At 35.0% G+C, this 72,089-nt stretch overlaps 3 protein-coding genes across 6 annotated transcripts; 2 read left to right on the plus strand and 1 right to left on the minus strand.

Annotated features, from left to right (window-relative positions):
• The first annotated feature begins 16,764 nt into the window (after window positions 1-16,764).
• Window positions 16,765-25,984, plus strand: LOC122276456. 2 transcript variants are annotated; one of them, XM_043086182.1, is made up of 10 exons: window positions 16,765-17,018; window positions 17,726-17,948; window positions 18,102-18,256; window positions 18,359-18,504; window positions 20,835-20,897; window positions 20,983-21,075; window positions 21,599-21,760; window positions 22,158-22,249; window positions 23,749-23,909; window positions 25,169-25,984. In XM_043086182.1, exons 1-10 carry the CDS (start codon window positions 16,928-16,930, stop codon window positions 25,468-25,470), a joined length of 1,488 nt encoding a protein of 495 aa, XP_042942116.1. In that variant the 5' UTR covers window positions 16,765-16,927; the 3' UTR covers window positions 25,471-25,984. The 2 variants fall into 2 exon arrangements, with proteins under 2 accessions (XP_042942116.1, XP_042942117.1); XM_043086183.1 differs by having other exon boundaries at window positions 23,773-23,909.
• A 6,540-nt stretch (window positions 25,985-32,524) lies between these two features.
• LOC122277589 (50S ribosomal protein L25) lies at window positions 32,525-39,439 on the plus strand. Of its 2 annotated transcripts, XR_006229037.1 has the most exons (4): window positions 32,525-33,067; window positions 34,174-34,303; window positions 38,586-38,683; window positions 38,913-39,055. XR_006229037.1 is itself a non-coding variant. In XM_043087630.1 (3 exons), the coding sequence occupies exons 1-3, from the start codon at window positions 32,633-32,635 to the stop codon at window positions 39,131-39,133; spliced, it is 786 nt and encodes a 261-aa protein (XP_042943564.1). In that variant the 5' UTR covers window positions 32,528-32,632; the 3' UTR covers window positions 39,134-39,439. The 2 variants fall into 2 exon arrangements, 1 of the variants encoding a protein (XP_042943564.1); XM_043087630.1 differs by lacking the exon at window positions 38,586-38,683 and having other exon boundaries at window positions 32,528-33,067; window positions 38,913-39,439.
• Window positions 39,440-42,311: 2,872 nt separating this feature from the next.
• Window positions 42,312-52,268, minus strand: LOC122276129 (probable inactive leucine-rich repeat receptor-like protein kinase At3g03770). Of its 2 annotated transcripts, none has more exons than XM_043085622.1 (9): window positions 51,935-52,268; window positions 49,791-51,326; window positions 48,825-48,958; window positions 46,780-47,020; window positions 46,198-46,403; window positions 46,038-46,090; window positions 45,491-45,602; window positions 42,811-43,095; window positions 42,312-42,666 (listed from the first exon to the last, which is right to left on the minus strand). In XM_043085622.1, the coding sequence occupies exons 2-9, from the start codon at window positions 51,130-51,132 to the stop codon at window positions 42,601-42,603; spliced, it is 2,439 nt and encodes an 812-aa protein (XP_042941556.1). In that variant the 5' UTR covers window positions 51,133-51,326; window positions 51,935-52,268; the 3' UTR covers window positions 42,312-42,600. The 2 variants fall into 2 exon arrangements, with proteins under 2 accessions (XP_042941556.1, XP_042941557.1); XM_043085623.1 differs by lacking the exon at window positions 51,935-52,268 and adding an exon at window positions 51,792-51,928.
• Window positions 52,269-72,089: the final 19,821 nt, after the last annotated feature.

A 72,089-nucleotide genomic window follows, 5' to 3' on the forward strand; every position in this document is an offset into this window, starting at 1 on the left:
GAAATTTGACCTGAGAGCCTCAAAGTGTCTATTTCTAGGTTATCCACCAAATATCAAAGGTTACAAACTCTTGGATCTTGTCACTCTTATAACTTTTGTTTCCAGAAATGTGATTTTTTATGAATCCATTTTTCCATCCATACCAGATACAACTCATACACCATTTGTATTTCCTAATTACCCTCAGGTGTATGAATACTCGGATTCTACCTCAGTTCAAAATCTTGTTTCGCTATCAATTAGACTCAATCTCAAATTCTGTTTCTGTTATAGATCCTCCATCAGCTTCAAGTCTATCTAAACAACCTTTAAGAAGATCTCAACGAATTAGGCATCCTTCTACACATTTGCAGAATTTCTATTGTGGTAATACAACTCAGACAACTTCAGTAACTCAATCCTCTTCCAGCTGCACTTCCTCTTCTCAAACAGGTATTCAACATTCAATATTAACCTATCTTTCAACTTCTCAGTTGTCTCCCAAATATAAAAATTTTGTTGCTACCATTACCTCAACCTTTCAACCAAAAACCTTTAAACAAGTTGTTTCTTATCCTCAATGGCAAGTTGCCATGGCAGAAGAAATAAAGGCTCTTGAATTAAACAAAACATGGAATTTAGCTATTTTACCTCCAAATAAGATTGCAATAGGTTGTAAATGGGTTTATAGGGTAAAATTCAAAGCTAGTGGCACAGTTGAGAGATGCAAATAGCAAAGGGGTACACTAAAAAACAAGGGCTTGATTTTTTTGACACCTATTCCCCGGTTGCTAAGATGACCATAGTAAGAGTATTGCTTGCTGTTGTTGCTATGAAACAGTGGCATTTACATCAATTAGATGTAAATAATGCATTCTTGCATGAAGACCTTAATGAGGAGGTGTATATGCAATTACCACTAGAATATTCCTCTCCAAATGACCCTCGGGTTTGCAAGCTTAAAAAGAGTTTATATGGGCTGAACAGGCATCCAGTCAATGGTTTTTCAAACTCTCTTCCTCCTTGCTTCAACTGGGTTTCATTCAAGGATCAGATTCCTCTTTATTTACTAAACAGACATCAACATCTTTCATAGCTTTACTCATTTATGTTGATGATGTAATTCTTGCCTCTGATAGTATTGTGCAGATCAACATTATGAAGAAGTACTTGCATGATTCATTTACAATTAAGGATCTTGAAGAACTGAAATACATATTGGGGATAGAAGTGGCTAGATCATCCAAGGGCATAGCCTTATCTCAGAGGAAATATGCTCTGGATATCTTAGAAGATATTGTTTTCTCTGCTTGCAAACCAGTTGCATTTCCCATGGAGTCTAATCTCAAGTTAACTGTAAATGACTCATCTTCACCCTTAACTGATCCTACAACATTACGTAGACTTGTGGGCAGATTGTTATACTTAACTATAACAAGACCTGATATAGTTTATTCTGTCCAAGCTTTAAGCCAATTTATGGCAAATCCAACTGCTTTGCATCTCCAAGCTGCCGAGAGGGTACTCAGGTACATTAAAGCCACTCCAAGTCAGGAAATTTTCATGTCTAAATCATCCCATTTGTATCTCAAAGCATACTCAGATAGTGATTGGAGCGGATGCTTGGACACTAGGAGAAGTGTAACTGCTTTCACAGTATATAGGAGACTCACTTATTTCATAGAAGTCAAAGAAACAGCCCACTGTAAGCAGATCATCTGCTGAATCTGAGTACAGCGCCTTGGCCTCAAGCACTTGTGAAGTTCAATGGCTTATCTATCTCCTAGCTGATTTGAGTGTCCCTCATTCTCAAGCTGCCCTACTGTATACAGATAGCAAACCAACATTTGATATTGCTTCTAATCCTGTCCATCATGAGAAAACCAAGCACATTCAGTTGGATTGTCATTTGGTTCGGGAAAAACTGTCTCAAGGGATCATCAAAATTATTCACATTCCTTCAAAACATCAGTTGGCTGATATTCTAACTAAACCTTTTGGATCACTAAACTTTCATCATCTTATTCGCAAGATGGGAATGATCAATATCCATTCTCATCTTAAGGGGGGCTGTTGGAATATACAAAATCATGTAGAGGAATTGGAATTAAAAGCTTTAGAAGCCAAACAGGGGGCTGAATAATACACGATAGTTAGCAGTTAAATTAGTTATTTCATCTCTGTAATTAAGTGGTCAAGATGGCAATTTGTAAACAATCTCAATTGTATAAATAGCTCATTGTATAGAGTCTGTAAACTCAACTCAGATATTCATTTTCGATAATGAAGAGCTCAATTCATTCCCTTCTTCTGTTTTCTAGTTTTCTAGTTTTCATGCTATGCATAATTTCACACTGGGCATCAACTTGTTAATTTAAAATACATTGTTCCACAACTCTTTTAAATTACAAAATGTATTTGCTACCATGTTTTATTTAAAAGAAAACCTTCTCATTGGTCACACTATTAAAGGGCTGAAAACAACCTCCAATAATTTTTTTGCTACGTAGCTCATCCATAGGGCTAACCTTATCCCTGGGCAATGAGTTTTGATGTATTGGGTATATCTGTACTTATGAAACTTTCATTTTCGTGCTTATTCTAATTGTTTGTTAAATTTATGCAGGGCGAAAAAAAAGCATTGGAATGGTCTTTCCTCTTGAATATTCAGACAATAAAAATAAAGAAAGTTAAAAAAAAAAAAAAAAAAAAAAAAAAAAAAAAAAAAAAAACCATTGATGACAACCAGGAGGTGGGCTTGGAAGCAGCCATCCTTTGAAGAAAGCGTAATAACTCACTAGTCTAGCTCCAGGGCACCGAAAATGTATTAGGGTTCAAGTAATTCATTAAAACGACGAGACTTTGAAAGCTACTTTTTCAAGTGTCAGTATTGAATGAGACTACGCACAAAGTCATAAACCCCCATTGAAGGGAAAAAAAACTCTCACCCAGAGATCAAAGCCCTCTCCTCTCTCCCATTGATGCCGCCCCAAGCTCGACTGTTCCAAGCTTGAAGTGTTGGGTTCTCTCCCATTGACACCAAACTCTCATCTCCTTTTCAATTATCTTATCAACTAAATGTTGGAAATATTTTCAAAATAAGTATATAATATATTTTATTATTAATATTATTTTTTAGAATTTATTCGGAAGTTATGAATTATTTTGAAAAGAGAGGAATTATAAATTTTATGAGCTATGTTATAGTTATAATAAAATGGGTATGTACTATAACTCAAAGTAGATGATTGCTTTTGTAGCATAGAATAGAGGTGTAACGGGTCCGGTTCAGTTAAGTTTTGAACATATTTAAAACTAAATCGGTATATACCGGTTTTTAGATTTGAAGAACTGATTTCTCACCAGTTACATCTCTAAATCGAAACTTCCAATTTTATCAGTTTCGGTACAATTTTTTCGATATATTATATAGTATAAATAATATAATATATTATATAGTATATAATAATATAGTGACAATATATTGTAGTATATTATAATATTTACAATATATATAAATGCGAATGAGGAGGAACAGTATTTTCGTTTAACATTTTTTCTTCCCATTTTACCCCTACTTTTATGTACATTTTTGCCGAGTCCCTCAAACCTTTTCTCTCGGTTTTGGCCATTCATTCAGACGAGTCTAAAGGGTGAGGTGCTGAAGAAAAACTTCCATTTACTATTGGGCATATCTTGGTTCATTTTCTTCATTGCTCTTCGCGATGCTGTGTGGATATGCTCTTCTTGGTTTCCTTCTTTGTAGTCTTCTTCTTCACAGTTTCCCTTGAATTCGGGATAGCCTTCTTCAGATTATTCATCCTTGTTTTCATTTCTGTCTACCAGATCAGATCCAATCAAAGCAGTTCGTCCCCCTCCCCAAGTTCCTGAGGGTGGCTCTTCATTTAGTGTTTACTATTATTTTGTATTGGCACTAACAATGGTACTGACTTTAACTTTGACTTAGTCTGGATTCGTGAGGGGAGGGATTATATCAACGGCAAGAGAGAGAGGAAGCTTCGGTGGAAGGCTGGGTACCACTCGTGGTGGCACTCACGGTGGCTATGGGCGGCGACGCATGGTGGGTACATGAATTTGGTGAGATCCGAGAGCTAGACAGAGAGAGAAGGATATGGGGTGGGAAAGTCGTCGGTGATAATATGCTCGTGGTACCATCGATGTGCGACAGCGACTGGTTGTGTGAGAGAGAGAGAGAGAGAGGGAGGGAGGGGGCATAAGATGAGAGGGAATTCGGGGCTTCAGGGAGGAATCCATGGTGGGGAGGGGATTAGAGCATCGTTTGGGTGGTCGTGAAGGAGGTGGCGCTTGTAGGTAGCGGCGACGGCATGGGGGTGGACTTGCTACAGTTGAGGTAAGGTGAGAGAGAGAGATGAGTGTGTCGGCTGGAGGGGGAGGAGAGAGAGAGAGGGGAGGGAAAAATATGGGGGTCTAGGTTTTAATCCTGGCCCTTCATCTTAGGATTTTTATTTAACGATGGAGATTTGAACACATAGAGAATGTACAATAAACTAGATAAATAAATAGAAAATAAATTAAAACTAGATTAAAAATAAACAAATTTTTAATTTTTAATTTTACTAAATTAATAATACTTATTATCATCCTATAATATTATTATGAAACATATTATAAAAATTATATTTGAGTAGGTAATTTATAAATTAATGTTATTATTTATAAATATATTTATAAATAAAATAAAATCATTACAAACACTATATAATCATTCGTGGACTTACATCTATCTCCTCTTCAAAAAGTTAAAATTATTTCATCTCACTTTCAATTCAAACACACAAAATTTTCAAAAACCATTTCAATTCATTTCATCTTAATTCAATAATCTCACTATTATTCACAAATTATCTCATCTTATTTTCCAATTCAAACAAGACCTTAATGATTTTGAAAGTTTAAAGGTTTTGTTAATAATTGTTTTAAAGTACAATGATTTTATATTAAAAAAACAGACATCTTGATAAACTCTAATTATTTTATTTGCAAACAGATAAGCATCCATCAGGCATCGATCAATAAATGAAAAAGGGATGTATGCACATATGCTTGTTACTTCGGTGGTTTACTTTAAAGCAATCGACAAAGGACAAAAGTGTCTTGATAAATACATTAAATATAGCAATCCAGCACCTCCTATACCCAATACACAAAAACATTTCTTTAATTTTGGAGTGAATTTTGAAGTATTTTTTTTCTATTTAATTATATCTTGATCTGCTTTAATAATTTGCAAACCAATAATAGATCCTTGGTATAATAATGGTTAAGGCTGCAATTTCCTGACATTACTCAACTTAAAAGGATAAGGAGATAAAACAAAGATATATCATATGATTATTATTTTATTGCGAATATATATTTTGTCCACGACAAGTATAGAAAGGGAAGAGATATTTTCTTCCAACTTTAATTTGTTTTCTTCTAATGCCAACAACCCACCTCATTTATTTTGAACACTTTAGAAGATGTATGATGGATACCTTCATTGTGATCTGTTTATAAATAAAATAATCAAATCAGCAGTTTTAATCAATTTTTTTCTTTTTTAAAAAAATACATTATTAAAATTTGTTTTTTTTTTTTATTTTATATATTAATTTTTACAATATACTATACATTAATATATTTTTTTGTATCATTTAAATATTATATTTTTTAATAAAAAATAACAACGAAAGAGAAAATTTAATTTAAAATATTTATAATAATGAATACCTTTTGTAGACTTATATAAAAAAACCTTTCTGTAGCAAAATGAAAAATAAAAATCAAATATTAAAAAAAAGCTACATTTGAAAGAATCTCTTTATATTTCAAAAATATTATATTATAGAGGAGTGCTAAACTACACCCCATTTCTTACTTTATGGGATTCATTTATTTTATTCCACATTTTATGGAATGGTGAGTCCAATCTCCATTTTTTATTTTTTATTTTTTTATAAAAGAAGAAATATTTGTTCCAAATCTTATATTCGAATTTGATTTTAATTCAACATAAACGATGCATGTCCATATAATTATTTCTTGCACTTAATTCATTTCAATGCATATTAAAAATCATTGTGATTTTGCTTTTTTTTAAAAATTTAAAAAAATAAAAAAAGAAAAAGAAAAATGGAATATAAATATCTTGTAATTGTATTCGATGATTCATAATTTTATATAATAAAAGTACAGAATCCCACCAAGTGACGAAACAATTAACTTAAAAAACATCCTAACAAGTTGGGGGAAAGTATTTCCAAATGATTTATAAATATGTATATTTTTATTTTTTTATTTTTAAATAATAAATTTAACTTATTATATAAATTTATTTTTAAAAAAATTCTATGTGGTTGTCATACTTCTCAAGAGCTATCATTTCTACGGCAAAATCCCACCTACTTTAAGCAATTATTTATTACAAAAATTAAAAAAATATACCAAATAATACAATAAATACCCTAAAATAAATTAGACATATTAAAATTTACGATTAAAGTCTTTAGAAATAATGAAATGTTATTTTCAAGTTTTCAGCACGTAGACATTGAAGAGAGAAAGCGCGACAAAAAATCAGTAGCAATTCATTTCTTTATTGAGTTCTCTGATTTTCGAGTGATAGTGATAATGTTTTTGAGCAGTGAGCAGGATATTGATAATTGATAAATTTACTTGTGTAGATAAATAAATAAATAAAGTACGCAGAATTCAGGAAGGAGTGGAGCTTTGATCTAAAGGAGAGAAATCACAGGATCACCTGCATATGAAATTTAAGATACATAGTGAGCCACCAATGTAAGCAGTCAATCTCAAGGGACGTTGAAGCCTCCCACAAACCAGATTGACAACATCTCCTTCACCTTGAAGTTTCACTATGTGTCCTGTGCAAATTGTAATAAAACAACCAAATATAACTACAACGAAAATGGATTATGTACTTGCGTGCAAATTAATCAACATGGACAATTGCATTAGGATAAACTCAACGTATTCTCTGCTCATCCTATAAATCAAACTACGTCTTAAAAACTCAAAATTTCTTTTTCTTAAACTTCTCACTATTGTAATTATATACTTAAATAATTAAGATACTAAATTATATGTAAAGTCTATACTTCTTTTTTCACTTTGAATATTTTGTTCAATTTTTGTTTAAAATTCTTTTTTCATCTTTTTATTAGGGGTGTAACCGGTCATGTTCGGTTCGGTTTTGGACAAAATCTAGGACCGAACCGGTAGGCACCGGTTTTACATTTTTCAAAACCGGTTACACACCAGTTACCCTCCTAAACCGATACTCCGGTTTTACAGGTTTCCGGTCCGGTTTGGCCCAATTTTTTAGTTTTAATAAAATACATATTTATCATAAAAAATCTGTTTATAGAAAAAAAAAAAACTGTTATGTCAAAAAATTTTGCTATAAAAAAAACTGCTATATAAAAAAACTGCTATGTAAAAAAAATAATCTGCTATGCAAAAAAATTATGCAATTAGTATAGCTTTATATAAATTATATGCTAATATATATAATTTATATTTATCTACTAATGTCTTATGTATTTATCAGAAAAAATATAAAGAGTTTTAAGTGTATTAGGCCATCAAAATTTAGTAATAATATTTGAGTGATTTTATTTCTTTTTTTGGTTCTTACTTTTTATGAATCTATGATAAAATGTTATTAATAAATAATATATATTTATAATATTATATATTTAAAGCATATGATCAATTAAGTTTTCATGTTTAAGATTAAACTTTTATTTTATAAATTATAATAACATTATCTTATATATAATTATAATTTATATTATTATATATTAACATTAAATAAATAAATAAATATATTAAATAGTACCGGGCCGGTCCGGTCTAAAAATGACCCGAAACGTTTCGACCGGTTTTCGATTTTACTGGTCCAAAACCGGCACAACCGGTTCGGGCCGATTTTCCGATTTACTGGTTAAAATTTACACCCCTACTTCTCATTTACTATTTTGTATTATTATTTTTTCTTTACATTTATCAACTGGGCATATGTGCAACACACGTTGCCCTTACTAGTTTATTATAATTGTATTATAGATTATAGTGATATATTATAATATATAGTAATATATTATAGTATATTATAATATATAATGATATAATATTAGTATAACTATTAATACAATAGAATATAATGATAATATATTTATTTATATAAGATTTTAAAATTTAAAATTATATTAACTAGTAATTTATCATATAATATATAATTATATATAAAAATTATAAATAATATAAAAATATTTTATACAATATAAAAAATTAAATATACATATATATAAACCGGTCTAGTGTTAAAAAAAAAAATCGAAACCAGACTGATTTGAGAAAAATGAAATCAATATTGGACCAAACCAAAGTCGGTATTGAATTAAACTCACTAGTTTGATCCAGTTTACCCGTCACCGGTATTTTTTCTTTTTCTTTTATCACCCATAGTGTAGAAATTTAGAATGCTTGAATTGAACAAGTGGGAGGAGGTTCATACCCTCGTGGACGCATAGTGTATTTTTACGCTTTATGTGGATGAAACTAGGGGTGGGCAGCGGGGCCTCGGAACCCGCTGCCCCGCCCCGTTCGCCCCGCCCCCGCATAGGGCGGGGCGGGGCGCCCCGCACCGTTAGGGCCGGGGCGGGGGGCCCCGGCCCGTATCCCAACCCCCAGCGGAGGCGAGGGACGGAAACGGACCCCCCCCGGTCCGTGTTTCCCCCGCCCCGCACCTATATATATATAATATAAATATATAATATATTATATATATTATATATATATAAGTTATATAAGAGAAACGGCGCCGTTTTGTCCACCACAAAACGGCGCCGTTTCTCTAAATACCCTAACCCATAACCCAACCCCCCCCCCCCGATCCCCTGATTCCCCTCCCCTCCCCTCCCCTCCCCTCCCGAGTCCCTTCACGGCTTCACCCCCTTCGGCCTAATCCATTCGGTGTTCCCTCCTCCCACCGGAACCAGTCCGGCCGCCGCACGTATTCCATCATCCCTCTCTCTCGCACGACGCACGAGGCCGGACGCACGCCGCACGCCGCACGGTAACATTTCTCCTCCCCTTTTGATTTTCTCCGTTTGGTTATTATTTTTTATTTTTTATTTAGTTTTTATCGGAGATTGGAGGTAGGATGGGGTTGAATCGGAGATGGAGGATGGGATTGTTTGGATTGTGTGCTATGGATGTCTTCGGATTGTGTGATTGTTTGGATTCCCGATTGAATGGATTGTTTTTTTTTTTGTTTGTTAATTTCATTGTGATTCGGACCCCTAAATTGATTTAGGGGTTTCATGATTGAAACCCCTAAATCAATTTAGGGGTTAGGGTTTCGGATTGGGGTTCCAATCCGAAACCCTAATTTTGATTTAGGGGTTGAAACCTAAATCAATTTAGGATTTCGGATTGGGGTTCCAATCCGAAACCCTAATTTTGAATTAGGGGTTGAAACCCCTATCAATTTAGGGTTTCAGATTGGGGTTCCAATCCGAAACCCTAATTTGATTTAGGGGTTGAAACCTAAATCAATTTAGGGTTTCGGATTGGGGTTCCAATCCGAAACCCTAATTTGATTTAGGGGTTTCAACCCCTAAATCAAAATTAAATTTTCATTAAAAAAAAAAAGTCACGAAGTTTATATATTCTAATTGAAAAGTTTTTAAATGTATTTTTATCAGAGTTGCATTTTTTGAGTTGTTACTTGTTATGAATGTTGCTTTTATTTTGATATTTTTTAGACGTTGGAATAGAGATAAATGATTGGACAAAAATTAAGAGATGAAAATATTATAATATTTAAAATAAATTTTCTTATTAAAGTGAAAATTTAATAAGATAGTTTTTTTAGTAAGATAGTAAATTTCGGAAAAATATATATTTTTCTGTCATAAATTATTATTTCTTTTGTCATGTGGTAAATAAACTATTTTTTTTAACATATATCTCATTTTCATATTTTTTAAACATCTTTCAAGATTTTAAAAAATTAAAAAATATACCAATATACTAATATTAATGTCAGTAACTATTAAGAAATGAATTTTATAAAATTAAATATATGAAAAGTAAAAATGAGAGAACAAAACTATGAAGCATATTATCAAGCACTTTTTGTTTTATTTAAAAGTTTTAAATAATTATAACTATTAGATAATTAAAATTGTTTAAAAAAAAATCAATTTGAAAATTATATAAAATCAAAAAGAGAAAAGAGAGAAGAATATAATGCCTATTAAAAAATGTATTTTAAAGTGGCCTATTAAAATAATGCCTATTTTAAAGTGGCCTATTAAAATAATGCCTATTAACATGGCCTATTAAAATAATGCCTATTAAAAATATTAAGCATCTCTCTTCGACTCTTCCTAATCAAATTATTTGGAATTGCTTATATGAGGGTGTAAAAACTTATTATAGTGTAGCCATTCATATTATCATCATTATATATAAAAGTACTTAATACATCAATAATAGTTATGAATGTAGTTTTTGCTGATTGTGTTGGATTGTACTTTGAATTTTTTTTTTTTTTTTGTTGGAAAATCAGGAATGTCTTCGGATTTCAGTGATAGCTCGCCTTCCCCAGCCAACACCCTTACCCCAGAAACTAACCCTACTCCTACCCCTATAACGAGTACACCTTGCCCTGCTCCGAAGCCCACACAGGGCAAGAAACCTGTATCTATAGTTTGGCAACACTTTACCAAACTAGAGGGTGGGGACCCCAACAACCCACAAGCTAAATGTAATCACTGTGGGAAAATGTATGGATGTCACTATAGGAAACATGGTACATCCCAGCTGAAGGTCCATCTAGAGGAACAATGCAAGAAGAGTCCAATATTAAAATCCTTAGTAGATAAGGGCCAATCTAGACTAGATATTAAAATAGCTGATTCGAGTAGTGGGGCCGGGGGGCCAACATTGAAGGGGTATACGAAGTATAACCCCGATGAGTGTAGAAGGAAGTTAGCTCGTATGATTATCATGGACGAGCTGCCTTTTCAGTTTGTGGAGGGTAAAGGGTTCCAAGAATTTGTCCAAGAGTTGGAACCCAGATTTGTACTTCCTTCTCGTCACACCGTGGCAAAGGATATTAAGAAGATGTACCTTCGTGATAAAGATGTTTTGAGGGGCCAACTCGCGGGTTTGGTAGTTTGCCTCACTACCGATACTTGGACTTCTATCCAAAATATGAATTACATGTCGTTGACTGTGCATTTTGTTGATGCTGATTGGGTTCTGCACAAAAAGATTATTAAATTTTGTCAAATAACTGATCATAAGGGTGAGACGATTGGGAAGGCATTGGAGGCCGCAATAAAGGAGTGGGGGGTTGGAAAAGGTTTTGTCTGTGTCAGTTGATAATGCGTCATCTAATGATGTCGCATTGGGATATCTAAAGAATTATCTTAAAGATGCAAATAAGACATTCTTGGGTGGTGAATACTTGCATGTTAGATGTGCTGCACATATTTTGAATTTAATTGTGACTGAGGGTTGAAAGATGTTGATGACTCGGTTGCCCGAGTTAGAATGGCTGTGAAATGGGTGAGGTCTTCTCCTTCAAGATTGGAGAAATTCAAAGTTGCTGCAAAGGCTGCGAGCATAACATCGAAGAAGGGTCTTTGTACTGATGTTCCTACCAGATGGAACTCAACCTTCTTGATGTTGGAGGCGGCCCAGGAATATAAGGCAGCCTTTCAATTATTGGGTGATGAAGACATCCAATATGTCAAATACTTTGATGAGCACGGGGGATCACGAAAGCCTAATGATGATGATTGGATGGTAGTTTCTACTTTCGTTGATTTTCTTGGATTATTTTATGATGTCACGTTGAATATATCTAGTTCTTTGTACCCTACATCCCATGGGTTTTGTCAACAAATATGTAGGGTAAAAGAAGAATTAGAAGATATGCGTAGGGTTCCAATGAAAGGATGAGGGGGATGACAAGTTCCATGATGCTAAAATATGACAAGTATTGGGGAGATTTGACTAGAATGAATATTTTCTTATATGTGGCTGTTATTCTTGATCCCCGTCTGAAAGTTTCAGGCTTGTTATATGGGTTGGGACTTGTTCACGATCAGGTATGGACTGACATTATTGGTGAATTGGCCCGAGATACCCTGAAAAAATTGTATGACGAGTTTATGGCAATTAAGGGTAGGTACTACATCGAAGACACATACACCGACCCCAACTCCTTCTACAGACATCGTGACCGGGCCTCCTACAAAGAAGCGCAGAATGCCGTGGACTAAGACCCTCGCACAGAATCCCACACTAGTCCATCAATCTACAGAGGTCGTTTCTGAGTTAGACAACTATTTGTCAGCGGATATGATAAATTTTTAATGATTTGTAAAAATTTTGTATTCAATAATTTGTAATGTTGATACAATGTCCTTTGGACACTTTTATGTTTGTAATTTTGTAATTGTTTAGCCTTTTAATTTTGTAATAGTTTAGTTATTATTATTAGTTTATTACGTATTAGACTCTTAGACTCTTAGACATAACACTTTTTTTTTTCTTTTAAATTTCGGAAATTTTTTTTTTCTTTTTTACTTATAATTTTATGGGCCCAAAATGGCCCATTGCTGATATTTCTGGGCCCAAAATGGCCCAGAAATTGCTTCTGGGCCATTTTCGGCCCAGAAATTGCCTCTGGGCCCAAGGCCCAGTAGGGGGGTGCGGGGGGCCGGACGGACTGGCCCCGTACCCCGTCATGCGGGACGGGGTACCCCGCCCCCGCACACTGGAGGCGGGGGACGGGGTGGATTTTCCCCATCCGCCCCATGCGGGGGCGGGGGGGGGGGGGGGGGGGGGGCTACCCCGCACCGTATGGTGCGGGTAGCACCCCTACAATTAAGGGTGGTACTACATCGAAGACACATACACCGACCCCAACTCCTTCTACAGACATCGTGACCGGGCCTCCTACAAAGAAGCGCAGAATGCCGTGGACTAAGACTCTCGCACAGAATCCCACACTAGTCCATCAATCTACGGAGGTCGTTTCTGAGTTAGACAACTATTTGTCAGCGGATATGGTCCAAGATGATGATGATCATTTCGATATATTAGGATGGTGGAAGAATGCCTCAAAGAAATATCCCATCATTTCTGAGATTGCCCGCTGTATTTTGGCCATCCCTATTAGCACCGTTGCCTCAGAGTCAGCCTTTAGTACCGGAGGTTGTATATTGGATCCTTTCCGTAGTTCATTGTCTCCTACAACTGTAGAGGCATTGATATGCACACAGAGTTGGACGATAGGAAAGGATATTCATGTTCCGGATATTTTAGATTTTAAGGAGACCGATGAGGGTGGTGATCAGTCTGGATTTGGACCACCTGGTAATTATTTTTTATTTTATTATTTTAATTTTTTTATATTCATTTCCATTTCATCGTTATTAATTTTAATATTAATTTTTGTAGTAACACATGAGACGTCTAGCACCTCTGCAACATAAAAATGTGTTCAAGCCCGGGCCGCCCCAACTGTCACACCTCTTGACTCAAAGACAAGCCACAGCTAACAAGCCTCTTTAGAATGATCAATTTTTAATGATTTGTAAAAATTTTGTATTCAATAATTTGTAATGTTGATACAATGTCCTTTGGATACTTTTATGTTTGTAATTTTGTAATTGTTTAGCCTTTCAATTTTGTAATAGCTTAGTTATTATTATTAGTTTATTACGTATTAGACTCTTAGACTCTTAGACATAACACTTTTTTTTTTCTTTTAAATTTCGGAAATTTTTTTTTTCTTTTTTACTTATAATTTTATGGGCCCAAAATGGCCCAGAAATTGCGTCTGGGCCATTTTCGGCCCAGAAATTGCCTCTGGGCGCAAGGCCCAGTAGGGGGGTGCGGGGGGCCGGACGGACTGGCCCCCCACCCCGTACCCCGTCATGCGGGACGGGGTACCCCGCCTCCCGCACACCGGAGGCGGGGGACGGGGTGGATTTTCCCCATCCGCCCCATGCGCGGGGGGGGGGCTACCCCGCACCGTATGGTGCGGGTAGCACCCCTAGATGAAACCCACACGAGCCTGAGGCATGCAGCCAGCCGCCCCAATGTGCATGGTGCACAAGAACTGTTGTTGGAAAATAAAGTGCAAAAGTCGCAGCACTTGGGGATCGAACCCGTGTGGTCTCCTTAGGAAGGAAGCAACATGAAAGTTGGACTAGGTCTAAACATTGTTATTTGGTAAAGGGATAATATACAGCCATTGGAATAGTTTTCAGAAAAATGAAAATTTACAATCTTTGGCCATCTATAAATAGACCAATTGGCCTATGAATTTAACAAGGACATAAGGCAAATTTAAAAGTCTCTGTCTCTCAAAAATATTTCATTTCTTCAAAACTTATCATTAAAATCTGTTCATTTTGTAAAGAACAGATCTTTAATCATTTGGTTAAATAGTAAAACATGAGGACATTCAATGTCTAATTTCATGTGTGTATAATGTAATTAGACAAATAAATTTGTTCTAGGTTTTATTGTATCTTAGTGATAAATTCGCTTGTATCCCGTATGTATACCATTATTGGTAGGGATGAATATTGTTTAAAAAAAAAACGACATTGTAACATACCTTGAAACAAACGTTTCTCTCACTATTTTCTATTTTGCAGCCCCTTTGCACCAACACTAAATAGCTAGCACCAACACTAAATAGCCACCACTTTTACAAGATAATTTCCAAGAAACTCAAATCAACTTAGATTCTGCCACCTTTTATCTTTTTGGTACAAAAAATCTATACATGCTAACACTGCAGCACACAAAAGTGAGAAAACAGCCACTCCAATACAATAAATATCAATCATATGCTGACAAATCCGATTTCTTTGGCTTCCCAATTCCTAAAAGCATAAGCCTCCTTTTTTAAATTTTTTTTTTTTTTGAGGACAAATGTATAAGCCTCCTAAAAGCATAAGCCAGTATTGGATCTAGCGTTGACAGCTTGATTTCATAAGTTGTATTAGAAAGAAAAGAAGAAGGCATCAACATGAGTGATTATGACCAAAAAAAAACTTAACATAGGATTATGCGTCGGACTGGCTGCATTGGTTTGCTGGTGGCGACGGCGGATGGTGGAAGCAAGAGGTACAAAAACATCGGGCAATAGAGGAAAAGGAAATACACTGTTTTAAATTATAGGTACAAATCCCATATGGTGATCCTCAGTTTTTATTTATTTAATGTTGAGATGTCATGTTCTCATTAGATGCTGTTAAAGGGCTAAAGCCAGCCTAACCGTTCCAAAGCAGTTATGTTTATTTAATTACAAAATTATACAAATTTCTACATTGTATCATATTAATGGATGAAAAAATCTTATTATAAGCGATTCTGTGTATTAATATGCACATTAATTTAAAGTGATTGGTCAAACAGTTAAATTTTAATAAAAATTATACTACTTTAAATATTTAATATGAAGGTAGCAGCATTAATACGTAGATTGGTATGTAAATTCGCTTGTACGTAACAAAACTTAATTTTTTTACTTATAAATATCGAAACCACAAGTGGACCACCATTATAAGATTTACATATCACTTCTTAAGATCTATAAATTAGACATGTGATTGTTTGAACTTTGCACTTCCCAATTTTGTGCATAAACTTTAAAATTAATAAATAAATACTTACAATGGGAAGCACATTCATTTCACATCAATAGTAAGAATAATAAACATAAATGATATTCTATTCTCAAGTCGGTTTGTAGAGCATATAATCTATATATCACTTAAATAATAATATTTGATTTGTAATATTCAAATTTTAAAATTTATTTTTTAAATCAAATTATACTACGTAAGTAATGTGTAGTGTATAGACCTTAGGATATCAATACTCTATTACTTAAACTCTATAACTAAAAGTCTTAAAGCTAAAAGCTGTATTATCTACACTAATCTTATGCATGATTTGGATAGTGAAACCATCTTAACTAATCTTATTTAATTATTACAATTTTTTCAAAATTTTAAATAAAATACAATAAATAATTCAAAATTTTGAAATATTAAAAAAAAACAACTTTAATCTCATCTTAATTTAGCGAGTTGACTATCCAAATCGACTCTCAAAGGTGCAGTTTGGATAGTGAGATGAGATGATTTTAGATGAAAGTTAAAAATTAAATAAAATATTATTTTTTAATATTATTATTATTTTAAAATTTGAAAAAGTTAAATTATTTATTATATTTTACGAGAGAATTTGAAAAAATTGTAACGATAAGATCAGATAAAATGAAATATTTTTACTATCCAAATGTGTATTAGACTGTATTTGGATAATGAGGTAATCTCAATATTCTATAAATATTAGTGAAAAGGTAATAAAAAATAATAATAAAATATTAAATAATCCTGAATAATAGTATTAAAAAAAATAAAATAAAAAATAATAATAGAGTATTCTTAAAACACCCAAATTAGCCTTAGGCTATATTTGGGTGTTGATACCTTAACACTTCTTAACATACTTCATTACTATTTATTACTTTTCACATACTTTTATTATTATTCGTTATTTTTTATTACTATTTAATATTTTTTTATTATTTCTTTATTACTATTCACAGCATAATCATCCCGTTAATAAACCGAAGGACAAATTCGTCTACAAGGTGATGGACATATTTAAGGGCTGAGATGTGACTTACAAAAGACGCGATTAGAGGGCGCAATGTTCAGCCCACACGTTTACGTAGGGGCTAAGGAACAGCGCCATTGCAATAGAAAGCGAGGATGCTCCATTCTCCCTCTTCGTTTCTCAGAAGCAGTTTAACTGTCCCAGTGAGAGAGAGAAAGTGTGTGAACCAGCGATGGGCTCGTCTCTTACTGCGATTCTTCTCCTCTCTCTCTTTCTCTCCCTCTTCATCACAAGTGCCAGCCACGAGACCACCACTCTCAAAGGTATTGTTTTCTCTTATGATCTTTGCGTTCATTGAAATTGTTACGCCTCTGTTCGCTTGCTGAGTAAAAGCGTAAAGAAAAGAGGAACTGAAAATTTGTTTTTAGATTTTTTATGGGTTTGGGATCCGAGAAATAAAAGTTGCTTCTTCGCTGGCTTAGTGGTTGTTCTAGCTTGGTTCAAGCATTTTTCTCTTAGGGTTTCTTTGAGTATTTATTTATTTATTGGTATCTACTAGGCGTGCTTACATCGAAGTGAAAGCTTGTAGATATTGATATGGGTATTTGATGTAATAATACCCAAAGAAATGTAAGCTTTTGAATTAGTTGACAACTCGAATCCTACAGATTGCCAATTGTGTGAGTTTGATTTTGTTGGTTCTCGCAGATCCGTTTGAGGGTCGAGTAGTTGTTACAGATGGAATTGTTTTATGAGTGATTAGTGCTGTTTACTTGAGATACATGAAAAAGTTTTCCCACCGTTAAATTCTCATTGAAATAATCCGCTTCTCCGGAAACACAAATTCCGCCTTTTTAATGCATAGAAAAAACCCGCACCCGCACCCACAAACATGGGTCTTGGTATCTTGACTCATTTTGATATGGTATTCTGCTTCAAGGAATTTTGAAGAACTTGATTTATTCTTCTATTTCCGTTTTGTGGGTTTGTTTGTGTATTCGGTAATGATTTCATCATTTTAAAATCACAGGTGTTGATCTTGAAAACCCTGCTATAGTTGTTTTCCCATCCCCACTTTCTGGGTATTCAGCTTCCCATGGCTCTAAAGAAGCTTTATTGTGTGAACGTGTTCAAGTTTCTGGTCTCTCAAGATTGAGACTTGGGAGTTATGCCAGTTCTCTGCGGGTTACCTTGTCTCCATCTGTTGAAATCCCAGAGAGACTCCATAGCAAAATTCAGGTTTGTTTTCACGGGTAAGTAAACTCTCTCTCTCTCTCTCTCTCTCTCTCTCTCTCTCACACACACACACACACACACACATAGGCACGCACGCACATATCATGTAGAAAACTTTTAAATGCAATCTTTCTTTTTAAATGTTGTTCTAACTCCTAGAATATTCACAGAAACAACTCACGTGGCTTATGTCAGTGTGAAGATGACGAGTGGAAGTATTTTAAGGGGTTATGGAGCTCAGTCATGTCACCTTATGATGATAGATATATTGATGTCAAGTTCCTTGGTGAAGTATCTGGTTCTGTCACGGTTGCTGTTGAAGAAGGTCTGCCTTCACCTCTTTGCCCTTTGTGCTGTATTGAAACCCCTAACCATTTTCAATATGTTTATTTTGATATTCATCTTACTTTTTATGGTTTCTGTACAGATTTTCAGCAATGGCGCCTTGCATGTCTTGCACTGGGATTCGTTTTACTACTCTTGGCTCCAATTGTCAGCAATTGGGTTCCTTTTTACTATAGCAGTTCCATGCTGATTGGCATTTTTCTTGTCATTATAATCATACTTTTTCAGGTATTTGATTATTTAATATTTTTTTCTATTGGAACATTGGGAATGCTTGCAATATATGATCTGTTTTCTTCAATTTTTTGAGATGGTGTTAGACTTCATACTTTGGTAGTGTCGGAATTATTATTTTTTATTAGAAAATCAAACGGTAAAAAACTCCTATGCTGTTACTGAAAGTGAAGCTTTATAGATTGAGACAAGGAGGGGTTTAAGAAATTTTGCAAATGGCAGGTCAATTATTCAATGCTTGATCTCCATAAAAAGGAAAAAAGTATTTACAATTTTGACAAATTTTCGATGATCCTATGCTTTGAAATTCTCCTTGTGTAGATCAAGCAGGTTGCTTGCGAAATAATTTACAATGAACTATTTTATGTCCTTTTTTTTTTTTATCCCTATCGTTCCATTATTATAGATGGGTAGGTCAGTGTTGGTGAAAGCATTAGGCATACTTAAGCACAAACAGAGTCTAGAGCTTAGGAAAAGTGCTAGTGCCCATTTGATTGAAGCAAAGCGCACGTTTTTGGAAATGATGTATAATAACATAATCAATGAAATACAATAAAAAAATTATAAAAGCAAATATATTTAGTCTAATAACTCAATTTATTAGAGTATTATGCAACATGACAATTAAGAAATGAACAAATTACATAAGATTTAAATATAATGTTTTATATATTTCTCTTGTTTACTAAATATACACATTTATGATATTTGATAGCTGTAATCAAATTGAAGTGCATGGTTGATTAAAATCTGCTAAAAGGCATGGCCAAAAGAGGTAAAAATATTGTAGGTATTGTCTTAAATGCTAACACATAAGCATTCAAATATCAATCATCTAGAAAGTGAACTTGGACTATTATATTAGGTTTAAAGCCTATCCATCATATATGACATCATGTTCTACCATAATATGTTGACTTTTTGATGACGAGGAATCACAGAGACTTGCAAGCACAACATATCTTTTTACCCGGTTAAACTTCAGACTCGTGTAATGTGTCCCCATCACATGAATCAGGTATATCATCAGTTTTTCACTGATGGGATATGGCCCCTAGAAATTGTTTGCACCCAAAGGTTGAAACTTGAGACCTACAGGGGGTATACCGCTTGAGCCAACCCCTGGGGGTTCATAGTATGTTAATGGTCTTCAATATGAACTAAATCTTTGAGAATACTTGTTTTCTAGGTCTTGAATTGATATTTTATTTTATTTTCAAAGATATTACAAAAGTGTTCTTTTATTTATGTGCTTTAAGCTCACACAAAAAGCCCTGAAATGCGCTTTTTTTCAACACTAGTAGGTGCAATTGTACACTAAGAATGAACCATTCAGCAGTCTATTCAATATATGGAGGAGTTAGTACATACCAAGCCTATATGAGGTTGTGCTTAGAACAGTAGAGCTTGTATGATCACTTGATCAAACTTGAGCTCTATGGGTTGAGAATTAAAAATGATTCAAGCTTGGGGATGCACTTTATATCTATAGCAGTACAAACCCAAATCAGAAACTAAAATCCAAAATCCAAAATGCAAGATAAATCCCCCCACCTGACCACACAAAGGTGGGAGACATTGGCACTACCATGCGGCAGTAAACTCATGCTTACTGAGAGAAGATATCATGAGAATTGCAAGATTTCTGTTTGGCTAAAATATGGATCATGCATGACTATTTGATATGAACAAGGATTTATGCATTTTGTTGGTATGCTTTGTATGCACTATAGTAAGTGCTATTGATAATTAGGGCAGTGTGCAATCTGCTTACACCTGGAATGATTATCGGTGACCTTCACTTAAGTTAATAAATTCATTGTAGAGCCAGCTTTACCGGTAAATAAGGAGTGAATGGTTGTAACCTATGTGTATGTAACAATGTAAAACATAGAGAGAACACAAACAAGAGGGAAAAACCATTTGTCCAAAATTGTGTTTGTTCATTACTGTTCCACTATATATACTACACATACCATTATCGATTATACCCTCTTGAGTTATACTTACTACTGTAATGCCTCTAATAATACTCAAGTGGTAAGGACCCTAAGGACCCTAGTCTTGGGAGTATGCTTCCCGAGGTATAAGGTTTGAACTCTTGGGTGTAAACAATTTGTAGGGGCCAAGTCCCATGAAAAGTCAATGATTCACCTAATATGTGTATGTGGGCACGTTACACTGGTCTGGGGTTTAATCATGTACAATTCATTCTGTGTCTACATGGTCTCTGAAGTACCTTGTCATAAAATAATGTGTATACTCTTTTTGTTATGTTTATAGCTTGCAAGTGTGTAATTAATTTTCTTTCATAAATGATGTAGGGAATGAAGTTATTGCCAACTGGTAGGAAAAATGTTCTTTATCTAACCATGTATGGATCAGTGGTAAGTCTGCTTTGCTTTGCTTGGAATTCAGCATGTTTGATTTTTAATATGGAATGTGTATTGATCTCACTATCCACTTTGGCAGCTTGGAGCTGGATCTTTCCTCATTCATCACCTTTCAATGCTTGTAAATTCAGTTCTTATCAATTTTGGACTCAATGAAGAGATGCACAATCCAGTAAGTTCCTTTCTTTTATGTTCAGGTCTTTGAAGGTAAGATCCTTGAATACTTTTTTTTTTCTTTGAGAAAAGTAAGAAGTATATTAATAAAAGAATAGGCAAAAGCCACGTTCAGATCCTTGAATACTATATCCGTAAGGTAGATGACTAGGTTAATTCTAGCTAGTTGGCTGCCCAAAGGGAATTAATGGACCATTTTTTCTTTGGGCTTAGATGCTCCTGCATTATGATGTTAATAACTGTATCTTTTAAAGCCAAGGCAAGAAGATTCGTTCAAGGAAATTTCATGAGAGAGAATAATCACATCAGTTTGGTCTACTTCAGTGCAAATCCTCTCTCTTAATTACTTTTACATTGAATAAAGGGAAGACACTAATTCTCCAGTTATGTGCATGTGATTCTTGCTCTATGATAACGTGTTGATATATGTCTGTCATGTTTTGTTGCCAGGTTAGGGATGTCCCAGCTCAAAATAAATGCGTTCACAAACATTGTTACTTACCTAGGTTACTTCTATGCAGGTCTTTATATTTGTGCTGGTGGGAATTATCCTCGCTGGTGCTGCTTTAGGGTACTGGATTGTGAGGAAATATGTAGTCTCAAAAGACGGAAGGGTGGATGTTGGTATTGTCCAATTTGTTAAATGGGCAATGAGCATCACTGGAACCACTGCTATTATACAGGTGTCCTCTAATCTTCATGTTGGTTGCATACTTGACATTGAACTTAGTATTCACATGCTTAATATTGCTGGACTGATTAATGTATGTGAATACCACTGCATTATTTGATGTATAAATATTCTCTATTTAACATCTATTCTCAAAACATGAAAAGTAAATATGGCAAGTATGTATTACAATTTACACTCCATCTATACAATTATACTTGTGTGGTCAGGAATCAACAAGTACGTTTGGAATATGAATTTTGCAATTTACAGTGACTTCTGTGATTTATATATATATATATACTTCTGTGAAATTTCTGATGTGATTGGTATTATTATGTTCCCTCATTTTTTGTTATTCTAAAATTTCTATTCTTGTTTCAATTTTATGCTTTTATATTCTATGTCAGGGAACTCTTGATACTCCTTTAGCACTGGCGACCGTGGTTTGTTGTTGGGCTTTCCGCTATTTTATCTTTTCACTGAAGCGGCTTCCTGCACTGTAAGTTCCATACAAGATCCAATTTTAGCTTGTTCACATTTATGAAGTGAAAGCTAACTAGAAGTACTTGTGTTCTGAGCATAATCTCTCTTGAACCCTTAATTGTAACATCCCGTCCCCCTAGGTTTGAAAATAACTTCATTTTTAGAAATCTAGAGGACCCGGAATGCTACTAACCTTAAAATCATTTACGTAGAAGGCTGATATAAAAGATTTCATAACATAAAATAAAACCTACTTCATTGAAATTTAAAAGAAAGTCTGGAAGCACTTATTGGAAATCATTCAAGTCTCATGAGCTTGACAAAAGTAATTTATTAAAGCTGAAAACCGTAAAACTGAGCATATCATAAACTGTCTAGGCCTCTGCCCCACCTCCTTGGGCCAAGTCCCGTCCTGCAGCAACATTCTTAAATTGGGAATAACCTAGGGTCGTTAAAACATTTAGAACATACCAAACAATGAGTTGAATACCCAATAAACAATACATCATGCATTAAAAATAATATAAACATTGGATTTTCTTGAAAAACGTGCATACTTAATACTGTAACATTTACCATGCACAACTCATTAAACTTGTCTTTCCTTTCTCTAATGGCCAGCACACCTTAACACCCCCCGTGTGCTGGGTTGCACTGATTCCACTGTCTGTGACCACAATGGGATCTGCTTAATTTATCATAGGCAGACCACGTTTAGGTCCGTGGCTTGCACATCCACCCATAATTGCATTGGTACCATGCATCTCTTATGGTTTTTTTTAAAGCTTCTTTCATAACTTGTCTTTTATCTTTTTACCACGATGCATGTAAAACGCATAATAACATAGCTCATTGTAGTCATAATTGAAACATATCATGATGCATGTAAAACACATAATATAATTGAAACTCACTTTCATCATATCATAACTTGGAACCTAAAAAGGGGCTTTCAATAAAGGGCCATGCATACATTATACTTTAAAAACATTGTTTACCATCTATGTAAGGGTATGATCATGCTACTTACATAATTTAGAAAACGGGCATGATAATGAAGGGCGTGATGATATTACTTACCTTGCAACTCTGGAACCAATGCCAAACTCTTTTTTGATTTTTAAAAGTTTGAGTCTGATCCCCTTTGAACAATCAGCCATCCCATTAGGGTTTAGTTAGGCCAAGAAACCCGTCAAACCTGCTCCACTGTTGTTCTTAATTGTACATTTGTGGCTCAAACAGACATTGATCGGTGGTGATCATGACCATTGGTTACAGATTTTATCCAAATGTTTAAATAATGAAAATATCAATTTTTAGCTTTTGGAGATACAAAAACATATATTAGGATATCTTTGGGAACTGTTGAATGTTTCTGCATTATGTAGCGGCCTCTTTAGCCATTTGTATTCACTGCTCATACACTCCAGACTTGTCCATTTATTTTGTTATTTACTTTCGAAGTTTCCCAGTAATGCGATTTTTTTTTTTTTTTAAATTTTTTATCTCTTGTAGGCATCAATCATTTTCTGTGAACAGGAATCCGTTGCTGAAGCAAGAGAGAAAGATAACAGGGAAGCACAACCGTGCCGAATTTCTTAGCAGGTCAGGCTCAGCAGGGAAGATGCGGCATAGTCCAAAGAATCAATCTGCTTGGTCCAACTCTCCAGTGGGAGGTATGTCTCGTTTTGTTGTTTTCATGTTTATTGCACAGCAGATAGAGATACGGTATATTTGTCCAATTTAGTAGAAGCTATTTCTTGTTAGAACTTAGAAACAATTGCATGACCATATGCCATCTCTGTTTTGGTCATTAGGTAACTTTTATGAGGTTAAAACACATTTTCAGTCCTTGTATTTGCAAATAGATTTCAATTAGGTCCTTGAAGTGATTTGTCAATAATTTTAATCTAGTATTATATAAGAGTAATGCTAAATACAATCTTATGGTGTGCAGGTCCCATGCACTCTCTTTAAAAAAAAATTGGGGACCATCGTTAAAAAAATGATTTTTTCATGTGGTTCGCAGATTTGAACAATTTTTTCAAAGAAAGTGGCGAGGTTTGCACACCCTAAGACTGCAAATATTATTTCTCATTATATAATGTCACCGTACCTTAGTTGTCACTGTACCTTAGTTGTCACTGTACCTTAGTTGTTTTAACATAAATTGCTGATACCGCATGAAATGTGATAAATTAATTGCTGACAATGGCAAATGCCAATACATGTACTCTCTCAATTTTCAAAGCTATATAGGACTTTACATCCAAGAAAACAAATTTCATTTATATTTACAAAAATTCCATGTTGACTTATAGAGGAAAGGAAATAGGGGAGGGTGATTTCTTTCGAGTTGAATTAATGCCCATCTGCATAAGGACGATATTGAAATATTAGTATAAATCACGAAACCTAATTGACAATTAGGATTTTGGGGTGTAATTAACAAACTTAGACTTCTTTCCCTATTATTAAAGTGGCTCCCCCTAGCAAGTTGGAGTACATACTCGGTAAGAGTAGCATTTTTTGGTCCCCATGGCAAGCTTACAGCAGAGTTCTGCTATTTCTGAAAGAAGTGTGGAACGCTTTGGCTCAAGCAAAGTGAGAAACAAGTGGATGGCTGTGCCTATGCATTTTTTAATTAGTACAATCTTCAATTACTTAGGGTGAAGGGAGAAACGAGTATAAATTTTGTTTTTTTTTTTTTCTTAGGTTTCTTTAAGGAGAGATGGTAATTGAAACGTTCCTTGTTCCTTTAGGTCTTCCCTGCTTTTCTCATCAAGTCCTTTCAATGAAGTGATTTTATGTAGTAGCTAAGCGATCTGTTCATTTATTTTCATAAATATTTTTGGCATTTCATTAACCTTCTTTGACCTGCCATTGGTTGTGAATCCTCCATTGTGATGCACTTTGGTATATTTAATTGTTGCAGGTGTAATATCACCATCTTCTGGTACAAAGAATCAGCAAGAATACTATTCAACCTTCCACAACATGCGGAACCGAAAAAAGTTTACAGAGAAAGAGTGGGATGATTTCACACGGGAATCAACCCGCCAGGCTATTGCTGAATGGGCTGCATCTCCCGAATTCACTGATTGGATGATCGAGAATGCTGACCGAGTACAACTCCTTCCAAGTGAGAGTTCAGATGAAACCATGGGGAGTGAATCAGATTCCACTGATGAGAATCTCACAGGGCGTCGGAGGCAGTTTAGGTTGACCAGCGGGTAGAGGATCATACCGATCATGAATGCCTTTTGCATGTAGCGTAGAATGTCTAACTGGCAGGTGACCGGATAGAAGGATTGACCAATAGGTTATACTCCACCGAGTAACAAACGGGATAGATAGATTCTGGGTTCAGATTTAGCAACGGTGGTTTAGTGTGTGAAGTCATTCATCAGCATGGGAAAGCCTGACAAAAAGTCTGCAAGAACTAGTTAACCGTGGAACAGTTCCCGGTATCGAAATTCTTCTTGATACCTATGATCCTTGTTGCTTCCAGCATCTGCTTGTGATGTGTAACACAATGAGACGGCCCCAAGTACGTTTTTGTACTATTTGTGTAATGAGGTTTCGTACAAGTGTTATGCGATGTTTTCCATTGATTCTTTTTTAGGGCCTCTCTTATTTTGCCTTTGTATTTAGTGATGTGAAAGAGAATTCGAATAAGTAGCTTGTGTTTGAGATTTGGTTATTAGTTTTTACTCAAATACAAGTTGAGTTTAAGCCTAGTTTTATTTTATGTTCGTGAGCAATTCCTTTATTTTATTGAATAGAGTTGGAGTTTGTTAATTTTGATAAAACAATTTATTTTGCTATCTTTAATAATCTTGTTTACAATTTTTGACAAATCAATTTTGATTCAGGTGGCTTATTTTTGTGTGTATATAAAACAATCCCTCTATGTCCGCACCCTTCTCTCCCTCTTCCCATCTATTATAATTTATTTCGCATGCCCTTTCTAAAAAACAACTCATTCCTAATTTTTATTTTCTAATTTTTATTATAATTATAAATAGATTAAATTAAATAAATTTTAGAGTGCCAAAAAAATAAAAAAAAACGAATGCACCTGCAAATTTAAAAAACAATATATAATCAAAAATTGATTTTAACCAATTTTGAGTTAAAGAAAAATTCTTTAAAAAAATATTTGTGGGAAATTATTTTTTAAAGATGTTGGAAATTATTGCTAACAATAATTCTATTTATCACTGCAATATATAAATAAAATCAACATTTCACCATTATTATTAATAAAATTAATTATTAATGGGACCAACATATTTTTCAACTTTCTACTCAAAAGTTAACAACTCAATATATTTTATACATCTAAATACATTAAACTCATTTCAATGGGACCCACAAACTCACTCAATCTCTACTCATAACTATTCATAATTATTCTCAACTATCTTCAACACCCAAACACACCCTAAATCAATATATAATGAAATAAAAATAAAGATACGACGACATATAATGAATTATATGTAATGAAATTGATTAAATTGTATTTTAATAATTTTAACTTCTTTTTTTATGTCGACGTATTATAATAAAATTATCAAAAAATAATATATATAATTTGAGAGTGTAAAGTTGTGAGATTTGCAGAAGAAACCCAAGAGGTGAAGTCGAATAGTAACTTTTTGAACTTAGAAAATTTATAACTTCCATTTGAAATCTTTTAAGACTCGAGGAATAATGAGTGTATCACATTTGGGACTCCTACTTTTAAGGAAAAAAAGAAAAAAGAAAAAAAGAAAAAAAAATGAAGATGCCATGTGGCAGCCATGTGTCTCCTACGTGATGCAGCCTAAAGTGCCATGTGGCTATCCGAATAAGTGATTAGGATTCACCCAATTGGATGACTATGACACATCATTTAAGATGCATGATATTTGGCATCCACTTTGACCTATGCTATCTTGCCTCATCACCAAGACTTGCCATGTCATGTGGTCCCACCACCTGCACTTGGCCGTCACTTCGGCATCAGCTTCAAAACTTTTTCACACCATCTTATACAAGCCTCAAGTCAAGTTCATTTGTTAGCGCCATATGTCTTACATTAGAACCCTTTGACCCATGAGAAACCAATCCCATTTATTTATTTATTTATTTTTTATTGTTTTTATGTCTTACACACTCACAATCCATCATACACTTGTACGGTCTATTTAGCTCACAAGAGGAACCCGTCAAAAGTCATGCATTGGAGTACAAATACACTCTCCTCTCCTCCCCAAACCGGCGACACATCCATACTCCTTTTCCCTCTTCATTTTAGTTTCTCTCTCAAGCATCTCTCTCTCTCTTTTGTTTCGGTTACTCCCTTCCCATAGAAATCAAGAAACTTTTTTTAACTCAACACCGTCATAGCTGGTCGAGACACTTAAACCCACACCACACCGAAAGCTCCTCTCCACTGCACATTTGCCGGTTTCCAAGTTCTAAAGGTATGAAATCTCTTTGATTTTGTTTTACCCTTTGAACTCTTGGATGCTCTTACTTGTGATTCAGGTTTTGAATAAATCTTGGTGGTTAAATACATGGATGTAGCACTCCGTCTCTCTAAGGCTAAAAAAATTAGAGAAAATATGCTACAACTTTAAAAACATACATTTATTGAGCTAAACATTAAAGATTTCATACATACTAGAATTTCACTAAATACTTTATTACTAGAAATCTCTCAAAATAAACATTTATTCCTATTATTTTTAAAAAAGAAATAGTCTATCTTGTGTTACGTATTGCAGAAACAAAATCATTTAAATGTAAAGATAAAGTAAAAATCCTCTCTCAAAGCCTAGAGCCTCATTGTTAATGTCGCTCTCTTGGACAGCTTCCTTGCCTGCAACATCCTTAAAACCTTGCTCACATAGGCGGAAAAAACATTAAAACAAAATTCAAATGAGTCGAATACTTAGTAAGAATCACATAATGTAGTAAATATAATATAAACAAGGAGTTTTAGTACCAAGTGGCAAAAGAGTCATTCTTCCAACCAAGATCCCCCACAACTTTATGCATGTGTGCCAAGTGGCGTGTGTGGGGTGTTGGTGGGCGAAAAGTATTCTACTTCCCAAGGAAATCCTTCATCTTTCAAGGTCTTGGAAATGGTGTGATTGGGCATGGTGGATGGCAAGGCACAAGTCCCTATTGCCGTCCACCTCACGTGTGCTTCTCACAAAATCCTTCTCGAAGCCCTTAGGTGTGTAAGCTTCCATTTTGCAAGATCTCGCCCCTTTCCAATGCCATCTCCTCTCCTTTTCATCATTTCACCTTGCATGCATGAAAAGTGGTAAGGCTTTCTTAGAAACCGAATCCCTCTAAGGTTGTCGTGCCCTTCTTGTCCTTTGTTTTCCCCTAAGCGCCATTTCCCCATGCACTCATCATTTTTATTTTCTAAAAGCTCCTTCTGCTAGTGAAATGTGTCAAAATATCTCTTCTTCCAAGCAAGTCCTCTTGCATACATGACACATGGTAAGAAGTGGGAAAGATTCTAGGGTAGGCATGTGGGGCTCCAAACCCTAATTTCTCTCACCTCCCTTCCCTTAATTCACGTCCAGATTCATCAAATCGTAGTGTGGGTCTCAATGGATGACATGTGGCATCAAAGAAATTGAGTTGGGCATGTGCCATAATTTCCTAGGGTTTCAAAACCCTAATTCTTCTATAGAGGCTGAAACTTGCATGGGCATGTGGGCTTCCTTTGTGGCCTTAGATGCCTAGTGCATCATACCTAAGTTTCTAATTGGGTTATACCACCTTGCATGGCCCAAAACCATGCACCAAAAATAAGCTAAAAGGCTTAGCTAAGTCCTGGTCGGCACAAATAACCAACAAAATTTACATCACAAAAATCATAAATCTCTTCAATGCAAAACTTCATGTTTTTAACCTTAAGCACAACCCTTGGTTTTCAAGGTCTTACTCTTTTTAAAACAACTCCAAGAACTCCAAAGTCCAATAACATACTTCCAACACATTCATAACACACTCCTAAGAACCTCATGCCTTGAATCATCAAGCCAAAACCACAAAAATCACAAATATCCATCTTAAAGTGGTCTTAACACTTTCACCAAAATCGATTCCTATATGGTTTGGTTTTGATCAAACCATTTGATATAAAACCTTTCATGAAATAAATCACAAATCAACAACATCATATGGTTAAAAATCAAGGCCTAGAATAGATCCAAGCTTCAAACTCAAGATCACATGGCCAAATTTTTATCAAAACATCAATCTATTCCAAAACCTCAAATATGTGACCTATCCAAACTCCTTCATGCATAAAAATTCATATATTTAAAACCAACATCATAAATCCTTAAACTAACATTGTAACATGTAAATCAAAGTCTTAGGAACATCACATGTAAATATTAAAGCCACTGGAGCATGCTTTAACAACAAAAGATTCAAACTTAGTCAAAATACAATTTGTTTTCAACCTTCCAGTTTTCAAATTTTTATATCCAAGTAAAAATATCATAAAAAACTTATAACATGCAACGAGTCTTCATCAAGATTATTTATTAGCATCCATAAAAAATAAAACCAAGATCTTGCCAATAATTTGGTCAAAATCATCAAAATATCACACATTGCTCGGTTTATCGCCCATAATGACATCTTCATGCTTAAACCAACTTTTCACCCTTCAAATGGCCACAAAATTAATATAAAACATATCAACAGAAACTAGACTTGAAGAGGAATAATGTTTGTGAGAAAAATACTTACAACAGCTTCAAAAAAGTAGAGCAAAGTAAGCTAGAAAATCTGCCCAGAGCTTCTCTGGGTTTCTCTCCAAGAAATGGGTTGAAAAGTAACCAAATACAAGAGAAATGGACATGGAAAACCTTTAAACATCTGGAATGGTGATAGGAGAGGTGTGAATGACTCTTTGAGTGATGAGGTGTTAGCCAAAACCAGGGGCAAAACCAGCCCATGGTTTTCTGCCAACAGTTGCCGTGTGAGAGGGAGGGGTGAGGTGGCTCATGGCCTTCCCATCAAGCGCTGTCTGGGGCTGCTTTGGGTAGTGATAGGACTTCCATGGCAAGGGGAAACTTCCTCCACAAGCCTAGCCTTAGTGGCTCAATTTCGCGGGCCTTAATCGAATGAGCTTCCATTTAGGGTTTCAATGGAATTTAGGTTGGTATCAAGCTCAAATCTAATTTTTCTTGGCACAATAAAATTACCAATGTTTAAAATAATAATTAAGGATGTAATAACATGAATTTGAATGGTTAATAGCATATTGAAGTGATTTAATCAAGTGAATTAAATACTAAGCTAAAACTAGGTTCATTTAGGATTTGGAGGCAAACTTTGGTGGTTTAGGAAAACCAATTGGGTTTCGGTTTTCTCCAAATTTTTGGGATTTCAATTGGATTCCAAGTATTTGAGGTCTCATTAGGGTTAAAACCCTCTTTGGTTTGGTACAAATTTGATGATTGGATGGAATAGGGTTTTGCTTAGGTGATGTGATCACAAATCTTGATTTCCTTCACATTTTCGATCTTATGGTTCATATTGATACCAATTGTCTACCACCATTTACAAAGTGTGGCTAAGATCTTGTCAAGTGTCCAAATAAAACTTCTCTAACCTAATTTAGATATTCCACATTGTGATTTTGAAAATACTAATCTAGGTGCTAACACTTAGGCTACTATTCATTGGAGAAAAAAGTGAAAATAAATTTGTACCATAAAATTTTAAATATTCATACAAAACTAGAAGTATACTTCGTTTTATGAAATTCAACTCCTAAGTGTCTCGAACAATTCAAAATGTGTTTTCAAACAAATATTATTCTGGAAATTGAAAATGATTTTATTGCGTCATAAAATCTTAAATATTCCTTTGAGACTAATGGTGCAGATCTTTTCTTATTCTCACATTTCTAAGTACCCCAAATAAATAAAATCACGTCTCTGGCACTATAGTGAGTAGCAAACTGACTATGCCGACAGATTAAAACCTACGCGATTGTGGTGATTCGTTTCATAAAGTTTCTAAACCCTAAAGAAATTCATCTGTTAAATTTTTGACGGTTTGTTACATAAACCATAACTTATTTCATTCATTTATTTTTTGTATGTCAACTTATACACAAATTACGACACCTCAAGATGCTTAAGTATCCAAGTGCATTTATCGTTTGAGGACGATAGGTTATTTAACCCGTTTCCTTGTTTAATGTCCCATAGTCAATATACATTTTTCATGAACCGTCAACCTTTCTTTCAAGCAATGTTGGTGATGAAAAAGTCTTTAGCTAGACCTAATCACTCAGGATTCTAGAAGCTCCTTAACAAATCTTCTTAATGTCTATCTACTGGTAGTATGGGTAACGATGTGGTCGAACACTATGAGCTGGTTTCAATAGTGAATTAAGATAAGATGAGTTGAGGTGATTTGTGAATAATAATGAAATATTTGAGTCGAGATGAGATGAGTTAAAATATTTTATGGAGTTTTAGAAAATGAGAGAGAAAAAAATTAAATAAAAATATTATGAAGTTAAAATATTGTTAGAATATAATTTTTTAATATAATTTTTGTTTTGGAAATTGAAAAGGTTAAATTATATTTTGGATTTTGTTTGGAAGTTTAAGAAAATTGTAATGATTAAGTAATGATTAGATAAAAAAGTTGAAAAATTGAAATTGAAAAGTGTTTGTGTTTGTAATATTTAGATATTGAGATGAGATAATAGACTTTCATTATCCAAACCAGACCTATATGTTTACAGTTTAAATAGACATTCACATACAATTTAAAATGAAAAAAAATCTATTTATCGTCATTTTTATCATCATTCTCATAACATCCATTAATGTTGTATTAAATTATATGTCCACAATGAAGAGCTTTGTTATTTATCATCCCTCAATACGACACACTATACTTATTTTTATTTTTTTTTGGTTTTATTCTTTCTAAATTAATTGAGTTCTTTCTACTCATCATTCATATACCACACATTTGGTTAGAGAAAAAATAAAAATAAAAATAAAAAATAAAAAATTACGTGTGATGTGTGGTGTGCGGATGAGTAGTAAAATTTTTTTCACAAGTAAAATATAATAAATAGTCTCTAATTATTTAATACTATATCATGAGATGATAAGAAAATAATGAGTAATAATATACATAAAATAATTATATATAAAAAAAAAAAACACAAAAAGATGGTGCAAAAGTGAAAAGACTCTCATTTTCCCACATTTTATAAATTTTAACGCCTTCTTTCCTTCGGTTCGGCCTCGTCAAGTCCCGTTTACCACTTGCTAAGTAGTAGTTCTTACTTCTGAGTCCTACTGCTGGAGTCGAAAACCCTCCTTAAGCCCTCATTTCAATTATGTTCCTCCAACGCACCACCCTTCCGTGGAAATCCCTTCATCTCCGGCGATACACCCAATCAACCGCCACAGCGGTTCTCCTCCACGACGCCGGTTCCCCTCTGACCCTGCTGGAAGGGGAGGAGGAATCCTTCCCTCGCCCCGACCCCAAGTACGCCGAGACGATCGTCGCGATTCCTCGCTCCACCTCCGGGAAGAGCATCGCCGCCAAGGAGCGCAAGGCCGGGCGCCTTCCTAGCATAGTTTTTGAGCAGGAGGATGGCCAGCACGGCGGCAACAAGCGCCTCATCTCCGTTCAGAGCAACCAGATCCGCAAGCTCATCAACCACCTCGGCCGCATCTTCTTTCTCTCCAGGCTCTTTGATCTCGAGGTCAGGTCTGCCGGCTTTGACTCCGTCGACATTGTGGAGAAGGTCCGCGTTTTGCCTCGCAAGGTATTCTCTTTCTATTTCTTCCTTTCTTTGGGTGTTTGGTTTCCGATAAGTTTTGGGAAAATGGTTGACATTTCGAAGTTCAGCTTAGGGCTTTGTTGTGTTCTGGAATTCCTCCATTTGAGATAGTTGTGGAAAAAATGAAATAAATTTAGACCTGTGGCTTTTGTTGAAGATATTTGGATTGTACCATCAAATATTTGGAATTTTATATTACAACTTTTACTTCATTTCTTATTCATATATTTGAGATTCCATCACTTAGGTGAAACAACATCGAGTAAGGACTGAATGGCATACATGGAATTTGTTGACCAAGTCTAATAATCGAATGACTAGAGAATTTCATTTTACCTACTTATAAGAAAAAAATTTCATTTACTACCTGGTCAGGGCATATGCTAGTCATATTGCAGTGATTGAGTAGTTAGAAACAGAGTTAAGGGTTACATGGATATTCCATGAAAACTGAATTTCTCCATTCTGCTTCATTTGAGATTTTTATGTCTAGACAGCAATGTCATCTTGAAGGTCACCATTTAAGAATGAATAATGCTAGAAATTATACCACTGTCCAACCATTATCTCATTCTGCTAGCACTAGCAGAGAGTTTAGTAACATTTGGTCTTTTTATCTTCGTTAATGAGAATTGATGCAAGGCTTGAATTATCCTAGGTGCACTTGCGGGAGACTTATTGCCGAGAGCCTGTGCACCCCTGGGATTAGTTGGGATATTGTTCCTGTACACCCTGTGCCAATAAAAAATAAATAAGAATTGATTCAAGGGTTATTAAATTTTGCCACATCAATAGAGTTGGATAATGGTGAGATAGTTTCTTGATTTCTCTTTTAGGGAATTGTGAACTTGAAATGCGGGCCATCATGTGAACCATGCACACTATTAACTATGTTGGTAGCTCCAAAAAAAAAGTACCTTTTAATTTTGGGTGAATTCTTGCCTATATAAAAAAGGTGAATTCCTAGAAATTTTTTAGGTTGACTAAATAGGGCCATCCAAAGTAGTTTCTTACTGTATGAAGTGTTTTTTTGTTTTTTTTTTCATATGATATTCGGGTTCAATTTGGTTAATCTCTGGGTAATTGGCCAGCTTCATCTCCATGCTGCCACAGATGCACCACTCAATGTTACTTTCATTAGGGCCCCATCACATGCTTTCTTGAAAGTTGACGTTCCTCTTGTATTCAGAGGAGAAGATGTATCCCCTGGACTGAGGAAAGGTAAGCCAGCATGTAATTGTGCTTCTATTTACATTTCATATCCCAATTATGTCCTGGCATGACTGAGTCGAAACAAGCTTTTATGTCTATAAATATGATCTTTTCTCATGAATTATTGCCTATTTTCATGGATCAGTTCTTTAATTTTCATTCTTTGCATCTGTTGAGTATGGCAAAGCACAAGATGCCGAGTTTGGAAATATCAAAAACAATTTTTGTTACTGGTTTTTATCTGCTATGAATAACTAGTTTAGTAATGTGCTTAGGAAAAAAAAAACTAGTTTGGAAATATATGGTATTCCTGTTGTCTTAGCATTAACACCGTGAGGCTTATGCTGAGTGTTGATATTTATTAAATTCAAACGGTGGAAGAATTCATTTCTCATGAGTTTAGAGATTTGGTCCTCAGTACTCTTCCCCCTTCTTCTTTCCCTCTCCATATGCTCACACGCACAAAACATTTTTTTCATTTGGTTTTTCCCTCTATTCTATTAGTTTCTAGAATTTTGTCTTCCCATTGTACCAAAATCCTCTTCAGTTAATATCTTGGTGTAGTCTATTTCTATATAATTGGGTGTAGTAGGCGGTTTTCTTTCACTGGCCATTTTTAATAAACTTAAAACCCAACTTTTGGATCTTTTTTGTAATCAATAAAATTTATTGATCATCATAATTAGGCATAGCCCAAGTACATAGGTAGGACACGAGAGAAATACGTAATTACAACTTGCAGACAAAAAAAGAAGCATACAAGTCATTAAAACAATCCCCCTCATTAAAGCGATGTGGTGTATGATTTCTATATACATCATGTGGTGTTTGTGGCAAGAGCGTAATGACCGGACGTTCGAGGACAATGAGAGATTGATGGAGGAATTGAAAGCTTACTTTATTAGAACTCTTTGTACTTGGGCCATTGTGGTGGACTTTAATGGCGTAGATTTTCATGATTTCCTTGTATCTATTGCTCCTACTTGACTAGGACAACTATAAAACACTGTATCAGGCTTTGCCTATTCTTTGATTAATATATATATATATATATATATTTACTTATCAAAAAAAAAAAAAAAAAAAAAATCCCCCTCAAATACAATAGCCTTAGCCCAAAGTAACAAAGATTGTAAAAATAAGTCTCTTATCCCACACACAACACCCCCCCCCCCCCCCCCCCCCCCCCCCCCCCCCCCCCCCCCCCCCCCCCCCCCCAAAAAAAAAGAAAAAAAAACACGCAACAAAATAAATGATCATTCTCTATTTTCAAAACATCTTCCATTCCTCTCAGTCCATATACACCACATAAGACATAGAGGCACCATCTTCCAAACATCCGCTATTTGGCAATTTCCCATATTCCAGTCCACAAGCCAAAAGATCCACCACTCTCTTAGGCATCACCCAAGCAGTGTCCAGCCTTAGAAAACTTTCATCCCGTAGAGCCCTTGCCGCAGTGCAGTAGAGAAGATGGTCTGTTGATTCGCCATTCCATTTACAAATAAAGCACCAATCTATTATGAAAAAACCACGCTTCCTCAACTTGTCTATGGTCAGAATTTTCCCATGAGAGGCCATCCAACCAAAAAAAGCAACCTTTTTTTTTATAGGTAAAAAGAAGTTTTATTGATCCACGTAAATAGGCAAAACCCGAGTACACAAGAAGTATACAAGAAAGAGTCTAATTACAAAACTACGTGCTACTAATATTAACATACAAATCGTTTAGACTCGTTCCATTCCATACAATAGAAGAGGCCCAAAGCAACAAAGTATGTAAGAAAAAGTCCCTTAAACTGTCTGGGGAGTGCTCCCTATCCTCAAAACAGTGGCCATTTCTTTCGTTCCATGTGCACCACATTAAGCATAAAGGTACCATCTTCCATACTGTAGCGATCTGGTGATTGCCCCTAATCCCTCGCCAACAAGACAATAGATCTATCACCCTCTTAGGCATGACCCATGCAATACCAAGTCTCAAGAAGATTGCATCCCACAATATCTTAACTACTTCGCAATGAAGAAGAAGGTGATCCGCTAATTCGCCGTTATGTTTGCACATGTAGCACCAATCTGTTATGTAGAGTCCACGCTTTCTTAACTTATCGATTGTTAAGATTTTACCATGGGAGGCCACCCACCCAACAAAAAAAGCAACTTTTAGAGGCACTTTGCTTTTCCAAATACACTTCCAAGGGAAGAGAATGGAAGGATGAGAAAACATAATATTATATAAGGATCTAACTGCAAAATTCTTGTTCTGTCGGTGCATCCACAGCAGTTTGTCCTCCACACCACATTCCAAATTCAAAGCATACAAGGTGCTGTAAAAATCAGAAATGTCTCTCACTTCGCAGTCTTGAACTGCTTTGATAAATGGTACATTCCACTGCAACAGGCCATTCGAGGAAACCATATAATCAGCAACAGAAGCTTCAAATGCAATTCTGAAGAGAGAAGGATAAACCTCCTTTAAAGCAACGTCTCTGCACCAAACATCACCCCAGAATCTGACCCTAGTACTGTGCCCCGCCACAAATCTGAAATTACAAATGAAATCCTCCCAGCCCTTCCTTATAAATTTCCATCCTCTCACACCATACGATCCACACACTTCATTAGAATTCCAACCTCCCCAAATTTAGCATCAACCACAATCCTCCATAAAGCATCTCTTTCTTGGTGATACTGTCACAACCATTTCCCAAGCAAGGCCTTATTGAAAATACTCAACTTTCTAAGTCACAACCCTCCACAAGAAAGGGGTGTACAAATCTTGTCCCATTTGATCAAATGGAACTTTTTATCATCCCCCAACCCACCCCACAAAAAAGCACAGAAGATTCTTTCCATCCTATTAGCCAGTCCAACCGGAATTGGGAATAATCAAAGAAAGTACGTGGGGGAGATTAGATAGCATACTCTTAATAAGGGTGATTCTTCCCCCTTTAGAAAGATACATCCTTTCCAACCAGCCAATCTATTCTTAATTTTTTTGATGACACGATCCCAAATCACCTTGGATTTATGAAGAGCCCCCAGTGGAAGGCCGAGGTACTTCATAGACAAACAAGAAACCTTACAACCCAAGATTTTAGCCAAATCTCCAATATGATTTACCATGCCAACTGGTACCAATTTGGATTTAGACAAGTTCACCTTTAGGCTGGAAACTGCTTCAAAGCAAAGCAAGTGAGCTCTCAATGAATGAAATTGATTAGGATCCGGCTCACAAAGAATTAAGGTATCATCGGCGAAGAGGTGGGATACATTGACACTCCCAATAGAAGTACCACCCACTGAAAATCCAAACAAGAAAGACCCATCCACCGCTGCCCCCAACATGCTGCTCAATACATCCATAACTACTACAGAGTAAAGGAGATAGAGGATCTCCTTGTCTCAAGCCACAGGAGCTGTTGAAGAAACCCTCGGGAGTGCCAAAACCAAGAATCTGGTGGTTTGTTGGAACGCAAGGAATATTTGATTCCGAATTAAGACAACATAAAAACCTTCGAAATTCTTTAATTAATGAATGGAAAAACTGGCTAAAGGTTCTCCCCAAAGTCAAATCTGCCAAGAATATAGACCAAGAAGTCCCAGTTAACATGATCAAATGCCTTCTCCATATCTAATTTACAAAGAATACCTGGCTCCGGATTGATTCTACTATCCAAACATTCATTAGCAATGAGAAACGAACCCAAAATCTGTTTCCCCTTAACGAAAGCATTTTGTGGCTTCGAAATAATCTTTTCTATGACCGTGCTCATGAGATTGGCAAGAACCGTGGATATGATCTTGTACACACCACTCATGAGGCTTATAGGGCGAAAATCTTTTACCTCCACAGACTCGGCCTTCTTTGGAATGAGGGCTATGAAAGTTGCATCAAGGCTTTTCTTGAATTTCATATCTCTTGGACTTTATTTGACAGAATATTGTTAGATTGCTAACTTTTACTCTTGGAGGCATAGTTGGACGTAATGATAAAATGTGATTCCAGTTTTGTAATGGAGGGGTTAGAGCTGCTATATCACTTAAAAAGATAAAGTGATGTTAAGAAGGTCCAACTATTCAGTTAGCAGATTCACTTTACATGTTAGCAGATACACTTTTCATGTTAAGAAGGTAAAGCGATGTAAGATGAGAAGTACAGACAGACTACTGTCTACTGAGATCTTTAATGGATGGAAGTTTAATTTGATGACTCAAGAATTTATGTTCTCCTTTACAGTCAAGGTGACTCAATCGATTTAACATGAACATGTGTCGCACCCTTTTTCAGGTGCAAACAAGCTTAGAGGATAGGTTTATCTTGTAGGTTTTATGTTTTTCCCTCAAGTACTCCTCGCTTGCAAGTGGTGATCATACTCCAGCTACATGGTATATGTTTCCCATAATATCACTCCTTTATTTTCTTCTTCTTTTTTTTTTTAATTTTTTTTTAAGTAATAAACTTTATTGAAACGAATGAAACTAGGCGAAGCCCATATACACAGGAAGTATACAAGATGAGACAGCTAATTACATTCTAGAAAGCTGATATTATGTTTCCCATAATATCACTCTTAACTTATGGTGAACGCCATTTATGTTTAAATTCGTGTGGCAGGAGCTTATTTGAATACCATCAAGAGAACTGTTAAGTATCTGTGTCCAGCAGATGTGATCCCTCCTTATATTGATGTTGATCTGAGTGAAATGGACGTTGGCCAGAAGGTGGTAATGGGAGACCTAAAGGTTCATCCAGCCTTGAAGCTTCTTCAGTCAAAAGATGAGCCTGTTTGTAATATTGTGGGATCCAGGGTATCTGATCAAAAGAAATCTAAATAAACAGCTTCTTTTATTGAGGTTGATGGCATGGCCCCTTTATTTGTTTACAAAATTAGCCGCAGTCATCAGATGTCGCTGAGCTAACATGTATCACACATCGACGTTTTGTTACAAATTTGTTGGTCGTAGTAGGGCGCATAAGGGCATGAAATGTGAACGTAAGCTCCACGACCCACCCCCTCACCTTTTCTTTTGATTTTCTTTCATTTTTTTTTTCTCATTTCCCATTTTCATGCTGTTTTTTGGATTGAAATGTTGTGGTGCAGTGCGTTAAATGGATGTCATGGGGGGTGGTCATTTTTGCTAGTTCTCTTATTTTGTCTACCATTCTCGCCTCTAGGCTTGATTATCAGATAATTAAGATGATCATGTCTCCATATTCATTCTCAAGTTAAATTTTCTATTTAAAAAATAAAATCTTGAAAACTCAAAAATTTTAAATAGAAAGAGCAACCTTATTAAATATAGCAATTTTCATTTAATCATAATAAAATTGGAGAGATGGTGTGGGCTCACTCCAAACTCGTAGGTCTCGTTTGGTTATATAGATAAGATGAGAAGAGAAATCTGTAAATAATAATGAAATTATTTGTGAATAGTTGTGAAATAGTTTGAATTAAGATGTTTTATGAAATTTTGGAAAATGAAAGAAAAAATTGAATAAAATATTATAAAATTAATGATTTTTTATAATATAATGTTTAAATTTAATTTTTGTTTTTGGATTTGAAAAAGTTCATTATTTTTTGTGTTTTATTTGGAAGTTTAGGAAAGTTGTAATAATTAGAAGACAAATTTGAAAATTTAAAACTGAAAAATGTTTATGTTTGAATAATATTTGGATGTTGAGATCAGATAGGATGAGAAGATACTATCTGTGAAATCAAATGGGGCCTTAATATTTTAAATTATCTGATAATTATTGATAAGTCTTTCATAATGTTTCAAACTTAAATGATTTTCATGTTATTTATTACAGGATTAGATGACGTTGCTTAACAAGAGTATAGGTTATAAATATAGATGCTTTAGCTTGCAAATAAAAGAAAGAGATGCTTAAATGAGAAGAAAATAATGGTATAGAGGAACCACCAAAATAATAATAATAATGATAATGATGGTATAGAGAAACGAAGAAAATATGTGAATGGAGTATTATGGACCTTCCATGCAACGAGGACTCGTGTGTTTATATATTTATGTATGTATATTTACTAGCAACCAGCGTTGTACAAAAATTCAAAAATCCGATTCCGATCCCGCACCATTAGAGTCAGAGTCAGATTTTTATTTATTTTTTGTCAAACTCAGGGTGGTTGTCTAACCAACTCCGCTCGACTCCATCTCTAACACCAATATTGTACATATGTCATAAAAATATGTATTACTTATATATTGATCATGAATAATGATACACACACATCACATTTTACAATAATGTTTTAAGATGAATGTAATTTTTTAAAGTGATGTTACTTTTATAAGTTATTTTACCAAAATATTCATCATTTAAAATATAATTGTGTAAAGTGTTTTGAAAAAGAATTATGTGCAAATCATTTTTCATTTATACTTATATAAAGTCTATAAGTTATATAGTTAAATTAAGCACTATACTAGTATGTGTTAATTATTATATAATACTATAATATAAATAAACTAATAACTTAGTATATGTAAACATCATAGTATATTACTACCATACATAGTCAAGTATAGAATAAGTTAGACATTAGTATAGAAATAAGTCTAGTATAATAAGTTAATAACACGTAATACTATAGTATAATAACATGTAATCAGACACTTTTATAAGTTTAGTATAAAAATAAGTTAAAGACAATATATTCCATGTCTAGTATAGAAATAAGTTAGATACCAGTATAAAAATAAGTCTAGTGTAATAAGTTAATGACATGTAATACTATAGTATAATAACATGTAACTAGATACTAGTGAATTAGTATTTATTAATAATCAATACTACAATTAAACTTAGTACTGGAAAAAATTATAAAAACCATAGATAAAAAAATCTATAACTAAAACAAATAAGAAAATTAAATTTAGGATTTAAAAATAGGGCCTGGTTTAGGATTTAGGGGAAAAAGCCCAAAATAGGATTTAGGGCACAACTTGGAAAGGGAACAAGTGAAGGCTACCTAATATTTGTTTTTATCTTATTGGTGTGTAGTTGATTTCAATTTGTGTTGTTTAATTTTGTTGGTTGTTGTTGTTGTAGTTGGCTTCTATTTGAGTAGTGAATGATTGGATGATGGGTATTTCTATTGGACCATGATGGCCCATGATTGCTCTTATTTGTTAGTTGTTATTTGGGGACTTGGCTAGATGGTTAAATATTCATTTTATTGTTTTTAGTTGATTTTGAAGTTTGAGACTCTAATATGAAATTATGAATGATAGTATATAAAAAATAACCTAAAGTAAAGGGCCTACGGTATATTTTTAATTATTTTAAATTTTTATTTTTATTTTTCAGGTTTGCATAACATTTGATTTTTTTTTTTTTCATTTCATATAAAAAATCTCTCTAGGCTTTTATTTTTTAAATGTTTTTATTAAACTTGAAACTTGGAAGCCCACAAAAAAAAAATCTATTCTATGTAAAGTCTTGTTTAAAAATAAGCTAAATATCAATAAAAAAATTAAGAATATAATAATAAAAAAACCCAAATTTAACTCTTGAAATCAGTGTCAGAGAGAGTTCAGATTCAAACAATGATAGAGTCAGAGTCGGATTTAGGAGATATTAACTCCGATGCAATCGGTGCTAACCTTTACTAGCAGCCACAAATAATAATAATAATAATAAAATAAAATCACAAACAAAACTTTCCTGTTTCTATGTTTGCAGAGCGTACCATTTCGCCTATGTTTAAGACAACTTTTCTTCAAGAAAACCTTTCTCACTCCCTAGGAATCCTTCTCTCAAAAACTGAAGGATGCAGAATATACGTCTCTCCAAAAAGGCATGTTTATTAGTTTCATTGAACTCGATTAGGGGCATCTTAATACAGCAAAATGCTTTGCCAAACTTCTCTCGGTGTATATTTGTAGTTCTTTTTTTAACCATTTTCCTTGAGATCATATCTGTCACCACTAATTCAATTGAATTGGGGTGCCTTAGGTTACCAGCATACTCAGTTCCAGACTACAATAAAACCCAGAATGAAGCTGTCGTTTGCTTATAGCAACTACATATATGCACCAACAACATTGTTGACATTGGAATAATCTAAAATAAAAAAGAAATAAGAGAAACGAAGAAAAACTATCTTTTTGTTTTTCCCACATGGAATACCTTAATATAAACAGGTATTTTCAACTGTTCATTGAGAAGATTACACCATTTCAAAGTACTAAAAAAGTGGAGGGCATTCAAGACTTTGAGAAACCATCTAGCACGCCTGTCACACAAGTAAAAACAGAGCATCAAACCAACAACTTTACCGGACAGACTCTTCTGATGTACTAGTGTCATGTCCCCTTTCCCTCTTGAAGCTTCCATCTCTCTGCAGTAGAATATTTTTTTATTTTAATTACTTGGTGTAGTTTGAAAATAGGAGATGACAAATTGTACCCAAGTATCCGACCTTTGAACAAGTAGCTATATCATAAACGACAATCTTCCATGAAATAGATAAAAACATAAGAACCTGTATGTCCTGCCACTGGAAGGCGAGTTTCTGTGATAGTGATGGCAAAACTGGAGAACCCTCACCGCTTTGAGATTCCCCACACCAGGCATCCTGAACTTGGGCTGCATACTGCAAGTTCCAGAGAACATCCTCAATGGAAGGTCTATCTGCTGGGTCTTTACGTAGACACCTAACACAAATCTCCATCATTGTTCGTAATGATTTGTCCAAGCAAGCCTTGTGCACTGCTGGATCAACCATACTCCTTCGAGCTGCCTCATCAGCTGCAATGCATGCTTGTAACTGCATGGTGTTCAAGAGTTGTACAAAGTCATGCACACATTACATGAGATACTCGATTTTTTATTTTTTTATTTATACAATAATTATTAACCAGAATTCTAATAGCCCATGGCAAGTAAATAAAATGACATATTGAGAATGGAACAACACTTATGGAGCTAAAACTTTGTGGCAGGGCAATATCAATATTCCCTGTATTATTCAATTTGATTGTAAAACATCAAAGGGCCATATCAATATAACCCCTCCTTCACTGTGCTCATCCTCTCTGGAGGAGGATGGAACTCAGTTGCGTGGGCAAAATATTGATAAATGCTATTACAGGAACATACAAACTGAAAACAATGAGGGTGGTGGGTAAGAAAAACCAGTGTGATGTTATAATCATGTGGATTTGGGAAGCACTCCAAATATTCATATTGTCTGGTACTAAGAACAGTTGCTTTTTGAACAATACACATGGAGGCCAAAACTTTCATGGTCTATCATTTGGGGCAATTGACCAACCAAGTGTTGCTTTGTTGGAGAGGCCATTCAATGAGAAAGACGTTCATCAAGTGGTTAGAAGGATGACTAGAGACAAAGCACCAGACCCAGATGGTTTTACTATGATGTTCATTCAGTGTTGTTGAGAGGCGGTTAAGGATGATGTTATCAGGGTCTTCCAGGAGTTTTTCTCTTTTGGGAAGTTCAAGAAGAGCCTCAATGCTAACATTCAATGGTGTCTTCCATCATAGTTGAGTACTTGAAACATAGCTTTCTGTAAATTCTTATTACTTCCGTCTCACAAAGACATGCAGTTAACTATCTGAAACATGGGAATTGATGTCCACACTCGTCGTCTCCTTCAAGCCCTAGGGTTACAACAGCCCTCTATTTTCTTTCAGCAAGACGCAGCCTCCATGGGATCCCACGCATGGCAGCTCAGCCAGTCCCACCTCCAGGCCAAGCATTACCCATCGGAAACAGCTTCTCTATGCGTAGCAAGCAACCCGTAAGCCCATAGCCCCTCCGTTCCTCAACCGTAAACCACTGCTCCTCAGCCATTCATCGTGCCACCACCGTAGCCCACCCTTAAACCTGCAGCGGAGCCACTGTAAGCCATTTTTGCCTCACGTAGTCGCTGCAACAAGGTCAAAAACTACACCACAGCAAGCCACATGCAGCAACCATCATGGCAAACAACATCCCGCACCCTACTGCATCACACCAAGCACGCTGCCAGCTGCTGAGTGCACCGAGCTGACCCACCGTGAGACCACTGCAAGCCTCTGCCAGAAGCAACCAAGTCCTCCAGCTTCAAATCACTCCTATGGAAGCACGCACACAGAAGAGGAAACAGCAGCCAGACATGTAGGGGTGCACCCGTCTCCAGTCATGGCCAGCCCCAATTCACGTCAACCGCTACAGCCTTGCTCCACGTCACGCACCTCCCGATTTAGGTATGACAAGAAAGTATGCAAGTAAAATATGATGAGGTATGATTGTTACGATACGTAATGGCCTATGTTATGATAGTGAAGACAGTGCCATGAAGTTAAGGGGCACATTGCATTGCCAGGATAGACACGCTAGTAGTGCACCTAGTTTGTCATCTTTATGTATGGATTTCCAACCCGTGGCCATGAGTAGAATCAAGATCTTCAAGATTTGCTAACCCTAACTCACGGGGGTCAACAGTAGATACCGGCCAATGAACACAATTGAAAGATAAGGCATTTTATGCAAAGTTCAGATTATGTTATTTACATATGTAACTATGATTATGCATGTTTTCCAAGAAACCCTATGTTTATATTATGTTTACTGTATGATGTGTTGTTTATGGAGTATTCGACTCATTTTTGTATGTTTGTTTTAACCACCCCATGTGAGGATCTTTATGAAGATGGAACTGCAAGACAGGACTTGGCTTAGGGAGGCGAGGCGGAGGCCTAGACAGTTATGACTTGCTTAGTTTTATGATTTTCAATTTAATAAGTTATTTTGTTAAGCACACGAGACTTGATTGATTATAAGTACTTTCATAGACTCTTTTTTATATATTTAGTGTTTTAATAAATGATGACTTTGTTTATTTTATGGAATCCTTTGTACCTGGCGCTTCATTAAGAAGAAAAATTTTCAAAGGCAAGGTTAGTAGCTTACTGGTCCCTCTATTTTTTTAAATAGATGTTATTCACAACCCTAGGGGAATTGGGTGTTACAGCCCAATCATGACAATTAAATGATAAACCATTTTGACAACAAAGTAAACTGAATTCACCTCGCATCTCCTAACTATGAGAACCATATAACTGGTTGTCAATGATACTTTTCTGTTTAAAATGAGAAATGCACAATAAATTCAAGAAAGATTTTGAAAAGGAAAAAGAAATAACAGAACCATTCTTACCCGATCATTTAAAATGGTCACTTCATTGCTTAATTTTAATCGTCTCCCAAGAATGATTTCGAGCAATATCACTCCAAAGTCGTAAACATCATTCTTGTCCTCATCTTTGACCCTGTATAGTAATATTTGAAGACAAGAATATCATGAAAAAAATGTGTATTATAACCACCATAGCAACACTACCCCGTGTGTGTGTGGCACCCCCGGGGGGGGGGGGGGGGGGGGGGGTTCAAAAACATATAAATCAATTGTGAATTGGCTTTTTCTTTTTCTTTTGTTCTCCTTTTTTTTTGTGTTTTCTTTTTTTCAGGAAGGACTTGAGAGGTGTTCATAGGAAAATGAGAACAACCACAAGTAGTTTTTTGCTCAAACCCGAGGAAGAGCCATATCTTTCATGCACATGAGGTAACCTCTAAACCTATTAGATAGGTTTCACCATACAACATTTCATTCTTCATCGTATGCTATGAGTCTTTATATCTTGTGACATAATCCTGAAATATTAAAATGTACCACTTCAAAATCTTATGAAGTTTTGACTACAAACCTTGCATTAACAATAGGTTCTTTGGATCCGCTAGATGAAATCCCACGTCCAACCTGCAAGCATGAGAAGGGGTGAGAACAAAACTAAAGTGTTTGCCCTGAGGAAAAGAATAAACTACTCAATGGAAAGGAAAAAAAAAAAAAAAAAAAAAAAAAGCTACCTTTCCCACATTCTCAGCCAATAACGGCAGATTGTAACTGCTAATTTTTGCAACAAGGTTCTGGTCCAATAAAATATCTGTTATTTTAAGATTATTGGAATATACACCAGGTACAATCCCTGTATGCAAAAACTGAATCCCCTTTGCTACTCCTATTGCAGCTGCTACTCGTTGCATCCATGTAAGACACCGTTGAGAATGCCTCTCTGTGAAATGGAATTTAAGAAATAGTGACCAATAATTAAATTAATGTACACTGAATAAAAAATTCAGGACAGAGGACGTCAACTGGTGCTTTGTAGTCACTACACTCTGGCGAGATTTAGAAGCAAATCAATAATTGATTGGGTGGAAACAATTACACATTTTAAAAGCAAATCAGATATTGGAACCCAAAGAAGGCATATAAAAAACTCCATACTAGATCTTTATATATAATCAAAGGTCTATAGAGGAATCATCAACTGTGAGCTAGTTTAATAAAATGGACTTGATTCAGACGAGCCCTTGAAAAGATGTTCACCGACCCCCCTAAGATCTAGCCTAATATGAAGGCAGTACCAGTAATTTAACTTAAATTACCAGAGATCCAGCTCCTTAGCGTGCCATTCGGAACATATTCAAAGACAAGAAATATTCTGCTAACACTTGAATCATCCAAGTAGTATTCGAAGCAGTGTCCCAGAGCACTGACCAAATGGCGATGTCTGAGTTTTGATATCAGCTCTATATGAGGCATCACGTTTTCAGTACTGTGGCTTTTTTTCATTTTCAGGCATCGAACAGCTACAATAGTACCATCCTTTAATCGGCCTCTGTACATCTGAGGACATGAAAGAAGCAACAACATTGAATTATTAGGAAAATTCTATATGATGAACAACAGGAAACATATTTGGGTAAACATGAAAGAAGAAAGAGCATTGAATTATTTGGAAAAGTCCAGACGATGAACGACAGGAAATGTATTTGATAAACAACAGACCATATTGCATACTTATAAGAACCAAAAGAGTTGTGATAAATAAAACAGTATTAATAAACCTATCTTGTAAAAATTTGTTTCTCTTTTAGTTACTTGTAAATCTTATCAACTAGAGTGGTAAGCATATTTGGCAAATAAACACAGGAATTCCTCATACTGAAATGGTGTGCATGTGGAGCCCTTTGTTTTATGGTATAAATATAAGATCAAATTTGAGATTGTATTCTGTTTTATGGTATCAGAGCTCTTTCTTGTCTATCAGTTTTTTTCTTTCTTTTTGTTCCTTTAAGAAAAGGTGAGTGAGAGATAACTGCCACTAGAAATGTTTCGTCTACCAGAGTACTTGGTTCTATTTCTTCTTTCTCAACTTCTTCATTTACAAACCTCTATTATTTGTTTATGATCAACTTGACAAGAGAAAACTATCTCTCAAAAGTGCAAACTTTGCCCTATCCAAAGGTTCAACACCTATCCTCCACTGGTAAAAATGTTAACTACCACAGTCCCAAATCCAACCTTTCTTCTTAGCACAGTAGAAAATCATTTAGAATAATTAGCGAATGATATAGACTTGGGATAAGTCAAAGTCCATTTTTGTAATTAGCAAATTGAGAATGCTCTAAAATAATTAACAGATTCTAAAATACCATTGTAAACCAATATTAGGAAGATTTATAACTAATAGAGACTTCAGATAAGTCAAATTGTCAAAGTCCAAATTTGTTAGGGTTTTGGTTTGAGGTCGCCGCCTATACATGGAATATAGCGTGAGAATTCACCTAGGGTCGTATGGCATACGTAGACAAGAGAAAATTCTTTCGAATTTCTGAAGCTTTTTGCTACACGTCTGAGAGGAATTCAAACAAAGGAGGTTGACAACTTCAAAAGCAAAATATGAGAGCATCCTGGCAAAAAATCTTATTTTTTCAACAAGACTTGCGATATATAATACTTAACTAATGTTTGACTTCTGAAAATCTGAAAAAGATCTAATCTTGTTAATTCTGTATGTTTTGAATAACGAAATCATGGTAACCAACAATTTTATCTTAGTAGGAAAGTTCTTAACAAATTCTAGACGTCCTCACAAAGCAAGGATGTTGGCAAGAAAGTTTTTCAATTGTACTATATATGAAGAAACAACCTAATTTTTTCATTTAAAATTATAAAAAAAAAAAAAACCTAATTTTTCATTTAAATAGAGAATAATGACACCAGAAAAGTAAGGCAAACACTTTAAGATCCATGAACAAAAGGAAAACTGGTAAGTTAGAATTGCTTAACAGTGACAACAATAACATAAAATATTATGGTAAAATGCATGAAACATAGTATATCTTTTAGTAATAGTCAATAAATAACAAAATTATGCAATAAAGCAAAATTGTATGAATTTGAAAAAAGAAAAATCCAGCCATTTCTTTTTTATTTTTATGGAATTCATCAGGAAAAAGCAGTTATATATTGCAACTTAAATCATACTGATGATGGTTAATCAAGGCAGTTCCATACTAGAAACTATCAAATTAACATACGAAATATCTAAAGGAACCCCAAAACTTTCATGATTGAAAAGAAAATTTGAGCATTGATGCTGCTTTATATCAAAGTATCCGCTATATTGTAAACCGGATTTGCATACCTCCCCATGAGAACCTTCACCCATAAAAGCAGACGTGTCAAAGTTTTTTGTAGCCACCTCAAGCTCTTCCAAGGAAAAGGTTCGATAAGCAGGAAGGCCAAGTGCTCCCAGCTTCATTGTTTGTGATATATACCCTTAAGAAAAGGACAAATAAATCATATGTCAGATACATGATAAGTAGGAAGCCTTGACTGCATTTCGTTAATTTTTCCCCATCAACTATTTCTAACAATTAAGATCCTTGAACCAATTGTACAGGAAAACTAAAATACATACTCTTTTGTTTTGAATATCTTCTAATTCAACTAAACAAAATCTAGAAGTACAACTACGTAGGTTGACGGAAAAAAAAAATTTCTTTGCCATGCAACTCTATAAGGAGCTGTATTCTCAGCAAGTTATTTTTAACTCTGATGAGTCTTCTCCTATTCTTCCTAATGTAAAACAAAAGTCACTTCAGTTTTCATAAATGTCACTGAGAATTCGTTTTTTTATATGTTGGGCAGAATTTCGATATGAAAAATAGTAGAGCAGAATTTATTTGTCATTGACTAAAAGAAACTAAGCAGAGTTCAGGGTCTCCTTTTAAGTTTTGCTACATGAAAAAAATGCAAAAATAACCTTAATAAAACATATACATATGAGCGCATTCCTCCATATAGTATTATCAAAGTGAAAGAATATGACAATTTGTGGTATTAAAGCCAATAATGCAACATTTTTAACGTAGAAGAACCTATTTATTTTGCTTTAAAACATATATTCCTCTTGTTATTATAATAACAGAAAAAACAGTCTATTTGAGCATGAACAAATCAGTCTCTCCACTTCCATGAATAAATATATGCAAATGGGTGTCTACCACTACGCACACAATCAAATACTCATACATGCATACAAACATCTACACACACATTTGTTGTATGAGAGAAAGGAGGGGGAGAGAGAGTGAGAGATGAAATATACTTGCATCAGAAAGTATGTTTGAAGAGTACCCTGCCGATGCATTCTCTTCTATTAATCTTGTCAGGGGTTTTTTAAATTTTGTTGCTCTCTTGGCATTAATTCTTCTAACAATCAAGAAAATTGGTCCAAGAAGTGCAATTCCTCCAATAATTCCTCCAATTATACCCAAGGCAATAACCGCTTTAGAAGCTTCTCTCTGTTTCAATTGATGTGGAGGAATGCCAGCAGCTAAGGCTTCATTGTGGCAAAATGAAAATGGATGTTGGTTTTGCTTTCCAGTAGCCAAACAATTCCTAGCATACAGAACGACCCTTTCGTTGGAATCAGTTAGTAGACAGCTAGGTAATCTTCCAGTCAAAAGATTTGAGGACAAATCCACAAATTCAAGGCCTGGACTACACGATAGGTTTTCAAAAAGCATTCCTGTGAATCTGTTCCCTGCAGCGTTCAGATAAGTAATAGAAGGCAGCGCTAAGATTGATGTGGGGAACGGCCCAACAAATGTATTGAAAGATATATCCAGAAGTCGAAGCTGATAATAGGAGCTCACTTCAACAGGAATGCCAGACCTAAACCTGTTCTTGCTCAGGATAAGGGTGACCAACTTGCTACCGAGTTGAGGAAACTGAGGTCCAAAAGCATTATCTTCCAAGTCAAGCACTTGAAGGTTTGTCAAATGTTTGAAGTCAGGGACAGCTCCGTAAAATTCGTTATGGGAAAGAGCAAGGACTCTAAGATTTTCCAAATTACTCAATGTACTTGGCAGAGACCCATTGAACAAATTCTTCTTCAAACTTAAAACAGTCAGAACTGAAAGTGAACTCAACCAATCTGGTAGCTGGCCACAAAACATATTGTCATCGAGTATGAGTGTCTGGAGGCTTGTTAGGGATGAAAATTCTTGAGGGATGGTGCCATCTAGGAAGTTAGAACTGACATTAAGAATTTCTATAGATGAAAGCCGCGCAATTTTACCAGGTAAAGTTCCCCATAAACCGATAGAAACCAATGTGAGGACTTTGAGGTCGGGAAGCTTAACTAGTGTTGTTACGAAGGAATCCAATGAGAAATTCCGAGGTAAAAGTGGAGCTCTCTTGTTGCCAATTATATGCAGCTGGGTTATGGTTTCTTCATAGCATACAACAGTTAAAGATGGATTTGGTTCGGTGTTGCAGAAATCTGTATTATTATTCCAGCTGCTTAAAATGAATGGAAAGTTTAGAAGTCTTTGAATTCTTAAGAGGGCCTGAGCCTGAGAGGAATGCAGTTGCTCTGAGTAATTAATAAAAGGAAAAATAATAAAAAGAGCTAGAAGCAAAGACTGGTGGAACATTTTTGCCATTGACGGTATATGCAAAACCAGTTGTAGAGGCAAGGCACAGGAAGCATTACAGAGCTTTGAAAGACCAAAAGATTAGAGCAAAGTTGAAAGTTCGCATCAACAAAACTGGTTATGATATTCTAGCCAGTTTTTAAAGAGGAGTGACGTTCATATCTGCTTAGCTACTGGAGCTCAAGTTCCCATGTAAGAAATCCCTGCAACCAAATTTATGCAATAAAGCAAAAGTTACTAAGGACCCAAAATGAAAAACAACAAAAACCAAAAATCTTATGGCTTGTCAATTCCCAAAACTTATAATCCTATATATTATGGCAAATAGACAAGATTTTTCAGGTTAAAATTGCATTATTAGATTGATTATGTTTTAGTATGAACGTATAAATCATATGTAGCTGGAATAGTTACAGCCAGCTCTACCCCCACAACTTTTTGCTCAAGCCTTCCTCCAGCCTTGTTACCAAAAGTCAATAAAAAATTTAAAAACCAACCAGATCGAGGATTGTGACTTCTAAATGAAGTTAATTACGCAAAACCAAATCCTCCACACCACAATTGGGAATGAAAAAGGAACTAACGACAAATATCCAGCTAACAATAAACACTTCACATGGAACACACATTTCACCAAACTGAAACCCAGCAAGAGAAAACACGCAAACCTCATATTACACGAAAGTCCCTGCAAGTTTTTCAGACGACCCAATTGAACAGAACCCACACACAAAGATAACATGGTGACAGGAAGGTTCTCAACTACACATACATAAACCTGTAAAGGAGAGGCCTCTAAAATAAATCTTACCGACACATGAGAGGCTCTTTCCCAGAGAAATTTCGCGTTTGAGCAAGTACAATTTGGTGACCGGTTCGAAGAAACTGCAAGAGCCAAGTTTTACACAATCCTCCACGCACAACGAGCTTAGTCACAAACCGACAGTCCGACACTACATTTAGCTGAACAATGAAAATGCAACACTTCTACTTTATTTGGCAACTGTTTTGGCATACTTTTCAGAGGTCATAAAAGGAAGCCAAGCCATAGTTGGAGAAGCAAAAGCAAAAGAAAGATTCTAGAGGAGAATGGAACCCCTTTAATTTTCGAGTGTTTTGAGTCTAGTATGTTTAGTTGATGGGATCTTACGTTGTAGTACATTTTAATTATTATAAGGAAAGAAACGTCAAAGAGGTTAAAGGTGCGTTCGGCACAGACTGTAACCTCTCGCTTTCCCTCGCGCTGTCGATTTGTGATGCTGTGGCCCCATGCGAAAATTGCATGCTTTTGCTTTTGGCAGAAGTAATATTATCTATAGTGGTAGAGTAGATAAGTGTTGTAGAGTTTTTTTTTTTTTTTTTTTTTTCTTTTTTAAATAAAGTCTATTATTTAAAAAAATAATATTATATATAATTATTAAATACGTAAATATTTTGTAATCATTTTAAAAGGAATAAAGTTTATTATTAAAAATTAATTTTTTTATATAAATTTTTATATTTATTTTTTTAAAAATGATTGTCACGATTATAACTATTTTTTTTTATTTAAAATTATAATTTTTACATATAAAATTCTCAATATCCTATTTATTCAATTTTTTTTTTGTAAATAATTGCAGAATAATTGCCAACTCACCGACTATCATTTATCTTTTGGCGGCTCCCTTCTCCACTCTCACTTTCTCTTTCTTCTACTAAATCCTGACACTGAACTCTTTAATAATTTATGACCTTTTCTTTTTGTCACCTCTTGCAAGAATAACAATAATAATTTTCAAAAATTAGTTAGAAATCAAAATATCAATTTTCTCAGAAAATAATCTCTGTAATTCTACAATACGTATGGATTACACTCCATATCTATTATTATTATTATTATTATTATTTTAAGATTCTATTTATAAGATACTATAAATTATATACTATTTCACATAATTTAATTTAATTTATATAAAAAATTAAAAATTAATTTTCTTACAAATAAAAACTTATTATGCAAATAATGTAAAATTTTATGATCGTTTGTGAGTAATTTGTTTTAAGAAAAATGCGATTATGCTATCTAAGTTTGTCTCCTTATTTTGACTGCTCATATATTTATTTTTTTTTAAAAAAAATTCTTTACATAATGATTGAAGAAATGACTTTTAGTATATTAGTATATATATATATTTTTTTAAAAATATTTAAACATGTTAAAAAATGTAAAAAGAAAAGGAAGAAAAATATAAAAATGAAAGTTTGTATTGGTAAGCACGACCAGCGATCAAAACTGGGTGACAAACTAGCACCACCATTTTTTTAAATATAAAATAACTACCCCAAATATGGTTAGAGATTATAAATATATGCGCAAGTAATTTTCATTTGTAAAATAATAATAATAATAATAATAATAATAATAATAATAAAAGAGATTTTATTCTCTTGTTTATTCTAAAACAAAACTATTTTTTAAGTTAATTAGATGATGTATTATGATATAAGTAGTTATTATTAGGCCTTGCGCTATATAATTTAGACGTGGACGCAAGTGAAGTGATTAATCATTTAACCTTCGAATATGCTTTGATATATATATATATATATATATATATAATTGGCTTCAGCGATAAATAATTGAACTTTATTTAGAAATAAGATGTGCTGATAAATTATGAAACTTTTGACCCAACTATTTGGCTATATATATTTATAAGAAAACAACTTGATATTTATCAATTATAGACAATACAAAGAATGTTTATAGAGAGCCATACGACTAGGGATACATGAGTAAGAATACTATTACACCACATCTCTATATTTACAACACTTCAAACATGTCTAGCAAGCTTATGAGCAGTCTCATTATCAAGACGATTGTCATGTTAAAGACGGCAATTTTGAAACATTTGCATGAGTCTTCTAGTTTCCTACACTAACACTTTTTGAGGAGCAAAAGAATAACTCAGAAATCATCATTAAAACAATTATTTTCAAGAATGAGATTATGAATCTCCATATTTGCACGTAACTACTGCCTCCTAAACATGACAAGAATTTCAATAGTACTAGGATCAGAAATCCCTTCTTCCATTTTACTAGCTGCCATCACGACATCCCCTATTTGATTGGCTCTTATGTGTTATGTGAAAGAGTCTTACTATTTTGCCACTTGATATGTACAGATGAAGTTATCCCATTGACATAACCTTGTCACGTGACAGTCATGTCATCGACTTTTTATAAAAAAAAAAAAAGTAAAAATAAAACAAAAAATTGTTGCTTGTCGAATTCAAAGTGGCAACTTCATCAGTATACTTCAAATGACAGAGTAGTTTTATCCTACGTGAAATTAATTTTCATTAATTTACAGAAATATTTTGCATTTATTTTTTTAAAACACTTCCATCACAAATTGTAAGAAATCCTGAATCTGGTTAAATTTGGATAATGAGATGAGAATTTTTAATTTGAGATAAAAGTTAAAAGTTAAATAAAATATTAATTTTTTTAATTATTATTATTATTTTAAAATTTAAAAAAGTTGAATTGTTTATTACATTTTACGTGAAAATTTAAAAAAATTATAATGATGAGATGAGATGAGATAAAATTTTGTATTAGAAAAAAACTTCCAGACCTAACTAAGACAAAAGAGATTATTCATTTCTTACACTGATATTTCTTTTTCCAGGAGGAGATTATTAATATTTAATTCCATGCATAAAAACATTTTGGTTATTTCTAATTTCCTTGTCAGGATGATTGGTTCTTCTCATCAAAAACACCTCACATGAAGTGCCATCGATCCCACAGTATTGATCTCTTTGTCCATTATATGAACTAAAGATATTCCACATCACGAATACTTTCAGCTTTAATTCGTTTCATTACAAACCTCTTTTTATTAAAGAGACCTGCCACCGTTTCATATTCTTCTAAATTAAATCTTCACTGTCACTCCTTCTAGAGAGCATGTTTTATACGAAATAAGAATCTTATTGTTCGATGCACTGTGTGAAAAATGTGTCGAATAGTAAAATTTGACATAGCACTGGTCATAAAATCCGATCCAGTTCCGGAACTTGGATTTCGGCCTGAGAAAAAATCCAAGCCGATAACCACATGATTAAACTCGGATACTGCATTTTAAACCCTAAACCCGGATTCAAAACCCGGTACCCTAGTTTTTTTAAAACAATTCCTGAGTCCTGCCTATAAGTTGGTGTTGATTCGCTACTGCATGCCCTCACCATATAATTTTATAGAATGCATATACATATATACGTAAACATGATGCAAAAGGTTTTACGTACATTTCCTACCTGCCATGCTAAAAGCAAGCTGGTTAATTCTCAAATCTCAACGTCCAAAAACTCTTTCTAAATTATTGGATAAACACTCTTTTACTTGCCTAAATTCTTATGTCATGACTACTCAGCAATACGTTGGATCCAGCTAGTGTTCTGGGAATTATTAATTAGTGATTTGGTGAGAAATTTCATCATGCATGCATATTAATAATAACAAATTATTATATATAATTAAAAAAAAAAACTTGGATGGAATTGGATACGATGTGAAGAAGTTGAGAAGAATTTCGACATATCTCCACGATGAATTACGCTCTCACCAACCTTTTGGAAACTCCTCTTCTCATTTTGATTTCATTTTATTTTATAAAATCTTTCTAATGCTATCAATATCATATAAACAATGTAATATGTGCTTTTCATATAATATTATTTTATAAACAATTTTATTTTATAAAATTAAACAAATAGAGTTTGAATGCTACATCAACAATTTTTTCATGAAAAAATACTCAAAACACGTAGGTTTTTATGTTAAAAAAAATGGGGTTCAACCTGAAATTGGCACACGAATTTTTAGAATCCGGATTTATCCGAATTCTTGTCTGAGTCTGACCTAGGATAACCCGGTCTAGATTCCAATCCGGGTTTGAAACCCGGTTGAACAGTAAAGTTTTACACCATTTCATATCAATCTCGTCAAATAATGTATGTGCTTTTATCATTTTTACGCCATTTCATATCAATCTCGTCAAATAATGTATGTGCTTTTATCATTTGTGCATAAATAATGGGATCTCGAAGCCACGTTATGACGTCTGAAGCCTCATCATTTACTCTTCACACTTGTAGCATGGCCATGTTGGTTAAGATATTAAAAATATTTTAGAATATCAATAGTGTTAAAATAATTTGTGAATAATAGTGAAATAGTTTAAGCCAAAATATTTTATTGAATTTTGAAAAATAAGAAAAAGAATTGAATTAAAATATTATTTAAATATAATTTTTTAATATTATGTTTGTTTAGAAAAGTTGTATAGATCAGTTTTGTGTTTTGTTTGAGAGTAAAAAAAAAATTGTAATGATTATGTAATGATTAGATGAGAAAGTTAAAAATTTGAAATTGAAAAATATATTGTGTTTGAGTGATATTTAGAAAGTAAATATATGAGAATATATGAGAATACGTGAGAACAATTGTATTCCTAAACAGACCCTTAGATGCAAGAAAAAAGAGAAGTGCTATTATGTCATTTCAGTTATATATACCGCTCACTTTGCCTCAATTGATGTGGTACAAAAATGTGATATCAAGTGGTTTATTAAAAAAATAAAATAAAAAATAAATTCAAAACAAGATGACATCTGAAAACATAAAAATAAAAAAAATAAAAAAAATGAAACCTAAATTCTTTCTACTCATTTATGCATGTTTGTGTTTTTTTAAATTTTATTTTTTAGTAAATCAATGGCAACTCAGACCAACTGAATGGTGTAATTGAAGCGGCATGATAGCATTTTTCAAGAAAAAATTACAAAAATCATAGAAAATACTAACATTAATTATAAATAAAACCGATAAATTTCCAAAATGACCAATAATCGTTTGATAAAACTAGTCGTAAATAAACGCAATAATAACTGGGAAGTATTAAATTAAAATAAAATGATTATTATTCTTCTAAAATATAATATTGAAAGTGAATGTGACTTTATACCTAAATATATATGTTTTGTGACTCATTGGGTTGGATCCTTGGGTGACCGACAATCCCATAGTGGCTTTGCTGTCCATCTTGGCTGATTTTCTTTGGTCTCTTGGAGTCCCTGGCCTTATGTTATTGGTTGCACATGCTGCATATTAAATGCTGATATATTCCAATTTCAACTCAACGGCTCCAGACATCTGGTGTGACAACCTTGGTGGACTACAACTTCTTTAGAGAGAGAGTGTTGAACCAAGACATTCACATCAAACATATCTCCACAATTATTGGTCAGGTTGTTGATGGATTCACGAAAGGCTTAACTACAACTGGATTTCAATTTCTTTATGCTGGGTTAATGTTTCAACTTAATGCAAGAGCATATGAGCTAATGTGGTAAGAGTCAAATATTGTTTGTTTGCTAGATTCAATTCAACTCATTTTAAATTAATTATTGATAGAATTCATTACTACTTTTTTTTTTAATTTTTCATAAAAAAATTAAACCCATCTCAACTTACTTTATTCATTTCAACTAAAAAATTTAAACTCATTTCAACTTAAAAAAGTTAACTCATCTCCACAAAATATTACTATTCATAACTAAACTCATCTCATCTTAATATCTAAATGTAACCTTAATATTTCATAATATAAATAGTATTAAAATAGTTTGAGTTAAGATATTTTATTGAGTTTTGAAAAATAAGAAAAAAAATTAAATAAAAATATTATAAAATTAAAATATTGTTTGAATATAATTTTTTAATATTATGTTTGTAAAAGTGTTTTGTTTAAAAATTTGAAAAAATTATAAAAATTACGTAATGATTAGATAAAAAAGTTAAAAATTTAAATTTAAAAAATATATTATGTTTGAGTAGTTTTTGAAAAAGAAATATAAGAGAATATTTGAAAATATCTGATAATAGTTGTATTTCTTAACAAATCCTCATATACGACCAAAAGAGAGAGAGAGAGAATTGCTATTATGTCTTATCAGTACAAAGGAGAACCTCTCGACAAAGTTATTGAATACAGAAAAATCTCCTTCTCAAGCAAACAATAATGTCAATATCTTCACTTTCCCGCCACCACAAACGTCATGTTGAGTGGTATATATATTCACGATTAAATAGAATTAAAAGTGACTGTCGAGTGACATCTTAAATTGTCTCATTTTCAATCAAGCTTGTGATTTCGGGATTAGTAGAGTTGAGTGGCTTCCTCTTCCAGTAATAGAAGATCCTTATTTCCAAATAGGAGTTGTTTTGAGGAAAAAAAAAAAAAGAAAATAAAAAAGACGACCTAGTGAGGAGTTGTTTCGAGAGAAGAAAAAGACGACTTAATCCTATTAAGAACGTCTTGACTTTGATAACAAAAAAAAAAAAAAAAACAAGGGTTGATTGCGTTGCGCCATGTGACATGCCACATGCCACGTGACCAATCAACACTTGTTGTTTGGTAGACAAAAAAAAGAATATTCATAGTACATCTGTACAACAGGTCCACAGTACCACACAAATCCACGTGTAGTACTCCACTAAGTACCAAATGCCTTCTCCAAAGTGCCCACTCATGACTTACCACCTAGTGCATTTCTTACACCATCACAACTCCCCAATGCCTCCGGCTGCCATCACCCGCCTAACCCATCTGCATTGCCTCCAAATCCCACCACTCACACACAAAGCAACTTTCCTCCTGTCAAGTGTAAGACATTAAGCTCAAGAAAAAAACCATTGAAAAAGCACATTAAACTTCAAACCTCTCTTCTCCCCTCTATACCGAAACCCCTCTCTCTCATTTCCAACCTGTGCTTTCATTTCATATCTGAAATTCACACTTCCAGTAGCTAGCCTATCCTCTCTCAATCCCCTCTCAAAGTTTGCTTCACTTTCTTTGGCACAATACAACAAACTGAAGCTCTTTACACCAGTTATCATTTCTGGTTTAGCAAGTGAATACAGGGGCATCTGTAGTGGACACCTATTCCCCTTTCCTTAGCTAAGGATTATGAAGTGGCTTAATAGCCAATTCATAAGCTTTGATGGCTGAACCTTAATGGCTAACCGGGGACTTACACTTAGAAGGGCTATTTGCATAGCCCCTCCCCCCTTTGGATGAGGTACTTATAGTATAACAGTAGAAAATCTCTCTCTCTAGTATATTTCTTTCTAGTCGCGACATTTAAGCTGTGAAATATATGAGTATTGCTCTAGTCTTACTATGGTGGTGCCGCAGGCTCTGCTGTAGGAAAATCTATGTGATGGGCCGCATGCAGAGCTACATTTGTGTTGTAGGTGGCAGCACCGCATGGCTGATGGTAGCGTACATAAAGCCTCGCTGCACTTGATGTCGCACACCTGAAAGTGCAAACACCTTAATGTGGTATGACCACTACGCACTTGGCCAGTATGGCAAACTCTGCTATGGGAAGAGTTGCGTACGAGGATGGTGCGGAAAGCTCTGATACATTGTTACGGCGCATGTTATGCTGCATGGGGAAGCGTTGCTACGGCGCAGTGCTTTTGCTAAGAGATGCAACGTCGCCATGAATGCCAACCACGCTTGCAATAGGAGGCGGTTACAAGCTGCTACTTGTGATGGTTTCAATTCTTGGGTTGACAAATGAGTTTGGGCCAACTATTTTTTTTTTTTAATGTTTTGAACCCGGCCCATTTCATTCTCAATTTATACCCAAAAAAGGAAGAAGTAAAGTTTAGGTTTTTTTAGCAATTAAGCCTTCGGCCTAGTAGGCAATTAGAGCCTGCATGGTTGTTAGGCATGTAGGGGTAGCCGAGGGCCTTACGGTTGGACCATTGTTTTGTGACCCATGATCAGCAAATAGGCCAAGACTTCCCTGTGCATGCTTGGCTCACGACCCAGTGTGCTTGGTGCATAGCACATCCAACTGATCCAAGTTCACTTTCTTTTGGATCATTAGAGGCAAAAGTGAAGGGTGTTTTGAAACTCACACACACTATAAACTCAACTATTGGCCTAGAGTCTATTGTTAGTGTGTTTCTGATTTGATTTATTAATTCAACATGTCATTGTGGCACATGAATATTTATTTGAAATTATTTTTTGCATGTAATTAAAGTTACTAAATACATGCATGGCATTATATTATGATATGATTTTATCACATTTGTTAGGTATTTTATTTTATATTATATTGCCTATATTATTATTTTCAGTAGAAAATAACCATTTGGATGAAATGTGATGATTTTTCGTATATGTATTGTGATTACATGTAATTGTGTAAGCTTATTTTATCATTAGAATCTGTTTGGCTAATTTTATGAATTAGTTTTCAAATTTTTTGAATGTGATAAAATATAGAATTAAGTAGCTTGAGCTTGTAGTGTCCATGCTTATGATTAGCCCAAACAGATTTCTTTGATTTAGGAAGGAATTGTTCTTGCATATGACTAGCTCAGTAGACTACTTTTCCCCTAGTGGGAGTATAGTTGAGAATGATTTGGAACTAATCTCCTATACGATATAAATTTGAGCAAGAGATGATTAGGAAGCTTAGTAAATTTTCAATCTTGTGACGTGTATCAATTTTTTTGTTTGGACTTAGATTAGCGCAACAAATTTCTTATATATGGGTGCAATTAAATGCTTACAGCTTAGTAACTTTGAGATCACCGAAAAGAAAGTCTAGAGATTGCGTATGCGACTTAATTGTCTCATTAATCTCCTTTATGAGAAATAGTTAGAAACAAATGAAGATTATTATGAGTGTCAGATAGTCTTAGACTATCATTATTGTAGAAAGCTCTGAAAGGTCTAAAATAATATTGGAAGTGTGCGTGGGACGCATGGACTGCCATATTTCATAGAAATTGAAGGGATCAACTATGAGATAGAGTTAAACCACTATTTTGCTTTTAAGAATCTTGTGAGTAATTAAGGAAGTTGCGTGTTATTTTTGTAACGCAAAGATTAATTGCTCCTATATTTGAGGTTGAACATTATAATCTTGAAGCAATTTAGATTAACTCACAGATAAGTACAAGCTCTCTAAAACTTGTTAGTATGTCTAGCAAGTAAAGACATTAAATCTAAATATGCTAGAGTGTTGAAGACATTCTTGATTAGCATATTCATTTTAAATGTTTTATCAGTGCACCTCTTTGTGTTATTAGAACTGGTAATCTTGCTCATGTTTCTTTCTGTCTGGCAAGAACAAATAGATTATTGCAGATATATGAATTTAAGATTACCCCTTGAGAGTAATGTAATACTAAGCATCTTGGAGGTTTGTATGGTAACCGTGGCAAAAGTTTGACTAATTAGGTACAACTTAATTAAGCTTAAAAATCATGCTTGTGATTACATTGATGAAAGATAGATTTAGGCTAAGATAATTTCTCGTAAAGTTTTCTTTTCCCTCCTATTGTGGATTCGAGAATACAAAAAATATTGAGTAAGTGAGAAATATGGATATCACTAGTTAGCTACTAAAACGTCATAGGTTGCATTTATTGCACATAAAATCTTAACTTCACTTCACTGATATGATTCAACCTAGGGTTGTTGATCTGATTGATAAAGGAAAAGTGAATTTGATAGAGGTATGCATCTCTTGGCACTATTTGAGTTGCTTTTAGATAATCAATGATTGCACATTTATTAAATCTTTTCTTGAAATAGTCAAATAGTTGATTTTTGTAGAAGAATTAGATGGTTAGCTTTTGTGATGTTTAGGTGCAAAGTATTGAGAGCGCATGATTGTTGCTTATACCATTTTTATACAAAAAGCAAATGAATATTGCTAGTACTGTTTGCATGTGGCCTAAATGAACTATCTATTCAAAACTATCCAATGTACCTAGTCATTATTAAATAGGTTCTTTGAACACTGTTGACAATCCTAGAAAATTGTCTTTTTAAGAGAGTTAATGTTGATGACAATCTGATTGTCTTAGATTATTAATTTTCTCTTAATGGGTGGTTTCCTATACTACAAGGTAGTGGACATTGGTTTGTGTATAAGAAAAACAATTTCTAGGAACTCTTGTTCAAAATTCATAGACAATTAATGAGATGAAAAATACCAAAAATAATCTAGTTTTGCCTACACTATTTAATATTTCCATTATGATTGGCTCATGGGAGTTAGAGGTTGAGATCTTGTTGAGGGGTAATATGGCTTACTTGATAAAGTGAATTTGTGATGTGATTTAGACAAGTCATTAAAAGTAATAGCTAAACTGTTGTGATTGTCTTTAGGGGCAAAGGCCCTAGTTGCTTTACCCTGAATGAAAAATATAGGTTGGTATCTCACATGATATTGTTGAGTACAAGGGATTCATATGAAACCCATAAGTTGCAAATTAAGTTTGCTGAATGATATTTGTGCTTACCTTGTATATTCTTAAAAGTTGCAGTTGGACTTGTTAACTAGAATCAAAAGTTTATATTGTTCTGACCCTAAGTGAGATTTGCAATGAATTGCTAACTTCATGGTTGTGCAAAGACCTTTTATATATAAAATCAAAGTCTCTTGGATCCGCATGTTTAGGAAAGTTACTACACATGAGAATGAGCATGGAGAGAAAAGGTCCTAAAACACTTCTTGAGAGTTGTGGTTTGATTATTTTTAGTTAACCATATCATTTCTCTACCTAATAATATTGCTCATCATGCATATGATAGTGATATGTTCTATGATCATGTATGTGATGCCTCCAGATTTTGCTTGGAATCAGACAAACTCTGAAGCGTCGTAACATACAACATAAGATTACTTGTCCCTGTTCTTGACAAATCAAGATGCAATGCATCTAACATGCATATATCAATATGCAATATTTGCAGCGGATAACTTTCTTTTCTTGAGCAATACTATGTACCAAATGAGATATAACCCAAAAGTTTTGAAACATAATACATAAAGATTAAAGTGATAGACGTTCTTGATTACAGCATAAGTCTATAAGGTCTATAATCATAAGAGTACTAGAGACCAAGCTCCTTACGTACAAGCAATAAATAAAGCAACTACTAAGCTAATCCATTGAGCAACTCGTGCTAAGGCTGTGCAGGAACTAGCTGGACTGATCGTCTATGAAGCAGACCAACCGCCAGATTCAGGAACCATTTGAAATCGGTGAAAAACCAGTCGGTCAGTGAGAAATTAATAAGAATGGATGTCGGTCGATTCAGACCCTGGTTCAAACTGCCAAACCAGCCGATAGTTTATATTATATTTTGATGTGAACCTCAATCGACTCGCTTTGAGACCCAACAACAATATTAGAAAACAAACCCAAGAACGCCAAACTCAAGTCTATGGATGGAGAATTTAGACCCGTTGAGATCTCGTTTCAAGAACCTAGATTATATTAAAATTTAGATCCAATGAAATCCCGTCTCAAGAACCCAAATTATAAGGAGGAACGCGACAAAGGTTGTGATTTACCTTTGATAAGTTCAAGAGTTCAATTAAGAACAAGAGGAGAACACTCACTCACAATGAAAATTCAATAAAAAATGTCTTTCCCCCTCAAATGAGGCTACAAGTGGTTTAAATAACAATCCCTAAAAACCCTAAGTGAGCCGCGGGTACTGTAGCGTGAACGGTGCCACTCTACAGTAACTTCTAAAACCCTAGTTCACATAAATTAATAATTTTCCAAATATCCCTTTGGCCAAAATACGACTTTCCCAAAAACCTTAGTTCATTAGAAGTAAGAAATATGTGTGGGCTGACATCTTCAAGCCCACTTATTCTAAACTAATAAAATAAGCTATTTTAATTAAATAAATAAGTCAAAGGCCTTCAATAATAATAGATCCAAGTCGTGTCTTCTATAGCGTATCACATGGATGAAAACTAGATCTTCTCCTCTCAAGCCCATCTTGAATATTGGGCTCTTGCTAAACATGTCTCAAGTGTATTGCACCCCCATCCATGCATAGCTTCCTTGATCTTCGTAGCTCTTGATCTTGTAATTGATCTTTAAGACTTGGTCCGCCTTGAGGCCCATCATTTTCCCTCTCCTCAAAAGGATTCGACCTCGAATCTCCACCTGGATCAAAGGGAAATAGTTTAGTAACATTGAAAATAGCAAGCACATGATACTTACCGGGAAGATCCACTATATATGAAGTATCATTAATTTTATCAAGAATTTGGAAATGTCCATCTAAGTTACTTCTGTCATCAACAGGTAAAGGCATTAAATCGAAAAGAATAAGTAGGTTAAAGCCAAAAACAACTTCAAAAGATGAATGAGAAATAGTAATATGCATGGTTTTATTATATGTAAACTCTAATAATGACAAATAATACTCTCGTAAACATTCATGCAACAATTCAATGAACGGAAAATGATACTTCCACAAACGTTCATGAAACATATCTAAAGTCTTCCTTACACCAAAATGACCACTCTAATTATATGCGACCTCAATGAATGGAAAACCATACTTCTAAAAGTATTCATGCAATATGCCTAAACTCTTCTTTATACAAAAGGGACCATTCCAACTATATGCAAATTTAATGAATGGGAAACAATACTCCCACCAATATTCATATAATATATGCCTAAAATATTCTTTATACTAAAATAACATCTCCAACTATATGCAAACTTAATGAATGGCAAGTAGTACTCCCACCAATGGTCATGCAACATGTCTAAAGTTCTCTTTATATCAAAATGTCCTAACAAACCACATCCATGCACAAGCAACTCACGCATAAGACTAGTAGGCACACAAAGTGTTTTTTCTCTAAACAAGTACCAATCTAGTCTATATAAATGAAAAAATGACGCTTTCTCACGTACTCCATACACACTAGCCAAGCCATCATCATTAACAAACAAGTTCTTATCATATTCAAGTCTCAATAACTTTGCATCTATAATGATGACAAGGACATACCTTCTTGCATAAGCATCAACCATAAAATTTTCTTTACCTTGTGTGTACTTGGTTACATAAGGAAAGATTTCAATGAATTGCACCCACTTGGCATGCATTCTATTCAACTTGCCTTGTCCTTTCAAGTGCATTAAGGACTCATGTTTTTCAAAGAAATGTCGGCTAGAAATTGTTGCATTGGGTACAAAATCAATGTAATGCTCTATCTCTCTAATAGGTGGCAATCTAATAAACACTCCGCTTGGAATCTTGACCATATATCCCTGCAACAAAGAAACAACAACACTAAGCAAAGAGTCATTAAATTCGTCAGTATAAAAGCTTGTCTTAGTATAAAAACTCTCTTCTCTCTTTATTTTTCTCTCACTTTCTTCACTCTCACTTTTCTTTTCACTCTCATTTTTCTTTTTACACTTTGTTTTTCTTTCACTCTTTTTTTCAACATCTGTTTTTGAACTCTCAGCCTCACAATTTTTTTTCAACTCACACTCTCTTTTTCTTGAGGTTTCATTATTTCTTTCTTCTTCAATCTCATTCTTACTCTTTCTTTTTCGCTCAACCTCACTTTTACTCTTTTTTTTTTTTTTTTTTTATCAATCTCACTTTCTCTCTTTCTTTTTTGATCAACCTCACGTTTCAACTTCAGTTGGTCCTCATGGACCTGTGTTGGAGTTAAAAGAGCAAGTTTGATTCTTTTTCCTTCTTTTTCAAAACAGTATATGTTTCTAAACCCATCATAGATCACTCTCCTATCACACTGCCACGACCTCTCCAACAAAATATGGCCAGTATGCATAGGCATAACACCACAAAGTACCTCATCCTTGTACCTCCCAATTGAAAAAGAAACTAACACTTGCTTATTTACCCTAACCTCCCCACAATCATTCAACCACTGCAACTTGTATGGTCTAGGGTGTTTCAAGGTAGGTAAATTCAATTTCTCAACTAAAGTAGTGCTAGCAACATTAGTACAACTTCCCCATCAATGATCATACTACGTACCTTGTTGTTGATGTGGCATCTAGTATGAAAAATGTTCTCTCTTTGCTGCTCTATATCATTCATCTTAAATTCTGTATTGGGAGCACGCCTAACAACAAGAGACTCGCCATTCTCTTCATTCTTATCATACCTATTCTCAATACTAGGCTCACGTCTCTTCCTATCTCTCACACTTTGCAAATTTTTAATCAATACACCTTGTTGTTCCATCTTATTCCTTACTTCGCCCAACTTTAAATTTAACCGCTCAAGTTGTTGTTGCATGGCTTGTAACATAAATGAATTATTTGACATCCTCTTTGGTTACGAGTCACTTTAATGAGACATTGTATGTACTGCACAAAAAGAATGTTAGTGGAAAAGACCTCACACGCTCTCCCTTATGTGTTTACACTCAAATAATGACATTCCACTCGTGTTTCACTCTAAATTGGCTTTTTTCCAATAATGATCTCATATTCTCTTGCCTTTTACCTCAAGATTTTTGCCACTCAAGTTCTTTCAGAACTAATTAAACTAAATCAAGACAATACAACATTGTTTTGTTCCAACTAGTAATTAGGTCCAAGAAACAAAGAATAAGAGAAACACGAAAGGAACAAAATGACACAAGACTCAAGGTATTTTATACAAGAGAAAGAGTAATTACAAAACAAGATAACAACTAGAATGAGGTAACAAGAGGCAATTCAGCCCCTTTAAGGACAAGACCCAATCAACAAATTTCTTTCTTTCTCTTTTATTGTAACTATGTAGCAACCACTGAGTATGCTACCTCTACTTTCCTTCTCTCTCCTTTTTTTTTTTTAATTTTTTTTCAATTTTTTTTATTTTATTTTCTTTTCCTTTCCTTTCCTTTCTTTTCTTTTCTCACCAATTCAATCACAAACAGCAATATTCAATTGTGACAATCAAACAATTGAATTCAAACACATAAAAATTGACAAAGAAATAGAAGGGAATCAATGAAACTCTAGAAATATCAAACCTTAGATGGTGCAAATTTTGGCAGTGCTAGGAACGTTTTTCTGCACCTTTTTTTTTGGCAGCCCTAGAACATTGAAGTCCTAGAATTTACGATGCAATAAATAAAAGATAGAATCAAACCTGATTGAAAACCTTGCTCTGAATACCAAATGATATGAACCCCAATCGACTAGCTTTGAGACCCAACAATAATATTAGAAAACAAACCCAAGAACGCCAAACTCAAGTCTATGGATGGAGAATTTAGACCCGTTGAGATCTTGTTTCAAGAACCTAAATTATATTACAATATAGACCCAATGAAATCCCGTCTCAAGAACCCAAATTATAAGGGAGAACTCCACAAAGGTTGTGATTTACCTTTGATAAATTCAAGAGTTCAATTAAGAACAAGAGGAGAAAACTCACTCACAATGAAAATTCAATAAAACATGTCTTCCCCCCTCAAATGAGGCTACAAGTAGTTTAAATAACAATCCCTAAAAACCCTAAGTGAGTTGCGGGTACTGTAGCGTGAACAGTGCCGCTCTACAGTAACTTCTAAAATCCTAGTTCACATAAATTAATAACTTTTCAAATATGCCATTGGCCAAAATACGACATTCCCAAAACCCCTTGTTCATTAGAAATAAGAAATATGTGTGGGCTGACATCCTCAAACCCACTTATTCTAAACTAATAAAATAAACTCTTTTAATGAAATAAATAAGTCAAAGGCCTTCAATAACAATAGATCCAAGTCGTGTCTTCCGTAGCGTATCACATGGATGAAAACTAGATCTCCTCCTCTCAAGCACATCTTGAATGTTGGGCTCTTGCTAAACACGTCTCAAGTGGATTGCACCCACATCCATGCATAGCTTCCTTGATCTTCGTAGCTCTTGATCTTGTAGTTGATCTTTAAGACTTGGTTTGCCTTGGGGCCCATCATATTTTTTAAAAAATTAAAGGGAATGAACCAAACAACGTCGTTCTAGGCTAGGTTTGAGCTGTTTAAATCCTCCCCGCCAACTTTTTTTCTTCCCCCCATTTTTCTTCTTCATCATTTTGAGTCTCAGCCACTACCCCCAACCCATTTCTTCTTTGTCGTAGACTCACATTCGCTGCCCCTCACTTTCTAATTTCTTATTCATTGTCTCTTAGTCTCGCAGTTACTGCCCACTGCCCAGAGGAGTCCTTTCCACTCATAGCCTCAATCCTTTGTTAGGCTATCTCACCGAAGGAACCTCCACTCCCCACAACGGTTGTATCATGGCCAAGGCCCAACACCTATCTCTTCTCTCATCTCTTTCTTTCTCCTCATCTCTGGTGACTGGTGAGATCATTTAAACTTTAAATAGATATTTTATTTTTAGCATTTTCTATGGATTTGTTGACTTGGAAATTGTTCTGGACCTCTGTTGATGGAAACCAATTCAAACCGTCAAATAGATCGATGCTAACCAATCGAATGCCGGCTGATTCTCTTCGTCCCTGTCGATCGATTTTAGTCTAGAAATATGTATTTTCTAGGTGTCGATGTGGTTTCAGTTTTAGACCAAAACTGCATCGAAGCCATCGATTTTCAGCCCTAGCTTGCTCAACTCAATCGAGGATTCCATCTAATTGATTGTCTCTAGTAGGTCAACCTCTGGTGCATCTTCTGATCTTGACACATGGTCTATCATTTCAAGGGAAATGATAGTTGAAATTACCATGGTGAGATTTATTTAAAAATCTTAGTAAGTTAATAAAAAAACTTAACTGACAGTTTAAAAATACATGAATGACAGTAAAAGTACGAAGACATAACATGATTGTAAATAAACTTAACGTGACTTGACATTTAATATGACGTGTACTGACATGACTTGAACTTGAACTGAATATGGATTGAACTTGAACCAAACATGAATTGAACATGAACTTGAATGCAAAATAATATGAGCTTAAATGTGAAATATATGAACCTAAATGTGGAAATGAAAGTGAGATTAAATATGAACTCTGACAATTAAAATGATTTCATCACTTGTTTCGTCAGAAATAGTGAACAATTAGAATGATTCCACCCAACATATTCCATCAGAGATATTTAGAAAATTAGAATGATTACAACATGTGTATTTTAAATAAAATATCCTAACAATCAGAATGATTACACTAGGAACATTTGAGTAGAGGTATTCTAACAATAAAAATGATTATGCCGGAAGTACCTCGCGTGAATTATCAATAGAGATACTTGAACAATTATAATGATTACGTCACGAGTATCTCAAGCATGACTGACTGAGAAAATACTATTTTTGATACACATTCTGTACTCCAAGGGAAAAGGATAGGAAAGGTTAGCTCTAGGATGACCCAGAAACCCTTCGATGTTTAAGTTAGCGATAAGTCTTTTGTGTTTTAGGAAGTAGAAGATTTCCAGGACTACTTTCCTCAAAGGTTCTTCCTAGGAAGGATAATCTTGTTGCTTTCCTCCCCCCGACAGGCCATGTCGTCCCTTTTGCCAGCAGTATCGTCATTTGCTTGTTGCCCGATCCTTCAAGAAAACAAGCCTTGGACCTTGCTTTTGACGGCAAGGGGAAGAGAGCCCGCTCGGAGCATAGTGGGGATGACCCATCATTCATGAAGGCCTTGGTCTCGAGGGCCGTTAGCACCAGGCTTCCTAGCTTTAGGGTGCCTGCACAACCCTTTGCTCCTTCTTCATCTTCTACAATGGCAATCCAGCATCATGGGGAAGGAGAGTCTGTGAATCCGAGCAAGTCCAACACGCCCCTTTTTCTTGTGGCCCTAGTTGTGGAGCCTAACTTGAGGGGTCTAGGCATTCTTGTGGGATGGCGGGATGCTTCCCAAAGGGTAAAGTTGGTCAACATGCACTTTTGGAGCGCTCTTCGGGACAGAGCACCTCGTCAAACCCGGGTGGTGGAATCGCCTCCGAGGCTGAACGTGGAGATGTCTCCTTTATCGGCATTTACCGCTCGATCCCTAGCTGAGGCTTTTGAGTCCGAGGAGGTCTTGAGCCATCTTGTAGTGGACTTGGAGTCTACTGAAGAGGGCACTTCTATCCAAAGATGCCCTCGTGATGGAGTCTTTGCAAGTGACACTTTGTTTATCGCTACTGTTTTCAGGCCACTGGTGGACACTAATGTCGACACTGCTGAAGACGACCAATTCATGGCCGAGCATGTTGTCCCTACCCGGCCGAGTCTTAGGAAGGTCGTGGCGGTCGAACCTCCCGCTCTTACCCCTCCGAGCCTAGGAAAGGCTGTGGTAGCAATGGGGAATTCCAAGGAGGGAAGCCTGTGTAGCCTGGGGGGTGAGGAAGGGTCGCCATCTCTTGCTTTTCTCTAAGGTTTTCTTTTACTCTACGCTCTCTTTCTCAGCTACACTTTCTTCCTATCTCTTCTTCATTAGTCTTCTCTTCTAACTTTAGAATCTGCAAGGGGTCAAAAGGTTGGCTAAACATATAGTGAGGGGCCAAGAGTCGTTTGAGAGGGAGAACCTGGGCCTTTGGTCCATGGTGATGATGATGCTTTATTATGCCAATAGAGAGGGGGAGGAGAGAAGCTGTCTGGAGGCGAAGCCAACCATGGCTAGAGAGTGGGCTGTGAAAGCCCAAGAGTCCCTGAGCAAGCTTCAAGAGTCACAGAACTCACTCAAGTTAGAGAATAAAGAGTTAAGGGGCCTTAGAGATTTTGATGCCTAGCGGGTCAAAATGCTGGAGGAGGAGCGCTCCACTTTGTTGGCCATCCCAAAAGACCGAGGATCTTTACTTTCCGTAACCAAAATATGAGAGGATGAGGTGTTGGCAGAGTTGGAAGCGGCCCAGGATGTAGTCATCTGGGATATGCGGAGCGACTTATCGCAAGTGCAAGAGGTCGCGACCCTGTCAAGCGAACAGCTGGGAAAGGCCCTCTATGTTCGGGATGAAGCTTGGTCTCACGGGTACCTGGAGGGCCTTGAAAGGATGTGTGACTACATCATCTTGAACCCTCAAGAGAGTCTTGAAGATTTGGATGCGAACTTGCAGGCTGTTGACTTTAAAGACCTTGAGCCTGATCCGGCCGCCCTTAATCATACAGGCAAGATCGAGCAGGCGATGATTCTGGATGCCTTTCTTATGGGGGAAAATGACCCTCCAAACCTCCCTCCCGGTGGTAATGCAGGTGCCGACTTAGGAGGAGGCGACTTTGAAAAGGCTAGGGTTGACCCTGCTGAGCCTAGATAGGAGGAGTCAGGTTCCCTCAAGGCAGGCTTATTGACCCTGAGGGGGACTCAGGGGCTTCCTGCTTGCCACCATTTTCATGTCTCTCCCTTTCTTTCATCTTTCTTTCCTTTCTCATAGTCTGTTATATAACTTTTTGTCTTTATTTTCTGCCTGCAGTGACCATGGATGCCACGCATCTCTTTACTGCCATATGTATTTTTTTTTTTTTTTTGTGTTAACACATCTCCATATGCCATGATTGCCCCTTTATATTTCTAACTTCTTTTTATTCATTGTCTATCTATCTACTTGCCGTAGAGATTTTTATTTCCGAGGGGGGGGGGTGCTTTGTATCCCATCTTATTGGTTCCCCTGTTGTACGCTAGCTTTTAGTTTCCCAATGAGAACAGTTTAGTGATTGATGTTTCGTTCATGAATCTGAGAGGATCTTGGATAGTTGGCCATTTGATGCTCATTCGTTAGTCTTCATGTATTGATGGGGTTGGACAATGCTCACCGCGTGTGTCGGGGGATTTGTGTTGGGCTCTTCACGAGCTTCGTGTTGGATTTGATGAGGCTCTGGGATATGCATGCTTTCCCGAATCTTGGGGAACAAACCTTCATTCCTTGCTTATAAATAGTCCCATTTGCTTTCATCATTTGCCATTAACTATCCCTTCCTGCTTTTCAAGCACATCAAAGCTTTCTTTCCCTCATGTTGAGCCGATGTTGATCGATCTTCTGGCCTTAGGCTAGCCTTTTGGTACTATATCCTATAGTGGCTTTTGTGGAAGCAGGTGCATGGTAGTCTCTTGAGGCTTTCAGAGGATGTATTTCTGAAAACTGTCACCCTTC

The sequence above is a fragment of the Carya illinoinensis genome, chromosome 9, assembly GCF_018687715.1.
Source record: "Carya illinoinensis cultivar Pawnee chromosome 9, C.illinoinensisPawnee_v1, whole genome shotgun sequence".
Lineage (NCBI taxonomy): Eukaryota > Viridiplantae > Streptophyta > Magnoliopsida > Fagales > Juglandaceae > Carya > Carya illinoinensis.

Excerpts from the sequence above, each read along its gene's own strand:
- LOC122277589 (XM_043087630.1), top strand. The coding sequence starts at position 32,633 with ATGTTCCTCCAACGCACCACCCTTCCGTGGAAATCCCTTCATCTCCGG. Across the intron at positions 33,068-34,173 it reads TCCGCGTTTTGCCTCGCAAG|CTTCATCTCCATGCTGCCAC; the intron begins GTATTCTCTTTC and ends GTAATTGGCCAG. Across the intron at positions 34,304-38,912 it reads ATCCCCTGGACTGAGGAAAG|GAGCTTATTTGAATACCATC; the intron begins GTAAGCCAGCAT and ends TTCGTGTGGCAG.
- LOC122276129 (XM_043085622.1), bottom strand. The coding sequence starts at position 51,132 with ATGGCAAAAATGTTCCACCAGTCTTTGCTTCTAGCTCTTTTTATTATT. Across the intron at positions 46,091-46,197 it reads TGGCTGAGAATGTGGGAAAG|GTTGGACGTGGGATTTCATC; the intron begins GTAGCTTTTTTT and ends TCATGCTTGCAG. Across the intron at positions 43,096-45,490 it reads TGACCATTTTAAATGATCGG|TTACAAGCATGCATTGCAGC; the intron begins GTAAGAATGGTT and ends AACACCATGCAG.
- LOC122276456 (XM_043086182.1), top strand. The coding sequence starts at position 16,928 with ATGGGCTCGTCTCTTACTGCGATTCTTCTCCTCTCTCTCTTTCTCTCC. Across the intron at positions 18,505-20,834 it reads TTATAATCATACTTTTTCAG|GGAATGAAGTTATTGCCAAC; the intron begins GTATTTGATTAT and ends TAAATGATGTAG. Across the intron at positions 20,898-20,982 it reads TAACCATGTATGGATCAGTG|CTTGGAGCTGGATCTTTCCT; the intron begins GTAAGTCTGCTT and ends CCACTTTGGCAG.